Source organism: Rhinopithecus roxellana, chromosome 1 (genome assembly GCF_007565055.1).
Source record: "Rhinopithecus roxellana isolate Shanxi Qingling chromosome 1, ASM756505v1, whole genome shotgun sequence".
Lineage (NCBI taxonomy): Eukaryota > Metazoa > Chordata > Mammalia > Primates > Cercopithecidae > Rhinopithecus > Rhinopithecus roxellana.
The window spans coordinates 106,863,241-106,935,329 of record NC_044549.1 but is presented as its reverse complement, the minus strand read 5'-3'; the positions used below and the strand labels follow the sequence as shown (position 1 = coordinate 106,935,329).

General features: G+C 38.6%; 2 long non-coding RNA genes and 1 pseudogene across 2 annotated transcripts; 2 read left to right on the top strand and 1 right to left on the bottom strand.

Annotated features, from left to right (window-relative positions):
- The first annotated feature begins 1,394 nt into the window (after window positions 1-1,394).
- LOC104657100 lies at window positions 1,395-3,080 on the top strand. Its single transcript, XR_747229.1, has 3 exons — window positions 1,395-1,478; window positions 1,810-1,873; window positions 2,755-3,080. It is a non-coding gene; the product is annotated as an uncharacterized LOC104657100 (long non-coding RNA).
- A 1,700-nt stretch (window positions 3,081-4,780) lies between these two features.
- LOC115892288 lies at window positions 4,781-4,920 on the top strand (annotated as a pseudogene).
- Window positions 4,921-28,987: 24,067 nt separating this feature from the next.
- On the bottom strand, window positions 28,988-61,616 carry LOC104657101. Its single transcript, XR_747230.2, has 3 exons — window positions 61,479-61,616; window positions 30,308-30,364; window positions 28,988-29,242 (listed from the first exon to the last, which is right to left on the bottom strand). It is a non-coding gene; the product is annotated as an uncharacterized LOC104657101 (long non-coding RNA).
- Window positions 61,617-72,089: the final 10,473 nt, after the last annotated feature.

Sequence of the window (72,089 nt, the reverse complement as noted above, 5' to 3'; positions counted from 1 at the left end):
TGGGGGCTACTGTATATACACTGTTTTTCACTCTAGGCTCCTCCAACTAAGTAGAAATGTAGAGACTTGATAAGGTTTAGAAAGAACCTAAAATAGCTATTAAAGGTAGAGCCACTAGATCAGCGCAGCTGTCAGGGTTTGAAGGCACCCCTGCTTTTGGAGCTGGCAAAGACCTAAGGAATCCACCACGAGGAGAGAAGGAGGAGGCATGGACACACACAGGTGATTTAGGAGCCTGCGGATACACCTCACTCCAAGGCAAGCTCTCCCACCCTCTGCCACCAAGGAGAGTGCTGGCACGTCTCTCTGGCAGTCTTCCACCTGAAAGAGCTAATCTGCCAGGCATCGCACACTCATCTTCCTGTGGGCTGCCAGGAAGAATCTGGGTCAGTGGGAGTTTACAGCTGTAGCAGCAGCCAGACCAGTCATGAACTATGGTGAGTCTACATCTCACCTGGTGGTCAGAGTGACCATGAGCACTCTTAAGAGAAACGGCTCTGATACCAAACCTGTTACTATGCAGAAAGTAAACTCAGACCCTTTGACATCTGTAGTCCCTCTGGAAAATTGGAAACCACACACACACACACACACACACACACACACACACACACCCCTATCCCCAAGCTCTTATTAGCCCCCAACTCACTTTGCTCATCCACTTGCAGAAAAGATTTAATGAATCCTTTAAGCCTATGTTGCCTCTCCCAGGGGTATTTGCATAAAAGAACCAATGAATAAAACCATCATTTTATATGGGAAATTGGCAAATCAAGTGGAGGAGGCATTTAAGGCCTAGTAGATCCCTCACCTAGCCATAGATAATACAAGAAGTGTGGTGGATAACTACTGTACCTATTCAACATGCAGGGCATAGGAACAGCATGGAGACTGGCATGGAGGAGAGCTAAATTCTCAGCGGGCTGCTGCCAACTCAACAGTGAGGGGCTCAGACCCTTCACCTCTGTGGGTGTCAGTGTGCTTCTCTGTAGAATGAAGGGTAGGAAGAAGAACCGGTCCACACCACTCCTTCCACCACCTCCTCTCCTCATCCCTCTTTCTTCTCTTTCACTGTTGGGGCGGCTGTGTGGATATCAGAGTTCAGCTGTACAAGCCAGAGTGGGAGGTTTTGGCTGATTGCCGGTTTTCTTCAGAATTTCTCTACAGGTTAAGTTAGGGAGCAGCAAGCTGGTGGCGGGGGGGGGGGACCAGTGTTTGTTGTGCTTTCCATAAAATGAGATCCATCTCTTCTAAGCCACCCTTTTCTCCAGTACTGACTAACTGATCTCCAAGATACCTGATAGTCTAGTTTCAGGATTAGCCCTGTGGTCTGATCCACTGGCTACTCCAGATGGACCTGTCTCCAGGCTCTTCTGTGCGTTTGGCCTTCCCTCTGGGCAGAAATGCACCAGGGAAAGGACATAACTAAACCGGTTGTATCAGAGCAGCCTGCCTGAGAGAGATCAAGCAGGGCACAGGTAAAAATGTTAATAAAAATTAAAAATAGAATCTGCAGAACAGGTATTGCTCTTTCTCATTTGGCGAAGGCCTGCTGCCAACATCAGAGTGATCCTTACCAATGTGATGAGTGGGGGGAAGGCCACAGAAAGGACTGCCGAATGCTTGTGTGATGTGTGTTGTTTTAACATTTCTGAAATCCCGTTCTTAGTCTGCACACCTTGTCCAAGGCTCCGATGTTATCCAAGTGATTCATCATTTAATGCTGTTGGCTTCAACATGGATTTAATGGTAATTAAACCAAGTGCACACCATGTGGAGATCTATTCACTTGAAGGTCCTTCAGTTCAGGTCACCAGGTATGCCCCAGGGCTCCTGCCACAGCTGATCCGGTGCTAGGTGCTGAGGATACATGGTGAGTTCCTTCCCTCCCCTCAGGGGCAGGTGTCTGGATGGGTAACTTTAATATGATGTCAGATACAGACAGTGCCAAAGGAGCATGAAGGAAGGCCCTTGACCTCCCAGGTGGTGAGCTGGAGACCTCAGGGAGATAGAGTGAGGTGCAATTTGCGGGATGAAAGAAGTTACCCAGGTGAGCTGGAGGAAGGGAATGGCATTCCCAGTAGAGGGAGCTCTCTTTTTGTATATTGTGGACAGGAAGGAGGTGGGAGGTGGGAGGTGGGAAGAAGGTGGTCAGAAGGAAGAAAAGGGATTGCATTCTGTCTCTTTTCTACCCATCTGCACTCTTATTCCTGCAGAAATAGAAAGAGAAAATCCACATCTAGGGATGGTTTTTATCAGCTTAAAGGAGGTAGAATAAATTTGGAGTACTGTTTCTAATAGCAACAAAACAACAAATCAGAAAACCCAACCCGCAAACAACCTGAATGTCTATCCGTAGGAAAATGCTTAAACAAACCCAGTACATTCATATATATTATAGAATAATATGTAGTTTAAAAAAAATAAGATAGCTCTATATGTACAGAGAGATATCCAAGAAATATTAGTAAATAAAAAAGCAAGTCATAGAAAAATATATACAATGTATATGTTCCCATTTATGTAAAGAAATATGTGCATCTTACTTGCGGTGATGTATTTTTGTGTGTCTATATCCATGCACATATATAAACACATAGGAAAAAAGTCTGGAAAGATTCTTAACTTCTGGGGAGGGAAGTGGGATTGCAGGATGGCAAAGAAGGACTTTCACTTTCTGCTCAATTCGCTTCCATATTGTTTATATTTTTACTCGAGCATGTATTACTGAGGTAATTTTTTTTTTTTTTTTAGTCGGGGAGAAAGCAATTGAATAGAAATGCAAAGCTCTTCAAAGGAGACCTATAAAGTCATCTTTGTTTTGTTCATTCTTCTTATGTTTCTGCATTAGGGCATTCTCCTAAATTGGGGAGAAACCAAAATGCCCAGAAGTTAAATTCTGCAACTGTCATCATGCAAAATGCCAAATAAGAGAACAAAAGTAAGTTGGATTCTATATTGTTAGGAAGGGATGGTTAATTTGATTGACTCTCGGGAGCTATTTTTCTAGCATTAAGTAATTCTAGGGAGCCCTTTTGTGATCATCTCTGAGTAAATAAAGAAGTGAAATTGCAATCAAATCAATAATGAATCAACTTTAATGCTCTCATAGAGAATATAAGCTAAATTACAATGTGGATTAAATTGTAATATGTAAGAAGCACATTATCCCAATGGCAATATTTTCTAAAATGTCTCTTCTTTTTTGTTTTTGTTTTTTTTTTGAGACGGACTTTTGCTCTTCTCACCCAGGCTGGAGTGCAATGGCTCAATCTCAGCTCACTGCAACCTCCACCCAGGTTCAAGTGATTCTCCTGCCTCAGCCTCCCAAGTAGCTGAGATTACAGGCGCCTGCCACTATACCCAGCTAATTTTTGTATTTTGAGTAGAGATGAGGTTTCACCATATTGGCCAGACTGGTCTCAAACTCCTGACCTCAGGTGATCCACCTGCCTGGGCCTCCCAAAGTGCTGGGATTACAGCCATAAGCCACCACAGCCAGCCTAAAATGTCTCTTCTTACCTAGCTTCCACCTCCAAGCACACATGCCTCTCACACATCCGTGATTTTGTTATCTAGTACGAAGCCAACAACAAAGCAGAACATCTAGCACCAACAAATGTTTAGATGATACACTGTTAGAGCAGCTCCCACCAACACCAGATGGGCTTAGGGGTCATTTCCCTCTTTAGCGTCTCCCCTACGGAAGCCTGCAGAAAATTTCTAAGGTAATCTGGTGCTGGTGAGAGCTGAGCTCAACTCCACTAGACCACAGAGTCCCAGATCATATGTCCCAGATTCAACCTCTGGTTCATGTCAGACCTAGCAAGAGTTTGGGGCCACCTTCACTTTTCAACTTGCCAGGGATAGAAAATGTGGATGGCCTTTCCCACTGTTTATATTGGGTCAGGTCGCTTAACCTGGGTAGTCTCCTATTTCCTCACATCCACAGGGGCGTTCACTTTCTAGACCAGAGAATATATTTAAACCCCATGTTACCCTTAAGGAAAAAGCTCTAATAGTAAAGAAGATCCTCTTTTTGAAGAGAAGGGCAAGGCAGTCTCACACCAAAACAAAGCAATCCACATAAGACCCTTTTCTTTTGCCTCAGGAATTCTTTCCTTTTGTTTTTTATTTTTTATTTAGTTTTTTTTTTTTTGAGACGGAGTCTTGCTCTGTTGCCCAGGCTGGAGTGCAGTGGCACAATCTCAGCTCACTGCAAGCTCCGCCTCCCGGGCCCATGCCATTCTCCTGCCTCAGCCTCCTGAGTAGCTGGGACCACAGGTGCCCGCCACCGCGCCCGGCTAATTTTTTGTATTTTGAGTAGAGACGGGGTTTCACTGTGTTAGCCAGGATGGTCTTGATCTCCTGACCTTGTGATCCGCCCGCCTCAGCCTCCCAAAGTGCTGGGATTACAGGTGCCACCATGCCCAGCTAATTTTTGTATATATTTTTTTTTTAAGTGGAGATGGGGTTTTGCCATGTTGCCCAGGTCAGTCTCGAACTCCTGAGCTCAAGCAATCCACCCGCCTCGGCCACCCAAAGTGTTGGGATTACACTGTGCCCAGCCACCTCAGGAATTCTCTAAGTGGAGAATTAGTGGTGGGAATGTTACACCTGATCGCTCACAGGTCTCTACATTCAAATTTGTCCAAGGCTTATTACTGGGATCCCTGGACATAATCCAAAGGGTTCACAGACTAGTTGGATGGGGAGGAATCGCTATTTCCACTAACCTCTCTCTGAAATTTATCAAGTTTTCTATTTTAAATAAGGTAACATTGCTTCTCGGTCTTTTGGCTAAGATCAAGTGTAGTATCTATTCCTATCAGTTTAAATGTGGTAACAAACTACAGTAGTCTTATTGGTACCTGTGGCTTAGTCACCAATAGAAATCAAGATAATTTCATATAACATTATAGTTACCCCAGATATCTCAAAATATTTGCCCTGATAGCTATTGCAAAATTATGGAAGTTACTTAACTTGCCATTAGATCTTTTTGTATAACATTTAATAAATAAGAATATATAAAAATCTTTATCATAGATTTTAAAAAATATTTTAATAACTGTATTTCAGTATACCCAGATGCATTTTTAGCCCAATGTATTTTCTTTTTATAACCCGATTTTCTTTTATTGTTTTATATAAAGATAGTATTCTGAGTGAGATGCATAAACCTCACCAGTCTGCCAAAGGAATACATGTCCAATAAAGATTAAGAACCTCAACTCTAAGTGAAGTTAGAATGGAGTTTGCAAATGTTGCTCAGGGTCTGTGTCAATGTCACTTTATTTAAACATTCCTGAGATTCAGCCTCCAACTCACTGAGCTCCTCCTAACCAAATATGTGAAGGAAGAAGCTGCATCTGTATAAACATCATCCAGCTAAAGTGTCAGATTTCCTTCTCTTCTTCACAGTTGTTTGAAGCCAACAGTCAAAGGCATTAGAAGGATCAAATATCCTGTGTGGCTGGAAGAAGAGAAAAGAACTTTGGAATTATAACCCAAGCATTTGGTTTAACTCTGCTACCCTGTTTTCTTTGTTTGAATTAAGTGCAACCAGTAAGAGCTCAAAAAATGAAAGAATAAGTCATAAACTTTAAGTTACTGGTTTAATTTTCTCAGTAGGGCATTAGGGCATCACCTAATAGCTGCTTAACAGCTTGATAATGAGAGTCATGGCTTCTGATCAGTGCCTAGACATGGTGTGACAAATGCATTTCACTGTGATCTGATCCAGTTACCACTAGGTTGGGAAGGGCTCTGAGGCCATCTCCAGGTCTAAGAAGGGGAAAGGTGCTATGGTAGATCACTGATGTCTGCTATGGTAAAGGGATGGAGCTGTGTGTATGCCCCATAATTACCCAGAGTTCCAGCCGTAACTGGTGCCAGTGGCCACCTTTATTTGAAACCCAGGCAGAAATATATTCCTGAACGTTCCTTCTGTATGTCCACTCTGTGCTGAATAGAAAGGGTAACCTCAGTTCCTGTAACTGTTGTGCCAACTAACTGCATTATATTGATGAACAAGGAGCATGAAACACAAGATATTGTATAAAACTATCTGGGATGCAAAAACATTATAGCACAATTGATGAGAGAGAATTTACTAAAAAATTAATAAGTTGATCAAAGAAATGGGATTCCTGTGCTTCTTCCTATTTATTAGTATTACAAAGTTTGACCTCATGACTTCTGCTTGGAAATACTCAAACTCCCAAATCCAGTGCTTACTGACTCAGTTTCCCTGGCTGTTTCTTTTGTAGGCCCTTATTGGCGGGGGGCAGGGGGAGGTGGTGTTAATGCTACCTCAAACATACAGAGGACTTTCTAAAACACTGTCTCCTGTGATGCCGCCCAGCAGGCAGGAGAGACTCCATTGTAATAATTATTTCCATTTTGCAGATAAAGAGACTGGGCTCCAGGAATTGACTTTCCCAGAATCCCATTGTCACTTCAGGGCTCTCAAGATGTTGCCTTCCAGAGTTCTGCTTGCTTGTATCAGGTTCTCCTAAAGAAAGAAAGCCATTAAACAAGAAAACAAACCAACATTCTGTAATGGATTAAAAATAAACTGTCATTCACCTATTAGCTCTTCTACATTGGCCAGGATGGAGGTGACATTCCTGGTTTTCTTATCTTTCCTCTTGTTTTAGCAGAATTTAAGGAATCTGCTTAACCATTTGTACTTTGTTCTACTGCCAGTCCAATCAATTTCAAACAATGGATTCCCAAGCCAAGCTTCTAACTACAGCTCACCAGGCATCCTAGTTGGACTGATTTTGCTTTTGTTTTGAGAAATTATGAAAAAGGCAAGTTGTTTTACATGTAAGTACTGACCATTTGGGAAAAGCTGTTATTTGCCTCTAGCTAAAATATGCAAGAAAAGGAGATGGATGGGTTTGGGGACTTGCCTTAAACTAAACTAATCAAGATGGTAATTCCTGAGTAATTCATGGTTCCTAGCGGTCTTGTTAGATCAGTGGGTGAGATTCTTGGCCTCATATTTTGCCCCAGCTGCTAGTCCAATTCTCTGATCTCTGTTCACCCACACCATAGCCCTGGACTCTGGCTGCAAGAGTAGAAACATTCTGTTGTTTCCTCTAATCTTGTAAATTCATTTGTGCATCAACTATGTGCCAGTCATCCTAAAGAAACTTACAGCCAAGTTAAAGACTGACAAGTTAAAGGGCAATTTTATTTTAAAAAAGAACTCTACAGAGTGCATGTTTGTGAACCCTGGTCTTTGGAATTCAGGGGAAATTTTCTGGAGGAAGGGACATTTAAACTAAGGCCTTAAAGAAGAGTAGGAGAAGGAAAGGGGAAGGAGTGAAAGAAGGCATTCGAGGCAGAAGAAAATGTGTGCAAAAGGTAAGTAGACAAAAGAGTGAGTTCAAGTTTAAAGCAGAGAATGTAAGGGATGATATAGAGGTGGGGAGAGGTGGGAAGAATATGGCTGGGAATGTAAACAAGAACCAAATCATAAACAACCTAACATGTGAACTAACATTTTGGGGCCACATCCTGAGAGCAATAGGTAGTCACTTTGTTATTAATTTGATCACGATTGCTTTGACTGCTCTGTGGAGAATGGACTTAAGAGGAGCAATATTGCAAGCAGGGAGGCCCACTTCAATCCACGGGAAGCTTTCTGGAAGCCTAAAATATAATGGAGAGAGTAGATATGGAGAAAAAAGAATTCCAGAATCACAAGGTCAGCATTCCAGTGTAGCAGGTAATTATTTCTAGGTCCTCTTCATTGGATTATCATTTGATGTTTCTGGTTTTCACCTGTTTCACTTACCCCTGAGTTGCAGGGACTGAGCATAAATGAGCTCCACTCTTAGAAAGAACAATGGTTGACTAAGCATGGAGAAGGGTTCATTTTAGGTCTCAAGTGCAGTTAACAAGTGCCAAGGTTTGTACATATGTTTCATTATAGACACCAATTCTGATGATTGGGGCTGAGATAGATGTAGGAAGCTTATTTTAGGATGCACAGGGAAATAAGGAAGCAGAGGAAGCCATCTTAACACTGGCCAAGCCAAGCTTCATAGAGCACTGAAATGTCTCTTAAGGCATCACAGTAACCCCAGCTACTAAAGAGAAGTCTGGCAGCCAGCATTTCTCTGCCTCTGGTTTTGTGCCAACATCTCAACTACCAACTCCCTTGACACCTCATAGCTTTTACTGCCTCATGGCTTCTGCTTACCACCATGTGTGTGTGTGCTGTTCAGTTTTAGTCTCTACTGTCTCTATTGCTGTAAGAGGGTTTTCCCATACCTTGACACCCTGAGCCCCAACCCAAAAACCTGAAATCATCTTCCCTGATAGCTCAAGGCAGAAAACTCCTTGGGAGAATCGTTATTGGTTTTGTTTGGGTTATTCACCTATCCCTGCTCTAATCACTGAGGCCAGGAGGCTGAGGATACATGTGTAGCTAGCAATTTGGGGATCCCATCTCAACCACATGTCATGGGGAGGAGTTCTCCACCAGCAACCTGTGGTGATCCACTAGCAACCTGTGATGATCCACTAGCAACTTCTGGCAACTTTTCTGAGCAGAAAAAAATTGTCATTGGCAGGCATTTTGGGCTTCATGGCTTGTCCCGAAGGTAACGTTTTTCTAAATATAGGTAACTACGTTAACAACTTCAAGTTTTAACTTTCTCTGCTGGAAATTAAGTTTGTCAGAATGTTAGTTTTAAAATAAATCTTACATCTGTGGAACTTTCGTAAGACTTTGTGCAGAAAGGAATAAAACAAAGACAAATTATTACATGCTATCTTTTTCTCTATCAAGAGTCTTTTAGAAAAACAACGATACCAGTTATGTTCCTTTGGTTGCAAGCAACAGAAATCAACACTGGCAAACCTAAGCAAAGTAGAATGTACTGGGAGAATATTGAAAAAGTCAGTCACTGGAACATCTGTGGTCTATGAAGCAGGAATCATAGAACTGACTGACTTTAAGCAGGAATAGCATATCAGAGCATACCTTGAGGATGAAAGAGCTCTGGATGTATACAGGTGGTAGAATTATAAAGAAAAGCAAGAAAATCATCCTCACAACAGTCAGGATAATGGTCACCTTAAGAGTGAAGGCAGAATTAGCTATATAATTTGTGGGACTCAGAACAAACTTAAAATGCAGGGCCACTTGCTCAAAAATTATAAAAAATTTCAAGAAGGCAGACGTTAAATCAAGCATGGGACCCTTCTGAGCATGAAGCCCTGTATGATTGCAGGGTCCAAAACCCTTGAAGCTGTCCCTGAGGGAAGAAGATGGTTTTGACTGGTGAAGAGCATACAGAAGACTTTGGTGGATTCATAAACTGGACAATGCTGCTACATAGGCATTTGCTTTTGGTTATTTGCAAATCTTTCATGTCGCTTTTGCATTTTTCTTTGTGTTATATTTCACAATTAAACAAAACTAACTGTATCTTCTGTCCTTGTGTCAACCATACGACATTCAATATTCCAAGGAATCTGAGTGGCAAAGTTTAAGTCAAGTACCCTTGTCCTGGTTGTGCAGAGGATAATACTACTACTAATAACAACAAAAATGAGAAGGCAAACAAGAACAGGATGAAGAAGAAGAACAAGTAGAAGAGCTAATACTATCAGTTGCCACATGTTTTATGTGTTATTTCTAAATTAACTCATCAAATATACTCATAACAACCGTATGAAACAGAAACTTTTCCCTTCAGCTTTTGAAGTGGGAAATGGGTAGTGTACTTCGATTTTTTGACTGCTAAGAGCTCTCGCCATGAGAGGAGACCATGCTCTAACAGGAAGCAGGACTTACTGGGATTGTGAGTAGCCACGAAATAACAAATGTCTACTACACAGAGGGTCAGAGGACTTCACTACAATCTTCCTTCTTTTTTTTTTTTTGGAGACAGTCTTGCTTTGTTGCCCAGGCTGGAGTACAGTGGCATGATTTCAGCTCACAGCAACCTCTGCCTCCTAGGTTCAAGTGATTCTCTTGCCTCAGCCTCCCGAGTAGCTGGGACTACAGGCATGCACCACCACACCCACCTAATTTCTGTATTTTTAAAATAGAGACAGAGTTTTGCCATGTTGGTCAGGCTGGTCTTGAACTCCTGACCTCAAGTGATCCACCCACTTCAGCTTCTGAAAGTGCTGGGATTACAGGCATGAGCCACCATGCCCAGCCTATTCCTTCTTATATGTAATAATCATTTGTTGATTTTCAAAGTTTAATGCCCTAAGCTAGGTAATATATAGGAGAGACAAAATTAAACAAGACAGTGACCTCCCAGGTACTATGTCACTTAAAAAAAAAAAAAAAAAAACTATGTCACTTAAGAAAAAAAGGGAAAAAGAGGGACTATACCCCCTAAGGAAAGTTCACCTACAAAGAAACAATACATGAAGTGCTTAGTAACTGAAGAAGATGAGTCTAGGACATGTCCAGGGCCATCATGATCACATCACACATCACATTCTCAAGGTAGCTTCAGTCCCTGCAAAGATGGACTCAGAAAACTAAACTAACAGTAAGTCTGCCCTCAGATTTAACCTGGCCACAGCCGTCATCACTTATTTGCCAAACTGGAACAGCTGAGGAGCACGACTACACACAGACATTAGATTCACAGATATGCAAGGCTGCCAAATGGGGACTCATGAAGAGGCAGAAATCTGGAAATCCCATTAGTGACAGATGCAGCGCAGCATGCATGTCTGGGGAGGCACTGGCCCCAGCCCTTGGGGAAAGGCAGATCCATCTTAGACCATGACAGCCACTCCAAACCAATCTGAGGCCAGTGTGAGGGTGAGACGCGGTGCAAAGCAGGGGTGGATAAAGCCAGGCAGTTAGCAGCCATCTACTTGCCCCAGTAGGGCAAAGATTGCTTGGTTTCTGAGAGAAATGAGTTCAAGTCCTTGGAGGGCCTCTAATTTGATGTTTTGAATGGGAACCAAAATGGGCAAGTTTGAATCCTACCTCTACCACTTCACCTTGGGCGGGTTTCTTCACCTCTCTTTTTCTTCTCCACAAAATGGAAGTGACACATTCTAGGGTTGTTGCAATAATTAAATGGAAAAATACATATACATTGGCAATAGTAATTATTGTTAATTGTGTCCTATATAAAACGAAGAAGTTGAATGAAAGATTCTCTTTGTTTCTTTCTAATGCTAACATTCTGCGATGATCTTAAAAGTACCCGAGATGAGATATCCCTGGTTCATTCCTTTTGTTCTTAACATCATCTGAACATTAATGATTTTGGATTTCTATAACAGAACTAGCTGTCTGATTGAAAGTATGACCTGTGTGTCTATTTTTACTTCTGCTTTTATGCCTTTTAAAATCTTTGATGATATCTGTGCACTAGCTCACGTAAAACACAACTGCTTTCATCTAACCACTTCAACATTTGTAATCAGTGTTGACTAGGGAGGGAAACTATTTCACTTGGCTATTTTCACTCAGTCCTACCTTTCACAGAGAGCTCATTCAGGAAGGAATGAATTGAGGCTGAAAGGGGCACATATAAATGTGAATATAGTCACATGACAGGAGAATTCTAGATTTAGAAGTTCAACGTGGGGATTACACTTGCTGAAAATAATCTTAATGTATATTTTAGTGGTAAATTGTTAACATTCTTTCCATATTTCCTGACCTCAGCTATTCCCTTTCCTCCGCTGTGGTTAAGGGTAAAATTCAGGAATGGATAACTTTCAGAGAACCAGGGAGACAGGATTTTGCCTGTGGTCAGGAAAAAAAAAAAAAAAAAAAGAAAAAGAAAGAAAGAGAGAAATTTCATTTGCTTCGAAGCTGGTTTGTGAGAGGTCAGGGGTGGGGAAGGCAGAGGGAGGAGGCCTCTCCAGGGGCCCAGCCGAGGCTCCAGCTCCCTTTTTGTTTTAATCTGGTTTGTGGTCCTGCTGGCCCAGAGAAAACATGGACTTGCACTAATGTAGCCCAGGAAAAATACTGGAAGGAAAAAAGCTTAGACACTTAGTATAAACTACAGAAAATAAAAGCAATAAACTGCACAAGCAAATGAGACTTTCCTGATGGAAGTACTGTGATTTCTCAAAGCCAATAAAAGAGTCCGCAAATACATCCTCAAAGAAACTTGATTGTTTATTGTGGTGTCACATTTATGACCCACATAAGTAGCAGTCAACTAATATCTTTATAAAACTCTGATTTATAGGTACTTTGATGGGCTTTTCTGCCTACTGGGACCCCAAATGTGACAGGACCACCTCCCTATTTGCATGAGGAATTCTTGTTGTTATTGAGGACTGTGGAAGTCCAGTAACCAAGATGGTTACTGTTGATGACAGTTTTACATATTCCAGTTTTCCAAGGGGCAAAAGTCACATGCATACGACTGAATTCTTGGTAGAAGTTCTTTCCATTTTCTTTATGGTGATAGTGAGAGACAAAGAATTTCCTTAGGAAAAGATCTCTAATAAAATTATGAATAAATCACTTGGACTGATCCCAAATGGAGAAATCAATTTGATTTGTAGAAGCTAAGCCCTTTAGATTCTTCCGCAACATTTTGGTAAACTCATTTTTTAAACACAGCAGCAAACCACAAATTGGTCCTGTAAATCATGTAGATCACTAGATTTGGGAGACTAGAGGACTAGGAAAAAATGACGACAGTAATCCAGCAAATGTTTAATTTCTATCCCCACCCCCAAAAGGAACAACTACCCTTTCAGAGCCAAGTCCTGACTTCAGGGCTGCCCACAGTCTTCCTCTCTGAAAGCCCTGTAGAAAATTAGAGGGGCGGAAGGCAATCATTTAAAATAGATCACATTCAGTTTTATTAAAAAACCAAAACAGCTGGGGTATTGATTTGCAAGCTCTGTAATGCCATTGGTATGCCCGACCTGGCCAAGATATTAAAAAGATATTTAAGGAAATGTCAGTAAGTGTCTCAGGCACAAGCTTTGGCATATTCAGCTAGCATTGTGGTGCTGTGGGTAATTCGTCTTCCTTTATGTTTTGCTATGCAGCACAGAGGGGAGGGGGACATTTACAAAATGATTTACTGTGACACATCCATTATAATGAAAGTATGTGCCGCTTGCCAGCACTCCTGGCCCATCGTCTCCCTCCCAGATGCTCGGCCATATGTCCCATGCTTGGCGTGAGCGATGGTTGTGTTGGTAGAGAAGGATCTCGGTGTTTAACAGAAATCCCAGAAAGCTCTGAGGTTGCAGGCTCAGGTAAGAAAAGCAGCAGGAAAGGGCCCGTCGTTTGGGACTAAGTATTTTTAAAGATGCTTCAGTGGTATAACCACAGGATGGAGTGAGATTTACTGTCTCCTCAAGGTCAGGAGGACTGCTGAGAGAGGAGCTCAAGCTTTACTTGGGGAGCTTTCCACCGTTGCTGGCCTCCCAGCTCAAGTTCTCTTTCCTTCCTCACCCCTCCCCAAGATAGCTGGCTGCTCTCTGCTCTATCTTCTGACAGCAGCCCATTCCTCAGTTACCAGGACCTTGCATCCACATTCGAGAGGCACACATTACTGCCCTTCGTGAAAGCAGATGCTACTTTGACCATGTGGATCTCCTGGCTCCCTAATTATTGCAACCCTAGCTTAATTGCCTCTGCTCCTGGAATAAAATCAGCACTTATTGAACACCTACGTATGGAAGACATCATGCTAGGCCCTGTGAAAGAAAGAAAGAAATTTGGTATACAGTTGGTTTTGCCTTGAAAAGTTTACCATCTAGTTGTGAATTAGTACTCCCATCTATGTCCCGGCAAACCCTGGGCAAGCTTCTTAACCTCTTTGCGCCTTGATTTCTCCATCTGTAAAAGAGAGAACAATAGTATACAGGACTGATGTAAATAAATTAATATGTATAAAATGCTTAAACTAGTACATGACACATAATAATCACTCAGTAAATGTTAGCTAAATTTGGCCCCTAGTTGGAGGAAAAAAAGAGGAATAAAATTATATTTATATGCTGTACCTTGTAATAAAATTTTATATATGTTCACTGAATTCTCATGATACCATGTAAGGTAGATATTACTGTTACTCTTTAATTTTTAGTAAATTGAGTCTCTGCTAGGTTAATACTTTATCCAGGTGTTCAATGTTGACAACGCTTACAGTCAAGGCCAAAACTACTTAGTGCCAAAGCCCATGATTTTGAAAAGACAAATAATTTAAAATTTAAATAACGTTTACAAGACACTAGAGGTTGTCTAGCAAAGGTCAGTCTCTGATTGGTTTCCCAATAAATTGCATGAGAAGACATTGCCTAAGAGTTCACTTTGATATGGAGCTGGCAACCACAGGGAGCTCTTCCCACCACTAGACCTGAATGAAGCATCGAGGAGCCATTCTTGGAAGCCAGGGAGGGGAGTGGAATGGAAAAGGCTGCCTGGCAGGAGTTGTATCTCTAGGTGGAGGGACACAGCCAACCTGCCGGAACCAGCAGAGAAGGGGCCAGGAACATACTCTGATCTTACCTCCTCCTTCCTCTCTGCTGCCAGTACCCTTGGGTAAGCAAGTCCTTTGCTGCTGTCTAAATAGGTCATCCTCCCTGGGCGGAGAACAGGATGCAGAAGAGTAGAGAGAGGACCTGGGGGTGCCAATGTAAGATATCCAACACAGGAAGTTTGTTATAAGATTAGATAACTTACATGGCACTGTGTCTGCTACACAGAAGATACTGATCACCTGATGGTTACTATTATTTCTTATTATTTGTCCTGCTTTGGTTGGCTTGGTATTTTATGTGTCCAGCTCAGATCCTCTGGCCTCACCACAAACAAGAGTTTTCTAATCCCTGTAGTAGCATGAGAAGTGACTCACTAAAAAGTCAATTAAGTTTCTTGCTTACAATCTTTTGCCTCTATTTTTTTTAAAGAGAGCTTGAAAATGGGGTTGGGGGTGGGGAACTTGGAAATCATTTTTTTAAACACAAGCTTTGTGATTTGTCTTATTGGAAGTTCTTAGCAGAGGAAAGGGGCCTGTTTGTTTAGATTGCTATGCAACAGGAGGCATTGAGTAAATGGTTTCCCAGTTTTTATTATTTTAAACTTCACCCAGGAGAAAATTGATCCAAGTTTAAGAAAGAGAGGAGGAATGGAATATAGACTCTAATGTTTCCAAAATTCTAAATGGCACTGCAAATAATAGAACCCTAAAACAAACATTCCCAAACAGAAAATTACCTTTGTATTTCTCACTTTCAAGGTAAAATCCGTAGAAAATATGTCTTCATCTATTCAAACAGATTTTTTCCAGCTAATTTATACATTACATGCTAAATAATGACTGAAAGTTGGAAGTTTATCACTTTCTACCAAATATAAGCAAAAGATTAAGTTGCTGTAGAATAATTACTTTTTATCTCCGTTTTTCGCCCACAACATGCAGAAAGCACAACTAGGCAGAAGCCATCATTGACCAAGAGGAAAGAGGGGCGGATGCCTCCTAAAATTCTTTCCCTATCTCAAACTCAGTCACTAGTTTTTACAAAAGCTTCAGATTCCCCCATCAAGCTATTTTTTATTAGGTCAAGAGCTTTGGGGTTGATATTCATGTTGGTGCTGGCTCTATCAGGCTGGCAGGCTTAAGGCAGTTTCTGAATTTCCTGTTCAAGTTAGAGGGGAAAACGCACATGCGTCAAGTGCCCTGAACTTGGTGAAATTAGACATCTGGAAGCCAATGGTGGGGAAAGAGAGCAAAGGTTACAAGAAAAATAACACTCAGTAGCAACCAGCAAAACAAACTTTTGTCTGGAGCAACAAGAAGGCACAGCAAACACATCAGCCCATGTGGCACCAGCTCATCTTTTTAAAAACAGTGTCTTAGTGCTTTTCCTAACGTCAGTAGTTCCAAAAACATAAAGAAGTAAATAAAAATAATTAAAATACCTCTACCCAATAATTAAAATGCCGCTACCCTAACACTGTGATATATTTCCTTCTAGTTTTTTACACATACCTATTCTATAGGTATATGTTTATTAGTAAGATTGCAAAGAAATATGAAGAATATTTTAAAACTAAAAAACAGAATTATTTTATACTTGCAGTTTTATGTGTTGTATTTTAAGTCTACATTATTTTTATACATTTCTTCATATCATTACATATTGTCAGAATGGCTATTTTTTAAATTAGCTACGTAATAATTCATCCTACAGATGTAGCATAATTTGACCAAGCTCTCGTTGTTGGCATTCATGCTGTTTCCAACTTTTTTAGTGTTATGCATAATATTTTGAAGAATATCCTTGTAATTCTGCCTACAGAATAAATTCCTAGAAGTGAAATGACTGGGTGAAAAGCACTCACTTAAAACATAAAGCCCAATCTGTCATCTAGAAAAGTTATGTCAAGCCTTGGTCTTGTGAGTAGTTTAGGAAAATATCTATTTTATTACACCCTATCGATCCTGAGAATTGCCATCTTTAAAACTCTTGGACTATTTGAGAGGTGGAAATGGTGCCTTAATATTTAAAATGTTTATTTTTCTTACTTAATAGTAGTCTGAACATGTATTGACCAGGCCAAATCAGTTTTTGTCATCTTTGAAAACATTGACTTCCTTTTGACTAGACTTTAAAGTGCCAGTTCCCCCAGAAAAGTCAACTTCCATGGACGTGTGAACACAGCCCTCTTAATAGAAATATTACCAACTCCATATCAGCCTTAATTTTAATAATAACGCCAAACAATGGATTCTTTTCTGTCACGTTTTGCAATATAATCATGTCAGCTTTCAAAGGCTGGCACACCCTGGAATTACAAACACAGTCTGTGGCAAGAGATATTGGCAGCTCTCCAACCCAGAATGACAAGCAAGCATCCCTGTCATTCTGAGCCCACAGGATGATGGTGCAGGGACAGGGGACCTAGTAATATGGGTATCCATTGGCAACCTGACACTCGTTGACCCCTCACATGTCAAGAGTTCCTAACTTTCATGCCATGGATCCCTCTGACAGGTGAAGTCTACAGATCCCTTCTCAGAATAATGCCTTTAACTGCTTAAAATAAATACATACATATAATTATAAAAGAATCAAATTATATTGAAATATTGTTATCAAAACATTTATGAAAATCTGTGGCATAGTAATATAGGTGCTTATTAAACATTATTTAACAAAATCTAGCAGCAGATCTAAAAACTACCATCATAGCAAAGTGATAAAAAAGGTAAAGATATGTCAAGATGCCTGCAACAGCTAATATAATGTGAAACTGTTTATTTCTATTAGTGACAAAGTCCAAGGACTGCAAATACTGTTGTGGTTTTTTGCCTACATTCATAATGAAGGTAATAATGCATTTCAGTGAGAGTTCAGTAAAAGATGTAATTTTTTTTTTTTTCCTGTCCTGGAATGCCTGAGTTCTCTCCATGGACCCTAGGTTAATAACCCGTGGTCACATGAAGTGTTCTGAAAGTAGAAAGTTATGTAAATGCATTTATCTTCACCTCCTCCCATTACTAAGAAATGTTACATTTTCTCTGGGCCCTATTTTTTTTCTTTGCTCTAATTACTACCATTCTGGGAAGTTGTTGGAACAGTGCAGTAGGGTTGGCTACAGTGGAAGAGCTTAGTCAAAGGGTTGAAGTCACTATGTTAAAAATACCTTACTTGATGAAGTTGCAGACCTGTGCTCTCTGATCACGTGTCACACGTAGCACCATTACGCCACACTGTGATTTAACCTATGCCTGAGAGTCAGAAGCTCAGAGTTCTAGCTACAGCTTTGTCACTAAGCAGCTGTGTGACTGTGAAAAGGCCCCTTGACATTCCTGAGCCTTAGATTTTCATAATTCAAAACAAACAAAAAAAAAATTTGGAAAAGACAATCTCCCCTTTCAAGCTCTCACAATATTTGACTTTAAAACTTTTTGACTCCATTGTATTTTGATGATGAGTGTATCCTTCTAGAAGAGTCATTTAGCATCCAGAAGAGATAGACTTACCTGTTTTCTAAAATAAAGTTTCAATCCCCTTCTTTGTCCCTGCCAGTCCCTCTTTTCCATTTTTCCCTCATACTCTTTGTATGACAAACATGTTCTTTTCCTTAAAGCAACAGAACCTGAATTCTTCTGTTGGTTCTAAAGTAGAACTTAAAGTTTCTCTGGATCTTCTGTTTGTCACACGACTTCTCCAGTCAAGTCTGAATGCCCAGGCCAGCCAGTGTCAATTTCAGTTTGGTTCCAATGTTCCCAGACCTCCGCTCATAGAGCATTCTTCCTTCCTCATTAGGTAAGCTTTCCTAGGTCTTAGGCAGGAATTTCTCAACTTTCTATGTGTCGCTTCACTGAACAAGGTAAAGCATTCTGTTCTCCTACCCATATAGAGTTCACAGAGTAAATATTTCTCAGTGCTTTTCCTTCCTAATCACGCAACATTTTTAAACACTTGGCATTGTGCTCTGTTCAAGTGGTCGAGCCCAGATTCAGGGAGAGCCCTGAGTTTTTTATGTCAGAGTGAACAGGAGTGCTGGTTGAATGAGACGGCCTGGCAGGGACACCATAGGCCTGTTGGGCCCTAAGAATACTTACAAGGCTGAAGAGAAAGACACAGAGGCAGCCTGCTCTTGGCAAGCCCGGGCAGGGTTCCCTTTGATGTGAAGTCTTGCTTGATATTGCTTTGTGTGTCTGCATTTGTCCTTGGCAGGCGGAAGGCAGTTCCTTTCCAACAATGAGGTGCCCTTGTGTATTGCTGCCATCCACCAAAACAGTGATGCATGGAAGCAGCTCCCAGGGTGATGAGGTAGGCAGAGTGAGGTTGAGGCTGGTGAAGGGGATGGGGAGGACACTCGAGGAGAACCCAAGTGCCAAGGTGAAGATGTTAGCAAAGAAGCTGTGACAGGCCTGAAACTCTGCACCAGGGCTCTCAAAACATGTCACTGATTTCACCTTGAAGTAGGAACAATTTGAGAGGGATACAGAGTAATTAGAAGCAAAATGTTGTAAGTGATTTCTTTTGATTGAAATACAAAGAGGTTTAGAAATGCTGACTGCAATTGCCTCAAGTAAGTCTGGGTCAAATACTAGCCTGTGAATGTTAATCATTACAATTGGGTCTGTGGACATCATTAGTACTGTTCTCTAAATATTTCCAGTTCCCCTTCCTTTCAAACACAAGGTAGATTGTAATTCCTGGTCTCTTTGGACAGAACCATGTGACTAGTTCTAGCCAATGAGCAGAAGTGATGTGGGTTTCTTCCTGGCTGGAATAGTGAATTATTGATGCAAGATGCTCCAGAACTCTTCCTCTCTGGAATGAAGGTCACTGGTATGGGGACTCTATTATGTCAAAGTCCTCCTGCCAACCCACAAGGGCCAAGTAACATAAGCAAGAAATCAACATTTTGGTTTAAAGCCACTGAGATTTGACTGTTGTTCATTACAGCAGCATATCCTAGATTATTGTTAACTGCTACAGGCCCCAAAGACTCCTTTCCTTGTCCAATTGCACTAGCAGAGATTAGATAGTGAAATGATCCTTGACTTCCTTGAGAAAGCACCCCTGCCTTATTTGAGCAAGGAACTCTCACAGCCAGGGAATTTCTCCTAGGGAGTAGCATTGGAAGTCAACTGTCTATGGTTGTATCTCAAAACCTCAAGCTTTGGGAAACCCAAGATGTTGCAGAAAAGAGCCATAATAGGTCCCAAGAAAGAAGCAAGAAGATGCTCGTTGAGTCTTGCTTAGCCTAAAAGAAGCCATGAGAGAAATTCACCAACAGACTGCATTAAGTGTCTATTTGCATATATTTCTGTGGTCAGAGGTTGTAGTCCCTAAGCAGCTTTTAATGTAAGAGTGGATTGGGAGGCCAAGGGGGGCAGATCACGAGGTCAGGAGATTGAGACCATCTTGGCTAACATGGTGAAACCCCGTCTCTACTAAAACTACAAAAAGTTAGCCGGGCGTGGTGACAGGCGCCTGTAGTCCTAACTACTTGGGAGGCTGAGGCAGGAGAATGGTGTGAACCTGGGAGGTGGAGCTTGCAGTGAGCCATGATGGTGCCACTGCACTCCAGCCTGGGTGACGGAATGTGACTCCGTCTCAAAAAAAAAAAAAAAAATAGTGGAAAAAGTGAAAAAAGAAGAATGTGGTTAAACTCAGCCTCTAAAGGACCTAGAAATAATACTGGCTAAAAATCAGAAGAAACACAGTTTGTACTGAACAGAAAATAATTTGCAGCCCTGGAAATGCACAGAAGAAGTGACATTGATTGGCACTTCCTGTGAGGAGCACGAGAGCTGCAGTTTATCCAGAAATGTTGTTTGAAAGAACAGCTTGACATTTAGAGGGACAGATAGAATGGTGGGTCAGAGGAAGGACAGGCAATAGAGCCTGCAGCCCTTCTTGGAAAAGGACTCAGATACAGGTCAAGGTGGCTTTACAAATGGCTTTTTTTTCTTTTTTTTTTTTTTGAGACACAGTCTCACTTTGTCACCCAGGCTGGAATGCAGTGGCATAATCTCACCTCACTGCAGCCCCACCTCCCAGGTTTAAGCAATTCTCATGCCTCAGCCTCCCCAGTAGCTGGGATTACAAGTGGGCGTCACCACACCTAGCTAATTCTTGTATTTTTAGTAGAGATGGGGTTTCACCATGTTGGCCAGGCTGGTCTCGAACTCCTCACCTCAAGTGATCTGCCTGCCTTGGCCTCCCAAAGTGCTGAGATTACAGGTGTGAGCCACCGTGCCTGGACAGATCAAACTTCTATAATGACCATTTGTAGGCTGGGCATGGTGACTAACACCTGTTATCCCAGGTCTTTGGGAGGCCGAGATGGCTGGATCACTTGAGGCCAGGAGTTCAAGACTAGCCTAGCCAACATGGTGAAACCCCATCTCTACTAAAAAATACAAACAATTAACCGAGTGTGGTGGCAGGCACCTGTAATCCCAGCTATTCAGGAGGCTGAGGCAGGAGAACCGCTTGAATCCGGGAGGCAGGGGTTGCAGTGAGCCAAGATCGTTCCATTGTACTCCAGCCTAGGCAACAAGGGTGAAACTCTGTCTCAAAAAAAAAAAAAAAGAAGAAGAAGTTTGGTCTGAGGGACTCATTGGGGTGTTACATTTTCAGATAAGTTGAGAAGAGAAAAGTCAGGTGGCCTGGGGTGGTCTGATAGAGAAAGAATTTTTAAAATAATAATGCTGGCCGGATATGGTGGCTCACACCTGTAATCCCAACACTTTGGGAGGCTGAAGCAGGAGGATCATTTGAGACCAGAAGTTGTAGATCAGACTGGGTAACACAGTGAGAGTCCGTCTCTGAAAAAGTAATAATCATAAATGAGCCAGGTATGGTGGAGCACATCTGTAGTCCTAGCTACTTGGAAGGCTGAGGCAAGTGAATTGCTTGAGCCCAGGATTTCAAGGCTGCCGTGAGCTATGATCACACCACTGTACTCCAGCCTGGACAACAGAGCAAGACCTCATCTCTAAAAATAAAAATAAAAAATAAAAGTAATCTGAATAGAAGTAGTCTGGGCAAAATGCTTCAGGAAAGGGCAACAGGCCAAAGTGACAAAATATGGTATCAGCAGAAGCATTAAGATTAGTACCTGGAATGATGGTGGCTTTGGGACCTGAGATGCCAAGAAAGAAAACTGCACGCTTCTGTATGAAGGAGGACTGGCTAGTTACAGTTATGTGAGTGAGAGTGCTAACCGTCCTCCAATACCCATGTGCACATTCTTCTTCCAGGGAAACCCCCAGCTTTCCCCTAAGTATACAGCTGCTCAGAATAAAGATTGCATTTCTCAGTTTTCTCTTCAAATAGGTATGACCACAGGGAACAAAGGGACATAGCAAAATTTCACATGTGACTTCCTTAAAAAGAGGGGATATGTTCTTACTTTTCTTTCTCCTGGCTGGGATGTAGTATGAGAGACTAAGCTAGAGCGGTCATCTTGATTAAAGAAGTGTAAGAGTGTGTCAAGAATAGCAGAACTGGCCGGGCGCGGTGGCTCAAGCCTGTAATCCCAGCACTTTGGGAGTCCGAGACGGGCGGATCACGAGGTCAGGAGATCGAGACCATCCTGGCTAACATGGTGAAACCCCGTCTCTACTAAAAAATACAAAAAACTAGCCAGGCAAGGTGGCAGGCGCCTGTAGTCCCAGCTACTCCGGAGGCTGAGGCAGGAGAATGGCATAAACCCGGGAGGCGGAGCTTGCGATGAGCTGAGATCCGGCCACTGCACTCCAGCCCGGGCGACAGAGCGAGACTCCGTCTCCAAAAAAACCAACCAAACAAAAAAAAAAGAATAGCAGAAATAAAAGAGAGAAGGAGTCTGGATTCCCGGTGGCCTTAGAGCTACTATCCCTGGACTACTTACTCCTGAACTTTTTAATGTGAGAAACAAAGAATGAAATGTCTACTTAAAATTTTTTTTTTTTTTTTTTTTTTTTTTTTTTTTTTTTTTTTTTTGAGACAAGATCTCGCTTTGTTGCCCAGGCTGGAGTGCAGTGGCACAATCATGGCTCACTGCAGCCCCGGCCTCCCAGGCTTAGATAATCCTCCCACCTCAGCCTTCCCAGTAGCTGGAGCTACAGGCACACGCCACCATGTCTGGCTAATTTTTGTGGGGTTTGTTTGTTTGTTTGTTGTAGAGACAGAGTTTTGCAATGTTGCTCGTTCTGGGAAATGTCTACTTAAGTTGCTTGCATGTTGGGTTTTCTGTCTCTTACAGCTTAACCTCATCTTTACTGATTCAAGAAGTTATCTCCCACTAGTAAAATTACAGATGCTTTTTATTTCCTTCTTTATAATTTTCTGTTTATTTCCTAAGTTTTCTACAATGAATATATATATACATGTGTGTGTGTATATATATTTGTAAATTGGCAAAAAAATATGTTTCTTGTTTAGGTAAGTAAGGGAGAGGCTGGAGGACAAGGGCCTGCATTGACACAGACTGAAAAGCACTTTGACGCCCTCTGTAGTATAAAAGAGCCTTGGACTTGAAGTATTTTTCTTCAGTCCCACATTGACTTGCCTTTGAATGACTTTTACCCTCTGCCATTCAAATTTCCTCATCTTTTGTTCCTGTAAAGATTTGGTGCAGGAAATAGAAAAGGGTTTAGGTATCTCGAGTAGAAAGGAATTTAATACAGGGAATGGGGTGCCACAAAATCGTTGGAAGAGCTGTAGAAATGCATGTGAAGAGGTCCTGTTAGACAGATCATGCTGATGCTAGGTTATAAGGTTATAACACTGAAGCTATGAACCAGAGGTCAGGAAATCATTGTCAACACACAGAGGTCAAGAAACTGCTTCCAATTTCACAGTTGCTTCACATTCATGAAGCTGGTCACTGTAGAGTGATTGTGAAGACTGTCCACTACAAAATGCATTTCTGCCAGGGCTTACCACTACCATAGAAATAAAAATGGGCTCCACCAGCATTTCACTTTCCAAATCTCATGGGAGGGATCTTATTTCTTGGACTTCACCTCAGACCCTGGCAGCAAGGGAGCCTGAGAAATGTAGTTGTCAGCCTTCCAGCCCCTATGACACAAGAGTGTGCAGAAGGGGGTGGATGTGAACAGTGAGTGTCAAAAGAGCATGTCTGGCTTATCTCTAAGCTGTCAGACATTCTCAATACCTTGTTTGATGGCTCTCCTGCTTATGTATTTTTCTATAGCCAATTAAAAACTATTGTTGTACAGTTATTATGTGCTAACACTGTGTTAGGCACTTCAGAGTGTACAGAATGATAGCATGGTTTGCTTCACTTGACACCTCATCCACTCAAAAAACTTATGTTTAATGTCTATCAGGTACTCAAAAAACCATCAATAGCTCCTCATTATCTATCAAAGTCCAAGGGCCTTAATTTAAACATAACAGACTCTCCATGTTTTCCTGACATCAACTCATGTTTTAAACCTTATCTCTCATTTCTCTGTTTACTGAGATCTTGTAGACCAGGAAAACTGGATGATTTTCCATTATTTATACATGAGCCTCTCTTTTCTGCCATCAGCACTTTAGTTACCATGTTTTTCTTCCCCAGAATGTCCTTCTTTCCATCTCCCTATGGTAAAGTACTGCTGGCCTCTTAGTGCCCAGTTCAGATGTCACCTCCGCTGTGAAGCCTTTCCTGACACAGGACAGCTGGAGATACTCTTTTCTTCCCAGAATCCTGGGAACTTGTTTTAATCTCCTGTGTGAGATTTAGAACAGTCTATCCTCTATTACAGGTTTTTTTTTTTTTTTTTTTTTTTTTTTTTTTGTATAAACATTATTTCTTCCAAAGTAGACCATGGTCCACAGAGGAAAGGAAATTATTTCTTATTTATTTTTGATCCCCCACATAGTGCCATCGTGCTTATTGAACGAACAGATGTAAAAGCAGAGGACAGGCTTTGCTCTCAAATAATTTATAATCTTATAGCAAAAATATAAAAAGCACCAATCACTCTCTGCGTAATATCTAAAATTCTTTGTCCAGAATTTTACACTTCACAGATAGCTGACATTCCAGTCCTTAATTCTTTAATTTTCTGTGAAAATAAATAAGCTTTTTTGTTATTGCCACATGTCAATCATCTTTCATTTCCTGTTATTCTTGCAATTAAGTGTGTAATTTGTGTCATGTAATTTTCCATTTGTTACTAAACCACCAATAAGATGAAAATGTCTCCTTATGTCTATAGCAATAAAAACAATTCGCAAATTGTGTTTCTGTGTTTCTAATGTAAACCAACAATTAGTGCAAAAGATGTAGCTTGAGTATAAATGATGAAGAACATATTCACAGATACATTTAAAAATTTCACATAGGGAAACTCCATTCACCAACTCTCTTCATTTATGAACACCTCCAACTATAAAGCAAGTTATAAACCTTAGTTCTTTGTAATCAAGCAAATACCTTAAACATAGACTTGGACATAAAAGCATTATAATGAAATTGTACCTTTTTCTTCCAAACGTAGAATTACCCTTTATTAAAACAACAGTGTTTATAAATGTTCTGGTTTCCTTTCTCAGATATGTTTTCTATGCTCCTCCAGTTCAGCTAGTTCATAGGTTCATCAAGGGAAGGCACATATGTTTCTTCCCTTGAGCTTTTAACTTCTAGTGTCCAGTCCATTACACCAAGTATTCTGGTCTTCAAGCAGTGAGAGTTTAAGTAATGCTTGATATTAGGTTGGTGCCAAAGTAATTGTGGTTTTTTTGGCCAATATTTTGATGTCAAATAATTAGTACTGAAAATAGAATGAAATAAGTTGTCATTGATTTCTTTGTTCAAAGTTGTCCCTCCAAATATTACCTAAGCAACTACTATTCACTGTTCAATAAAATGATATTTTTTCCAAACATTTCTAAATTGAGACCCAAGTCTGTTATATAAAAGATAACATGATCAGGGGCTACAAAATGAGTAGGCTGATAGCCAGCAAACTACATAAATATGGGCTGTACATACTATCATAGAGATAGAGACAAACTCTAAGGGAAGAGAGTGGAAAGAATAATTACTTCTTCTTGGTGCTCACCTCCACCAGTCTAACCACCAGTGATTGTTTGTCTAACAGGCACATGTCTTGGTTATGCTTCTGAATTTTTATAAGCAGCACTTAACCCTACTTTCTCCCTGGTTGGTTGTCAAAGCATATGTATCTGTCCTTATCAACAACGCAGGCTTTTGTGCTCCAGGTAGGATTGTGTTAGAGATTACAGACTTTAACTCCCTGTGGACCCATTCTTATTCAATGTCCAGCTGTGATAAATAATATTTATGGAAGGGTGGTTCAAGGGCATTGGTGTTCATACATGACTCTAGATAAGATAAATGTTACTGTTGGATTAAACTAGATCATAACAAGGCTTTGTACTTGAATACATTGTTTTGATTTCCTGTAGACCTGCCTTGTCCCAATTTGTGCCTTGGTCTAAGCCATCAGCCTACAGAAAGAACCATGAAACTCCATGGTACATGATAGAACTCACTGCTATATTTACTGTATAGGTTGACATTAGGGCATGGTGTAATATATCACACAGGATCTTCATTTGATGATACCCAGGAATAAAGTTGCTCAATATCAGGAAAAACTGTTCATATCCTTTGTAAAAGATACTAATCCAATGCCATCCCCAAGACCCTCCTTTGCCCTCCTTGCTCTAAAAAAGCCAAAATGGCAGATACTAATTTAGCAGTCTCTCTTGTAGCCAGGGATGTTCATATGATCCAGTTCTGGCCATGAAACATAAAAGAAAGTCTACAAGGGGGCTTTTAGGGTGGCAATTGCTTCCTGATGAAAGCTACAGATGGACAAGACCTCTATAGTCTTCTCCCTGCCTTGCTCATGGATATGATGCCACAGGTTAGCAGTTCACTTGAGACAATGAAGCTACAAGTATGACAGAGACCAACAGCCTAAGGATAGCAGAGATGACAGATATGAAAACCCACATCATTGATAATATGACTGAACAACTGCCTACCTCTGGGCTTCTTGTGATATTAGAAAAAATCCTAACAATGCCTGTAAGCCACTCCTAGTTAGGTGTTCTGTAATTGCAACCTAATGTATCCTAACCAATAATCTAACAACCAGATTAGTTTTTATTTTATGGATTGTTATTAGTCTTGCAATTAAGCCTACTTCATTTTAACTTTAGCCACCAGAAAGTTACAAAATTGTAACCTATGTCTACCACGACACTGTAAGTTCTGCTAGTTCAACTTTCTCAATCCTAAACATGCTTTGATGTTTATTTTCCTAAAATATTTGTTATTTTTTTTGTATTATATGTACTTTTATAAGCTAAAATTTTTCCAGAGCATGGCAAGGCATAAATAAACATATAAACAAACCCCCAAAATTTAACTCCACTGGAGGATGGAGAAACTAGTCGGTTTATTAAAGTTTCACAGGAGGATGGCATCTGGGTCCCACTCTTTAGTTCAATTCATGAATTCCAATCATTCCTAAGGTTTTAACTGAAGTGAATTTGTATGTAGTTTAAACAGTGGCCTATTAAAAATTATGCATCTATTAAATTCAGCACTTACTATAGGATCTTAAACTAGGGGGCCCATAATTGAACTTGAGGAAATCTATAAACTCCATGACATAAGCAAAATTTTTATTTTACACACAAATGTATATTTTCCTGGGTGAAGCTCTGAGGCTTTCATCAGATTCACAAAGAAGTCTATTATCCCAAAAAAGTTATGACCTACTAGGCTAAGTTACATTTGCCTTTTTTGAGTCCCTCTTCCCCAAATCACCATTTTATTCATCTGGGTTTTTGCTTTCTGTCAAGACCCTAAGGTCTATCAGAAGGCTGATGCCTCATCATTCTGAGAGTGCACACTCAATAAATGTTAGTTGACTTGTATGGATATTTAATTATTTACACTGCATTTGGTGTCTTTTGGAATAGCAGTGTATGGTTGATCATTCTAAAGGCTCTGAATCCTCAGCTGCATCCCAGTGGGCTTAGCGTGTTGTAAACACACAAATCAAAGTAGTGTGCGGGAGGAGAAAAATCATTCCTTTCAAGGATAATGCATTTTTCATGAGAAACAGGTCATTACAGAATCATTGCACCCATGCCTGCTCTCATTCTACCTTTTCATCTCTTCTCTCTTTTCAAATTATCTCACCTCCTCCTCCTTCCCTCACTGTTTTCCCCTTCTACTTTATTATCCTGCATTTTATTATTTTACTATCTCCTTCTTTAGTGTATTTTAATGACTTCTACATAATATATGTCTTTGAACTAGTTTCCTGTCTTTGAACTACCTGACTCTCTGTTCCCTTTTTCCTCATGTGGCACCTGTCTCTTCTTCAGCTGCTGTACATGATACTGTCATGCTCCAAGTTGATCCATTGCATATTTTCACAAATTTGAAATTCCCGACACATAAAAAGACAGTATTCATACCCTGTTTTACCATGATATTTTGATTCTCCCTGAAGATTTAACCTTACTGCCATTTTAATCTTTTTCCTATTCCCTTTCACATCTGTGAATACCTAACAATTTACTTGTACCAATTTTCTAGTTATGCAAGTTCTGTGGAAATTTCCACCCAGTTGATATATGTGAAGTGATCGATTCATCACATTTCATAGTTCAACTTTCTCTCCCTGGTTAAAATTAAAAGTGGGTTTAAGTAAGCCAAAGATTTTTGAAGATTTCTGTTGTGAGAGGGATGACTCTATGGGTGGGAGGAAAGTCTTGGTGAAAATTTCATGTGTCTGTTGAGAGTTTAGGGGTTTTTTTTGTTTTGTTTTGTTTTTAAATAGCAGCTAAGTTACAATTTTAACCAACATTTTATTACATGCAGAGAGTAAACATCTGGAAATCATCCTGGGTAATCAGTGTGAATTTTTGTGGTGAAATAGAGGCTTATATTATATGCTAGAGTTTAGCGATTATAGTCTTAATGATCTGTATGTTATTCACAAAATGCTTTGTTTTAAATCTGTCTTTAAAAAATTAGAATTCAAGTTATTTGTGAAACAGGAATCCTGCCACTTTTTTTTTTTTTTTTTTTTTACTTTACATACCACTCCCTAGGACAGTCTGGTTGCTAGAAAAGGGAGTTTAGTATTGGTTTGTTTTTGGTGTGTTTGCTTTTTTTCTTTAACTCACTATTTGTGAAATTTAAGAAGCAGTAAGGATCCTAAGTCAGGCAAGTAAGCTAGAAAACAATCAAACTCGAAAATTACCCAGGCATGAAATCCCCTTGAACTAAGGAATACTCCCAACATTAAGTTCTTCATAAGCTTGAACTATAAATGATAACATTTCAAAAATACTTTCTAAAGGAAGATTCATATTAGGAAAATTGATCATCTAAAATTAGACAAACTTATCTTCTCTTACTATCCTAAAATAATAGGCTACACCCTTACCCAATATGATCTAAAAATAACAGATTGTATATCACCCCTAAAGTAACTTGGCTTGGGCCCAAGAACTAATACATACATGAGACTCAGAATTGCATCCAAAAAAAAGAAATGGCATTTTCTTTCTTGTGAGTTCTCACAGCACAGTAAGCCTTCGTGGCATTATAATCCTAATTAATGTTCATCTTCTTCACTGTGTTCAAGTGTGAAAAATGCAAAGCAGCAACTACTCTTCACTGGTAATCAGGCTCCCAAGAGGCTGCAGTTTCAGAAGGTGTGCCTCAAACTCGATTTTAAGTCTTCCACTCTAACAGGGATTATGTGTCTTCACTCTGAAAGCTGATAACCTGAGGAATTAAAGACACAGGAAAGGAAAACCAATGCAAGGAAAATGCTAGTTTTTATGTTATTTTATTTTTTCACTTAATATGAAGGAGTCAAATAGATATAGGCCAAATAATGCTAGAAGTAGAAGAATACTAGGAATTACAACAGTAAAGAGTGGGTTGAAGGCAAGGAGGAGATGAAGATGGAGAGAATAACAAAGAGAGAAAAACAGCAACTCAAAGGGGAAAGGCAACAGGGCTACATCCTGACTTTTGTGGGCTTCTTTCTCCATGAAAAAAAAATTGAAATTTCTATTTTACTACTGCATTGGAATGAAGATGAATACACTTACATTATGTATAAAAATATTTTCTTCAACCTGAAAGTTCATCTTTTTCTTCTGATTTTGAAAGAAATAAAAACATTTTTGTGTGCTCCTAAAAGTGCTGTGAGCCTAAGCACCAGGTCCACTGTGTCTAATAGTTAAGTTGTCCCTGGCAGATAGAAAGAGAGGGAGGGAGGAGGAACGTTCTGCTTTGAAGTGAGGGGCAAATTAAAGCGAGCAGAAGAAAAATGAAATAAGCACATATGTTGGTGTATTTCCATCATTAGCTATAAATTATATATTAAATTATTCATAATCATGCCAGGTAACCTTTATTGAATACTATGTGCTAAGCACATTACATTATCTCACTCATTCCACACAATAACCTTCAAACTAAGTGGAAGAAGATGTGCCTTGATGCTTTAGGGCCTCTTGGGTCATAGGCTAGAATTCAGAATTGAATGCAATCACAAATGTAAAGTGCACAGAACTCCATTCTCAACCTACCTTTCCCAGGCAGTCTCTGTAACATCCCTGGCTTTAGCAGTCACCCATTGGCTGGCGACTACCAAATGGATAGCTCCAGCTGTTTTCGTTAGGATATTTTCAATTGTCAATAACAAGATGCTTATCCAAATGATACAGATGGCCAGTAAGCCATCAAGGCTAATCCCAGTATCCTTGGAATCACGCTATTTCACCTGCTTATCACTCCTTACTTGAATTATTGCAATACCATCCTACAAGGCCTCCTTACCTCAAGTACCCTTTGACCCACGTCCCTATTGCTACCAGAATTATGCTTCCAGGTGGCCTAATGAGGGAAGAGAAAAGCATGTCACTATTTTGTGTAACTTCCTGTAGTAGCTCCACTTTACCTTCTGGATATGGTCCATGTATTTTTTTATTTGGACTTATTGGGATCTCCATGTCAGGTTTCGGTTTGGTGATATGGATGAAAGATGAACTAAATAGATGGGGTCCCTGCCTTCATGGGCATGTACAGTCTAGGGGACTCTGGAGGGAGTGGATGGGAGAACCTAGGGTGAAATCCTGATCCAGAGAACAGAGCCACTAACCTGTTTTTAAGGAAAATCAGTTTCATGAGCTTGGAGGGGAAGGAGCTGCTAAAGAATCAAATAGTGATGTTCCCAGTGCTCTTCAGTGTCCTCAGAATTCCTTGAACCTTATTAAATGGCTCACCATAGTGTCTTCATAACTGTTAATGTCCCAGCCTTTCCCCTGGAAAAGCTAACTTTTTTTCCTAATGCCTAAAACTTCTGTGCACATTATTTCATTTCATTTTTCTGCTATGTATACCCTGCCTTGGTCCTCCTCCAGCCCCCACAAGAAAATATCTGGGATTTGGGATTGCTTGACCCATAGTAGAAATTCAAAAATGACTGAACACCTTGACAAGTGAAAAAACTGAAACCCAGAAAAGTTAAACCTGTAACTCAAGGCCAAGCAAATAAATTTCCTCTGAAAGACATATAAAGGTGGAAGGCTTATCATGAAAGGTAAGTTCTGCATCATAGGCAGTGTCTGACAACAGAGTGGATGCTATGGGTCATAGATCATCCTGAAGTCCTCGTGGCCCTGTTCAAGCCGTGATTCTACAAAGCACAGAGCAGGCTGGCAATTTACAACCCCTTACAGAACTTCCTAACTTTAAATAAATTTTACAACAATTTTATCTCAGTTCAAGATTTTAAATATTTTAGAGAATTTTTGGATAGTGCCTACAAATCTTTTAAAGAAGTTTAATAGGTTCTAGACAAATACACATTCCAATGAGAACCCAAAATTATATCTATCTATATAATGTAATTTAGCCTTTTAGAAAATCAGTGTGCTTAATAAAAGCATAACACATTTCATTCTTTTATTGATTGATTGATTGATTGATTGATTGATTTTTCTCTCACCTTAGACCTAGAAACACATTTTGTCCAGGAAAGCAGTTTCAAGTGAATGAGTTACGCTGAATGCCCAGAAAGAACAATGCAACTTCTGGAAATCCCGTGATACCAGCCAAAGTTGTCAATGAATCAAGAATCAACTTCGAGGAATGTTTTGGTATGTAGATGCTTCTAATGAATATGCTGAAATCATGTGAAATAGCCCTCATCAGCATCAACAAATATTTGTTAGGCTTATCGTGTGGATGGATTAATGAGGATATGAAAGCCTTAAATGTCCAAAACTGACATTGCCTCAGGATGCCTTCTTGGGTTCTTAAGCCTAGTTTTTATTTACCTAGAGTCCTTAGCTTTTTATTGGACATTGTACCTTCAAACTATAATAAAAGTAATTGTAAAAATATTATTATTCTAATTTTAACTGTGCAACCCAAATTTCTGGAATATACCTGGCATAGAGCAGGATGAAATCATACTTAGAAAAAATAAAACAAAACTTTGAAGACATTTTGGTAGGATTCATCCCTCCTGAAAATTTGTTGGTCTATTCCATGACATCCGCTGACCATTATTGCATATGTTCAATTCTATGGTTTAATCAGTTATTTTTGAACCTTAACACTGAACATTTTCCTACCTCCCTAGAAATGCCAGAGAGGAATCTAGTCTTCTCTAAGCTCAAAAATGCATTAATAATTTTCTTATACCACCTAGTCAAATATCTTTTCTCCCAGACGTGTTCTGCTTTGTATAAATGAGCTGAAAAGACCTGTCAATTCAACTGTCAATGATAAACAAAGCCTATTTGTCTTAAAATTTTGTCAAGGCAGAATTTTATCTGTAAATTTCATTTCAAATTGTGCCTAGCAGATTGCCCTGTGTTTGCAGAAAAAAAGTTTGTTAACAGTAGGACCCAAATACTAAACTTACAAAGATAGTCCAAGAGGAAGCGTCCAAGACAAACAGAAACTTCCAAAAGTTGTAAATCACCAAAGGACACACAATTGATTTGTGTTTTACCGAGTTGTCACATCATAGGCTCATAGTAAATGAGTACGACATGGCTCGAAATCTATGGGTAGAGTTTCTCCCATTACTTAACGTGTGCACATGCATATCACATTCAGATCTTTGCCTTCACTAAAAAAAGTAAACAGTGTGATGACATCATTCACAGCCAATCAAAGCATAGCCCCATGGCAAAGGAAGTGCTGGGAGATCCTTCTGCAACTGAGCACGAGAGTGAACATGCAATGTGTTTGATAAGCTGTCCTAGTACATGTCCAGGGGTTCTAAGCTCTATTTACAAAATAGCATTTGTTTCTGCTTCAAAAACAGCCGAGGGTGGCCAGCAATATATCACATTTACAAGAGGAGCAATTGCAGTGATAGACACAGGATAGACAACCTTTGTTCGTCGTTCCATCACATGGCTCAATAATAAATATTACTCATCCAGTGTACACATGGGATGTGGTGAGGCAAAACCCTCTCCCAGAGGTCAGAGTACACTCCCTTTTCCAGGCAGATACCTTAATCAAATTTATTGTCTTTACTTTGGGGAACCACAATTTTCCCACCAAGTAGAAGCCAATCTTGGAACAGCAGATTGGGGTCTATTTATTATAGTCACTTTCAAGTTCCCCTTTTTTCCTTCTGAGTCCCAAATAGTTCATGGTCCCTTGGTCTTGACCAAACCAGTCTCATATTTTGAAGTTTTGCTTTCTCTCTTATCTAGCCTCCCCTAAGTTCCAAATGATCTCACTTTGTAGTTTCACTGACTACAGATACCACAAAAATCAGAAGTCACTGATAATGTACTTGGAGGTACAGGCCCATTGTATGAGATTCTATCGTTTTGGTTCTTCATGAGAACACAGTCTTCTTTCAACACAGGGTTGTAGATCCATTACTAGGAGTCAGCAGAATTATAAAATAGTATTGTGCAATACACAATATAATCAATTTAACAGAAAGTATTGTATTATTTTAAAAACACAAATATACTGTGGTTTGACTTTTTTCTACAAAAAAGCCTTTTTTTTTTTTTAGAAATTCAAAGTATATAGAAAACATCACACTCTACACCTTCATATGCAGAAAATTAATAAAGAAAGAAAACTGGCCGGGCATGCTGGCTCACGCCTATAATCCCTACACTTTGGGAGGCCAAGACAGGCAGATCACCTGAGGGCGGGAGTTCGAGATCAGCCTGACCAACATGGAGAAACCCCATCTCTACTAAAAACACAACATTAGCCAGGTGTGGTGGCTCATGCCTGTAATCCCAGCTACTTGGGAGGCTGAGGCAGGAGAATCGCTTGAACAGAGGTTGCAGTAAGCCAAGATCCTGCCATTGCACTCCAGCGTAGGCAACAAGAGTGAAACTCCACCAAAAACTAGAAAGAAAGAAAGAAAGAAAGAAAGAAAGAAAGAAAGAAAGAAAGAAAGAAAGAAAGAAAGAAAGAAAGAAAGAAAGAAAGAAAGAAAGAAAGAAAGAAGGAAAGAGAGAACTGATAGAAAGAAGTGACACTCAAAGGCCTACCTTGGACTTACCAAAAAAAACCCAAGCAAACAACATTTGGCACAGAGTACATCCTCTGAACATCTTTACCAACTAGCAATAAACTCGTTTTATAAATACTGCCTCACTGAGGACCAAGTCTGAGCCAAGTTAGATACTGTCACTATGAATGATACCTTTCCAAGAAGGACTACAAAGATCAGAGAAAGACCAGTCCTCATCTGGGTAGTCTGGTGTGTGAAGCAAGACTTTTTCTTAGTGCCCAACCCATGGCTCTAGTCAAGTACCTCACACTTGTTCTGATCCTCCTAGCTGGAGGAAAATATTTATCATTAGAACTCACTGGGCATCTGTATTATTCTGATGATATGGTTTGACTGTGTCTCCACCCAAATCTCATGTTGAATTCCCACGTGTTGTAGGAGGGACCCGGTGAGAAGTAATTGAATCATAGGGGCAGGTCTTTCCTGTGCTGTTCTCGTGATAGTGAATAAGTCTCATGAGATCCGATGGTTTTAGAAAGAGGAGTTCCCTGCACAAGCTCTCTCTTGTCTGCTGCCTCCCATGTAAGATGTGACTTGCTTCTCCTTGCCTTCTGCCATGATTGTGAGGCCTCCCCAACCATGTGGAACTGTAAGTTCATTAATCCCTTTTTCCTGTATTAATTACCCAGTTTTAGGTATGCCTTTATCATCAGTGTGAAAATGGACTAATACACTTGATATATTTTAAAATTCCTCCTCTTTCAATAAAAAGCTGTCTCAGGGACAATGGCACGTAATAAAGTCTACACCTGCCATACTACGAAAATTCAGGCTTCTTCTTGACCAGAAGTCACATAAAAGGCTGAGTAGTTTCAAAGATCGTTGAGGGTTCGGCATGGACAATTCCATTTTACCTCTAGCTTAGTCCTCAAGCTAACTATCAGTGTTTACTTACTTTTACTTGGCTACATCTCTCCAGTCTCTGGGACATCTTCCTACTTTACTGATATTCCTCTTTTCTCTGGAATGTAGAGACTGTATCTCAGATCCCCAACTATACATGCTGTTGCAGTCAGGACCAACATGAAGATGCTAAGATTCCCAGGTTCAACTCTCTTCCCTTGTGTTTTCCCCCACTAGGATAGCCATTCTGAGGCCCTTGTAAATTTGCCCCGCGGATTTTATTTCGGTCCTAAAGTTCAGAGTTTAATGGTGGGAAGTTAAGGAAGTGTGGGGCTTTTCTCAAGCCTCAAACCCTATGACCCCCAATAAAAAGATTCCAGATAGCTTTCAATCTTTTCCATTTATATTATCAATCCAAGAAGAGATTTTATCTGAGCATCATAAAAATAATGCCAAGCAACAAGCCCTTCTCTGTTTTGGTCAGTTCAAATCAGTTAGTGATTTCTGCACTTCCTAATATTTTAAAGGACTGTTGAAAGAGTGTCCTAACATTTTTTTTGACATTGTTAAGAGAGTTTTTTTGGAACAATTCCAGAAAATATTCCAAGTTGAGGCTGGAGGAAAAGAGCCAAAGGCATAATATGGTTTGTATTTAAAGTTTCTCCATATCAGATGAGATTTTTGTGTTGAAAGTTCCTTTTTCCTATGTATATTTTTAAGCTACATTTTGCCTGCTGAAATGTAGCCAGTGGAATTATTGAAGCCCCAAACTTCTTTCTGAAAAGTAGCAGGAAATGCACTTCTTAAAGAGAAATGACATTTCTGAAGTGGAAGAATTGGTGGAAATTAAGTTCCTCAGAGGGAAATTTTTTCTCACAAAGTTGGTGGCCCAGGCTCTGGTGAGCCCCAGGCCTAACCTTTGGCAAATTTAATAAATTGTCAAGCTGAGCTTGGGTACAACCTCCTGCACATCCACACTGGCACACACAGCCCTAAACACTTTAGGTCTTTGTCTGACCAACGTCAAGAAACCCCCAGAGAGTGCCCCACTGGAGTTCTCTCTTCTCAGTGAAAATGTCCTCTTAGGAGGTTATCCTATTGTGAATAGAGAAAATAGGGTCAAATTACAGAATGTTGAATGCAACAATTTTTTTAAAAATCTTGAAAATCATCCAGTAGGGTTATTTCCAGAAGTGTTAATTTTTAATATTTTAGCTGAAAATCTCTTTCTCCAAAAAAAAAAAGTTTCAAAAAGGCCTAAGGTATAAATAAGTGAACCAAGAGCTACACTGGTTTCAACCCCTTTTCTTTCCAGAGGGAGAGCCTGGAAATCCCCAGATATTTAAAAAGCCATTACTGTAATCCAGTCCCTTCAATTCACAGATGACAAACTTCAGCCCAAAAGTGAATCAATTTGTCCAACATTACCAAATGAAATAATGACAAAAGTCAAAAGCTCCTCAAGGGCATATCTTTACTGTCACTGGACCTGACACAGGCCCTCAAAACCCTGTAATAAATGCTAATTACCTGAATTCCACAATTTATGCTATGGTGTTAATGACTGATACAATCTTTAAACATTACCCCTTTGAGGGGTGTTTGCTTTCATTTAAACAGGATTCAGTTCCTTAGATCAAAGAAGGAATATCTAAGAGCAAATATGTAGATGTTGTCAATAGGCTTGTTGGTACACTAGAAAATTGAGGATAGTGTAACCAAACCTCCAGAAATAGACTGTCATTTGACAATAATACACAATTACATAATTTAATTGTGTGCATGTTGGGTGAGGGGCAGGAGAGGAAGGGGATAAAAGCAATATCTGTCATTTTCATAAAAGTACCTAAAATAAGAAAACCTAAGCTAAATCACATAGACTGGTGCAGTATGCTGAAGTTTGAATGAGAACACATTGAGAGTTGGTCCTACATTAATTCAAATCGGAGCATGTTTGTTGGCTACTTCTGATGTCATCATGCGTACGTGTAATTCACACTGCTCTGTGTCTTACCATGAGCAGAATGTTTTCTGTTTTAAGATGAGTATAAGTTTTATTTTCATTTAAAGTTTGCCTTGATAAAGCAAAAATAGGGCTTTTAGGCCCTATCAAGTTATGCCTTGATAACATGATAATAGGAGCTTTTAGACTTTCAAAATGTATTTGTTTCTTCTTCTATTTCTTCTAACCCATAAGTTGAATACATCATGATTACAGAAATAAGTGGATTATTAAAGTAAATTTGTTTAGATTGGGTAATAGGTTCCATTAAATGGCACCAGGTATTATGCTGTGAGCCAATGTGTAAATGAAAAAAAAAGAGTAATTCCATTTGTCAGAGATCTAAAAAGCTTGACTCCCTGGAAAAAACAACTACACCACCCATCATCACTATCACCTTCATTCATTGCTCAACCAGCCTGACCAGACACTTTCCCACAGTACTCCTCATGATTACATTATTATTATTTTGGGGGTTAGTTGATGACAGGGGAAAAAAAAGGAACTCACATCAATTATGGTTTCACATTTACTGCAAAGGAAGAAGTTCGATTTTCCAACACACTGCAAATCTCAATAGCCCAAAGTGGCACTGTAACTGTCATTTTGACAGAAACATGAGTCAAAATCACAAATATCTAAATTAAAATGCCATGGAGTTGCTTATTTTTCAGAAAGGCATAAATGTTGGCAACACATGAAACTTAGTAATACCGAATTCATTAGGAATTCACAAGGGTGGTGAAAGTTTTCTATCTTGAAGTTAGGAGTAAAAAAGAAAAACCACTTTACATTCTACATTCTGTCAAAACTATACTTGATGAGAAAATTGAGAGGAGATTCCAAAATATTTCCTTATCCAATTCTACCATCAAATGGCAAATATCTGATTTTGCCATCAATCAAATCATTGCCCTTTTCAGCCATTTTGGTGACTTCATCAAAGGATATTCTGCTCAACTGTTTGCGCATGTGCAATTGTGACTCAAGATGATATGGAGGAAGAAATCCTGCTTTCTTACCTCTCAGAGACTGTCATTAAAGATTACAATGTCTTTAACTTTGCCCATAAGAGCAGAAATGATTAGAATACCCATGGAAGGTTCTCTAACAGTCAGAACTCTTGTGGAAAGTAAAATAACAAAAGTTACCTGTTATTGCCAAGTGTCAACTTCCACATATGGCCTAGGCATCTACAGAAAGACCTCAGTCTTGCTCTCAGAATACCACATTGTCTGCCTTGCATTGTGAAGATCTGCATGCTTATCACATAGTTCTAGCTTTTGTTGAGCTTTAGGTTTGTTGAGAAACATGGTGGGTTACATTCAAGATTTGAGAGATACAGCTGCTCTGTTTTGGAATACAGAGAAAGGACTAGGAATCATTCTTCAAAATATTTAATAGCTAATATGGCACAGGCACAGACAAGTCAAGACTGACACTGGCACAAATAATAGGTATCACTGAGTTGGAGCATACTTACTGAGTACCAATTAATTCACCCTTCAAAAATAACAATGAGATCGCAACATAGGTATCAACATAGAAAGATGTCCAAGTTATAGCCAAGTGAGGAAACAAATTTGCATAACACGAGGTATAACATGGTCCAATTTATAAATGTTTGGAGGAATCTGATGAGATTTACAGATTACTCCCACAGGATTCTGGCAAATATGTGCAGAATATCGAGCAAAGAGGTCTCCTGAGAGTCTTATTCCTGAGTTGTAGTCTTAAATCTACCACATTGCTTAACCCTTATATGCCTCGGGTTCTACGAAATCAAGGGGTTAAACTAGAAAATACTTATACTATTCCAGTTCTCATTTGCTATAAGTGTAAGAGGAATTCTTTCTTAGTTTCCTTTTGCAAAAGAAAGGTTTAGAAAACCTACTTCAAAGATTATTGTAAGGCTTAAAAAGAGCAGGTTTGTGAACATGCATTGTAAACTGTGACTATAGTATAATAACAATAATAATCCGTAGCTTGAAAAAGCTATGTACTACATAAATTGTAGCCTGTACTACAATTTATTAGTTGTTCATACTAGTTCTTCTTAACTTCAGCTCACTTGGGGATATTACCTACACAAATTCTTCATCAAAAAACCCAGAGCCTCATGTTTAAGGTTACTTTAGAGGCTAAACCATATGAAATATCCGCCTCAAGGGTAAAAAAAAAAAAATCTGTTGCAGCAAAGTTGACTTAATTAAATTTCTGAAAAGTGAATCCTATTTTCCCGCTGATGTCCTTGATGAAATCAGAATCACGTCTCCTAGAAAATATTTTAGTGGATTAGGTTGCAAACTCATTTTCCTATTTAAAGAATTATAGAAGTTAGCTAAACATCTTTGAAGGGTCTCTGTCAACTAAAATAGTCTATGGTTCTGATTCTGCTTTAAGATTCAGTCCAGGAGTTGCCCTTTCTCAAACTGAGATGCCAGTGGGTATGTCCCGCTCAGATTTTCATGGGGTCTTAGGAATGTGTCTCACCTCTTGATGTCAATCTGGTAAAGTGGAGTTTACTCTAAATTTGTTTCTTTTTTAACTATATGGCCACCAAGGACAGAAATAGAATTTGGACTGATGTCACTGAAGGAACCATTCAATGTAAAAACAACCAGAGCTGTCTAATAAAGAAGTAGCCAGTAATCAAAGGAACTGAGTTACTGTGGCAAGAGAAAAGAAATAGGGGGAGCTCCCCGCTTACTGGGGATGAGCATCCATTTTAGGATATTTTTGCTCATCTTTTATCCCTTCGAACTAATTGTAGGAGCCCTGAGGACATCTTTTTAAATTTTATTGCTTTCTGCATCTCTGGACATATTATGCATGTTTAACAAATATATTTTTAATGATTGAAGGAATAACACAGAGGGGAATCCTGCATTTATTGAGCAGGGCATTGGAACACAAAACTTTAAGACACTTTGTGAAATTCTTGAAAGCATTCATTATCCTGTGGAAAGCTAAATTCAATGGTAAGTGTGCAATGTGTTAGTTAGTATTTTGCAATTTTTAAGAACCCTTTTCTATCTCCAGATTGTTATAAGTTCCTTCTTGCAATTCTCTATTTGGAAGATTTTCTGTCTTATCTAAGGCCCCAACTTTATGCTAAGAGCCCCCAGAACTGAGAAGTCACTATTCTTCTCATTGCAAAATGTCTAATATTTAAAAGAGTTTTGCTGCCAAATCGTCTTTTACCAGCATAAGCCACATACTAATTGGAAGAATACCTGATTCTGAAAAATTTGAAGTTTTACATTATGACAAACAAAACACAAATTTGATAACTTCTGGATTTTACCAGACTTGTTTGTTTCAAATACAATATACTTGAATTTCATATTATTCTCGAGTACAACCAGCACCCTGATTTGTTTATGTTTGTGATTCTGACTCATACTCTGAGTCTCAATTCTTTCGTAGGTGGTAAAATCAATTTAATGGATTAGAACCCAGAATTTAAAAAAATAATAATACAGTGAAATGGAAAAATATCAGAATGCATCATGCCTAGTAAGGAAAAGTATTTTTTGTTCGATTTTTTGTTTGTTTATGTTTATGTTTTTGTTTTTTTGTTTTTTTGAGATGGAGTTCCGTTCTTGTTGCCCAGGCTGGAGTGCAATGGCACAAACTCAGCTGACTGCAACCTCCGCCTCCTGGGTTCAAGGGATTCTCCTGTCTCAGCCTCCCAAGTAGCTGGGATTACAGGCATGTACCACCTCGCCTGGCTAATTTTTGTCTTTTTAGTAGAGATGGGGCTTCTCCATGTTGGTCAGGCTGGTTTTTTGTGTTTTTTTTTTTTTTTTTTTTTTTTTTTTTGAGACGGAGTCTCGCTTTGTCGCCCAGGCTGGAGTGCTGTGGCCAGATCTCAGCTCACTGCAAGCTCCGCCTCCCGGGTTCACGCCATTCTCCTGCCTCAGCCTCCCAGTCAGGCTGGTTTTGAACTCCCGACAGGTGATCCGCCCGCCTCAGCCTCCCAAAGTGCTGGGATTACAGGTATCAGCCACCACGCCCAGCCGGGAAAGTATTTTTTAAATGAAACTTCCATTTCAGTAATTTAGATTTACATGTATGCATATGTGTGTTGTGATATAAAATGTATTTCTTACAGTGGATCATGTGCAAAGAAAAGTTCTGAGGCCCTTTAAAATAATATCTACAGTATGTCAATAGTATTATGTATAAATAATATCCACAGTATATCACTATCCAATTTTTTCAGGAAATCATTTTGATAGATAATCCGGCTCATACACTTGAAATTACTCCGTTCAAAATTTCTCATTAGCACTAAGGGGAAAGATGACCCAGTTGTCAAGTTTCGTGCACTTAGGTTAACTGGAATTAAAATAAAAAGAGGAGGATGCTCTTTATTTTACATCGTCCACAGAGAAACTGAAGGTCAAGTGCTTCGCAACGCAAGGGTCCAGACGTATATGCCCCTGCTTCCTTCCCCAGGGTCAGTGCACAGGCATTGTTCCTTTCCTGGAGTTATCTTTGTTGTCTTCCTTCCACCTTTATAGCCCACTATTATTACTGTCTCCTCTACTCTCTCTTTTTTTTTTTTTTTTTTAAGCACTTGGCAAATATGTGAGGCAAAGTTTATAGGAGTTAAATATTTCTAAGAATATTGCTCTTAAAAGATTTGTTAGAAAGGAGTCCTTTCTTCTGCCCTCCTTACTTTCCTCCCCTCCCTGCTCTTTTTTCCACTCTCCCAAGACCACAAGATAAGTGTTTAAAGCCACTTTTGTTCTACAAAGTAGTCTCTGTCTCCTTTAGAATGGGAAAGGTTCTATGTATGGTGGCAATGGTTGGAATAAGTCAAAATGAAAAAGGTTAAGAGAAAGTAAACACTTTTAAATTACCTTTTGCAATTTTCTTTTAGTAGCTTTAAATAGCTATAAATAATATACACTTCATACACAGAGGAAAGTTAATTCTTATAAATATTCTTTCAGGAGAAATAAAATGTTACATGCATTTCACTTGGTAAATATATTCTCCATTTACTGATTCTTTTCTAAAAGACTCCCCCTACCCCCAATTTCTGTCTTATCAGTATAATGCATAGAGAATATTTGACTTGAAGCTGAATCTATTTTCTCAATTTTTGAGTGACTATTCTCTAAAGAGACTGTTATTAAAAGCAGACTTCCCCCAAATTGACTTTAACAGCAATTATTTTCTTTGAATATGAGAAGGATATTTTGATTTCCCAAATGCACATTAACTGAATTTTTGAACTGGAACCTTTATGGCTGAGTTTTCTCTATTTTTTCCTGTAATAGAAACATTACATTACATTGTCTCCCTGAGAACCCTAAAGCTGGAGGTTCCATGGTATGTGTCTTGCATAAAACAAAACAGCAGATGATAGCAAATTCATTTTTCTACTCTGCCATAGCTCCTATGGCTCACTAACTTTTGAACTATGGCTGTGCTGAGTGAATTTTTTTGTCAGGCCCTGTAAAACTGCTTTTCAGAGAGAGCAAAAGCAAAAAAAAAAAAGTTTTCTCAAAGGGACCTGTGATAGTGACAAGTCACATTGCTTTTCTGGGCATCAGTAACTTCTATTGCATAAATAAGAACTTTCAGATAGAATAATCTCCAGGGTTTGTTTTTTTAAGTCTTTCTAGCAATAAAAAAGTATTGACTCTTTTAACCAATATTTAATCATTTTAAGTCAAACAAAACAAATTTTTACATCATTGTAGTGTTACAAATGTATTTGGTTTCTTTTATACTGCCTAGAGATAACTTCTTAAATATATATTGGATTTCAGTGTTCTATATATAAATTTGAGCATTTCTTAATGAGGAAAAAAAGATTAAAACTCATATTGGCTCAATTATACTGGAGCAGGGTGAGAACATCTCACAAGGCAAGAGCAAAGACAGCCCCGAATATCTCCTCCCCTTTGTTGAAATATTACCAGCAAAACCCAAGTGATCAAAAAAGACTCACAAATTATATGGCAGTCCATGCCCACAAAACATAATACAATTCCGTCAAGGTACACTAGGTCAGTTGCTAAGAACCTCGTGTTTCCTCTAGTAGTTACATAACAGATGTGTTTGCTTTTTTTTCAAAGACTGAGGAAAAGGGAAAATTGCCAACACAAGTACCAAAATAATCAATTAAAAGCCAACCCAGTCAGCAATAGCTGGTTTCAGTTGTCCGGAGTGTGCCCTGAGGCAACAGCACCTTGCAACTCCTTTCTCAGGGAAGGAATGCTGCCATTATCTCTTTCTCAATGGAAAACCACCTCCCCTGTTACATCCTTGTAAATTGTTGAACCTAAAGGGCTTTTTTCTCCACCCAGAAAAGAAGGTAATGGAAACTAAAGTAGGCTGTTCAACCATAAGTCTTGGGAAGCTTCCAAAAGCCTTCATTCCTGTCCAGAAGCTTCTAAAGAGGAGGCCTAGGATTAGGGAGATAAGCAATACTATCAAATTTTTGGAGACTGGAAATGCTTTCCCCAACCTCATTTGTCTTTTAGGTAAGGGACCCAGAATGAGAAATAAATATTTGGGAAAGACACAGGAACTACATTTCAATCTTATAAATCCTTTTTTTAACTTTACATATTGAAAAGTTATATACATACATATATATAAAACTTCATATATATATATATATGTGTGTGTAGAGAGGATAATATAACGCACCCTCGTGTGTGAATCACTCAGCTTCAACAATGGTGAACTTATAGCCCATCTTGTTCATTATTTTGAAGCTAATCCCAGACATCACATTATTTTAAAGGTTTTATTTTCTTTCTTTTTTTTTTTTTTTTTTTTTTTTTTTTTTGGTGGTGACAGGGTCTTGTTCTGTCACTCAGGCTGCAGTGCAGTGGAGAGATCACAGCTCACTGCAGCCTTGTCCTCCAGGCTCAGGTGATCCTCCTACCTTAGCCTCCTGCATAGCTGGGACTATAAGCATGTGCCACCATACCCAGCTAATTAAAAAAAAAAATTTTTTTTGTGGAGAGAGGATCTTGCTATATTGCCCAGGCTGGTCTCAAACTCCTGGGCTCAAGTAATCCTCCTGGCTTGGCCTCAAAGTGCTGGGATTACAGGCATGAACCATCATGCCTGGCCTAGAGATAATTTTGTTAACATAAAATTGTCCTCCACTTTTCAGAGGTCAGGAAATCCAAATGAAGGAATAACGATGAAAACTTCAGCTAAAATCATTACAGTGGTTAAGATAAGTTATATAAACTTCTTATACTCTAAGTGGACTTTTCATTTTAGCCTCAAAATTGATACTTGTCAATCATGAGTCAACAAATATTTATTGAATGTCCCTTAGGTGCCAGGCTCTGTTACCACAAAGCCTAAAAATAGATCAATGGGGGATCTAGTTTTTAAGTCTTTCTAGCAATAAAAAACTTTTGATTCTGTTAACTAATATTTAATCATTTTAGATCAAAACCAATTTTCACATTGATAGGGACAGGAGACAGGAAAATTCTGGGCAGAAGAGGGCAGGTCCCCATTCAGGGCCTCACCTTCAAGCCTGGAACTGTGGCCCAAAGTGAGAACATACATCCCTGTTTTCCCACTTGAATGTTGCCTTTTCCAAAACCACCCATGACCCCCTTGCCCCCCATCATGTGCCCATAAAAACCCCAAGCTCAGCCAGCAGAGAGAGGAGAAGAGGAGATGCAGCTGGATGTCAGAAACTACAGTTGGAGAGAAGCAGCTTGACTTCAGAGGGACAGCTTGATGGCACAGCTTTGGAGAGGAGTTTGGCCATCCCCAGCCAGACTCCAGAGGAAGCTTACCTTCCCCCAGTCTGTCCCCTTTTCAGCTCCCCTTTCTGCTGAGAGCCACCTTCATCGGCAATAAAATCCCCCATATTGACCATCCTTCAAATTCATTTATGCAACATCCTTCCTGGATGCCAGATAAGAACCCAGGTGTGGGTGCAAAAGGCAGTCACACTGACTCTCTGCTGAGCTGTAAACACTTAAGCTGTCCATGGATGGCAAAGCTAAAAGAGCACTGACTGTAACACTCCTTCTGGGGCTTCAGGGGTCATGGACACCCCCAAAACACTGCCACAGGACTGGTACAAAGTTTGTTCCTGTTGGCACCCCAAAACACTCTCCCCAGCTCATGCACCTCCTCACCTGCATGCTCCCTTCAGCAAGGGGTTAAGTGCTGTGGGTTCGAGTGAGTAGAACTTGCCCCTGCTGGTGCTGAAGCAGCCAGCTTTTTCCAGTTCTTGCCCACAGAGGGGTCAGGGAAATTTCCTGCTTCAACATCATTGTAGTGCTATAAATGTACTAGGTTTATTAATAGTGCCCCACAAATTAAAAATAAAGTTATGCCTGTTTTTCCTATTTTTTTTAAAAAGTCCAGTGGCCCTGCTATACGAATACACAGTTATTTTTCTAGGAGCAGGCATAAAAAATGGGAATGCATACGCATTCCTAGCAAAACAAATTTTTGTTGTCACAAAGTAAACAATCTTATATTATTTGTTAGAGCTCAGAAACAACATGATAACCTTATCAAACATTTAAAAAAGAACTAACACCAATTCTACTGAAACTACTCTGAATAATAGAAGAGGGAATACTTCCAAATTCATTCTATGAAGCCAGTATTACCATAATACCAAACCAGACAAAGACACATCAAAAAAAGAAAAGAAAAACATAGGCCAAATCCCTGATGATCATTAATGCAAAAATCCTCAACAAAATACTAGCAAACTGAATTCAACAACACATTAAAAAGATCATTCATCATGACTGAATTGAATTTATCCCAGGGATGGAAGGACGGCTCAACATACACAAATTAATGAATGTGATACATCATATCAACAGACTGAAAGACAAAAATTACATGATCATTTCAATTGATACTGAAAAAGCATTTGATAAAATTTAGCATCTCTTCATTATTAATAAAACCTTCAAAAAACTGGTATAAAGGAACATACTTCAACACAATAAAAGCTAAATATGACAGACCCACAGCTAGTATCATATTGAATGAAGCAAAAATGAAAACTTTTCCTCTAGGATCTGTAACATGACAAGGATGACTACTTTCACCACTGTTATTCAGCATAGTACTAGAAGTACTAACTGGAGAAATCAAACAAGAGAAAGATATAAATGGCATCCAAATTGGAAAGGAAGAAGTCAAATTATTCTTGTTTGTAGATGATATAATCTTATATTTGGAAAAATCTAAAGACTCCACACAAAAAAAAACTATTCAAACTGATAAATTCGGCGAAGTTTCAGGATTAAAAAATCAACATACAAAAATTAGTAGCATTTCTATATGCCAACAGCAAACAATCTGAAAAAAACATTAATAATCCCATTTACAGTAACTACAAAAAAAAACTAAGAATTAGCCTCACCAAAGAAGTGAAAGAGCTCTATAATGAAAACTATGAAACACTGATAAAAGAAGTTGAAGAAAATATACAAAAAATGAAAAGATATTTCATGTTCATAGATTGCAAGAATCAATATTATTAAAATGTCCATACATCCAAAGCATTCTTCAGATTCAGTGCAACCCCTATCAAAATACCAATGACATTCTTCAAAGAAATAGAAAAAATAATCCTAAAATTTATATGGAACCACAAAAGACCCAGAATAGCCAAAGCTATCCTGAGCAAAATAAACAAAACTGGAGCAATCACAGTACCTGACCTCAAATAATACTAAAGAACTGTGGAAACCAAAACAGCATGGTACTGACTGGCATAAAAACAGACACATAGACCAATGGATCAGAATAGATAATCCAGAAACAAATCTATACACCTCAGTGAACTCATTTTTGACAAAGGTGCCAAGAACATACACTGGGGAAAAGACAGTCTCTCCAAAAAACAGTGCTGGGAAAACTGAATATCCAGATGCAGAAGAATGAAACTAGACCCCTATCTCTCACAATATACAAAAATCAAATCAAAATGGATTACAGACTTACATATAAGACCTAAAATTATGAAACTACAAAAAAAAAAAGAACATTGGAGAAACTCTCCTGGACATTGGACTGGACAACGATTTCTTGAATAATGCCCCATGAGCATAGGCAACCAAAGCAAAAATGGGTAAATGGAATCACATCAAGCTAAAAAGCTTCTGCACAGCAAAGGAAACAATCAACAAAGTGAAGAGACAGCCCATAGCATGGGAGAAAATATTTGCAAGTTACCCATCTGACAAAGGATTAATACCCAGAATATATAGGGAACTCAAACAACTCTACAGGGAAAAACTCCAATAATCCTCCTATTCTAAAATGGGCAAAAGATCTGAATAGACATTTCTCAAAAGAAGACATACAAATGACAAACAGGCATATGAAAAGGTCCTCAACATCACTGATTAACAGAGAAATGCAAATCGAAACTACAATGAGATATCATCTCACGTAAGTTAAAATGGCTTATATCCAAAGACAGGCAATAACAAATGCTGGCAAGGTTGTGGACAAAAGGCAACCCTTGTACACTGCTGGTGGGAATGTAAATTAGTGCAACCACCACGGAGAACAGTTTGGAGGTTCCTCAGAAAACCGAAAATAGAGCTACCATATGATCTAGCAATCCCACTGCTAGGTATATATCCAAAAGAAAAGAAATCAGTATATCAAAGAGATTTCTGCACTTCTATGTTTGTTGCAGCACTGTTTACAATACCTAAAATTTGAAAGCAACCTAAGCATCCATCAACATATGAATGGAGAAAGAAAATGTACATGTACACAATGGAGTACTATTCAGTTATTAAAAGAATAGTATCCTGTCATTTGCAACAACATGGATGGAACTGGAGGTCATTATGTTAAGTGAAATAAGCCAGGCACAGAAAGACAAATTTTGCATGTTCTTACTTATCTGTGGGATTTAAAAATAAAAACAATTGAACTCATGGAGATAGTAGAACGATGGTTACCAGAGACTGAAAAGGATAGTTTGGCAGTGGGGGTGAGGGGTAAGTGGGAATGGTTAATGTGTACAAAAATATAATTAGATAGAATGAATAAAATTTAGCATTTCATAGCATGACAGAGTGACTACAATCAACAATAATTTATTGTACATTTAAAAATAACTAAAAGACTATAATTGGATTGTTTGAAACACAAAGAAGGATAAATGCTTGAGATGATGGATACCCTATTTACCCTGATGTGATTATTATGCATTGCATGCCTATATCAAAATATTTCATGTACCCTATAAATATATAGATGTATGATGTACTCACAAAAATTTAAAACAAAACAAACAAATAAACGAAAACATGAATTCAGTTTATTAGAATTCCCAAACACGAATAGAAGATCTGAGATAACTCTTTTTGCCATCCTTAGACATTTTGTAAGGTTTTCTGGTAGATTTTCTACATAGAAAAAAAAAATACCCTTTGAAGGAAAAGAAGAGCCTTTATGACTTTAACAGGACAACCCTTTCCCAGAGTCTCTCAGAGGCTAACATAATCCTTTACATACAGATTAACCTGTGCCTACATTCCTGAAAAGACTGCAGTAGAGGCAAATACAGGCCTCATTATGGGGTCATTTTACATTTCAAACTACAGTTTTCTTTTTCTCTTTTTGAGATGGAGTTTTGCTTTTGTTGCCCAGACTGGAGTGCAATGGCGTGATCTCGGCTCACGTCAACCTCCGCCTCCCGGGTTCAAGCAATTCTCCTGCCTCAACCTCCCAAGTAGCTGGGACTACAGCATGTGCCACCACACCCGGCTAATATTGTATTTTTTAGTAGAGATGGGATTTCTCCATGTTGGTCAGGCTTGTCTCGAACTCTTGACCTCAGTTGATCCGCCCACCTCCGCCTCCCAAAGCGCTGGGATTACAGGCATGAGCCACCATGCCTGGCCTGCAGTTTTCTTTATAATCAAAAAGTCCCTCTTTACAAACTAGCAGTAAGGCTCAAAAAACAACAACACAAACACACCCAAAAAATATTGCTTAACAACAAACATCCTGATATCTACAACATTTATTTTTCTTCCCTTTACTTAAAATTCTATTTTCTGACCAGTTGCAGATTCCTCCTGTCCTAACTTAGTTCATTAAAAATATCAATTTCTTTCCATGGCCTCCAAAAAATTTTTTTTAATTTGAAAAATTTTTACCTCAGTTCTGAAAGGACTGTCTCCTGCAAGCATTCCCACTTCTGAGTGCTTCCTACTTTAGAAGAACAAAAGTTCCAGCTGTCAGTATCCTTAGAGCACACCACTCTCTCTGCCTCCAATAGACCCAAATTCTCACAGAAACAAAACAGAGACATGGGATAAGACAATGAATTCTCGCTTTGCCTCACTGCCAGACTTGTATACAATCCTCTCTGATGTCTTCTAGATCTTAGGCAGTTTGAACACTTTCTTTATTGTATATATTTAAGATGTACAGCATGATGTTTTGATATACACATATATGATAAAGTGATTACTATAGTCAAGTGAACTAACACATCCATCCTCTCACATACTCACTTTTGTGTGTGTGGTAAAAGTACCAAAAAATCTCTCTTAGCAAATTTCCAGTATGTAATATTTTTAGCTGTCTTCCTCATGTTATTCATTAGATCTCTAGATTAATTCATCCTATATAACTGCAACTTTGTCCCCTTTAGCCTACATCTGCCCATTTCCCCCATCCTCCCACTCCAATCGCCATTATACTCTCCATTTCTATTTATTCAGTGTTTTAAAAGATTTCATATATAAGTGAGATCATGCAGTATTTTTCTTCCTGTGGTCTGGTTTACTTCATTTAGCATAATGTCCTCTCCATTCATCCATGTTGTCTCAAATGACAGAATCTTTTTTAAGGCTGAATAGTATTCCATCATACTATATATATCACAGTTTATCCATTCATCGGTTGACAGATGCTTTGGTTGTTTCCATGTCTTGTCTATTGTGAGTAACTGCCTCAATCAACATGAAAGTGCAGCTATCTTTATGAGGTGGTGATTTCATTTCCTTTGGGTATATGCCCGGAAGGGAGATTGCCAGGTCATGCGGTAGTTTCGTAGTTTTTCTTTTGATTTCCTTAGAAACCTCCATACTTGCTGCATCCATCTACATTCCCACCAACAGTGTACAAACATTCCTCTTTCTCCACACCCTTGCCAACACTTGTTATCCATTATCTTTTTGAGAAAAGCCTGGACAAAGTTTTGTTTTATGGCAGAGTCTGTATTAAGTATTACTATTCTTAGATTCACAGTCATATACATTTTTCAATGTTTACTCATTGAATCAACATAGAAATTTAAACCATGTTGGGGGAAGCTTAGTAATTTTTTCTTCACGTTTTTATTTTTCTCAAATGTCTTGAACACAAACTGTATATTTGCTAAATAATGCTTTGTGGTCCTGAGTCAAATATTATTAAAACTTGATATGTTGGGAACTCCAAGCCAAGAGGAGGAAATACTTCTAGACCTCTCCATAAGTTGGTATGTCTTGAAATGAAATAAAAAATGTAAATAAAAACTTATTTGAGGTCTGTATGGAATAGATGATTTTCTTTGGAAAATAATCATTCAGACAATTACTTATAAAGAAATCTCTTCAATGTCATCTTTGCTAGTAACTACTGGGCTATTTCCATTCCCACCAATATTAACATACCATGGCATACAATTCCATAGAGTCAAAAAAATTCAAAAGTCCCCAAATAAAAGAACTTGAAAGTCAAGGCCGGGTGCGGTGGCTCACGCCTGTAATCCCAGCACTTTGGGAAGCCAAGGCGGGTGGATCACGAGGTCAGGAGATCAAGACTATCCTGGCTAACACGGCGAAACTCTGTCTCTACTAAAAATACAAAAAATTAGCCCAACGTGGTGGTGGTGGGCACCTGTAGTCCCAGTTACTCGGGAGGCTGAGGCAGGAGAAAGGCATGAACCCAGGAGGTGGAGGTTGCAGTGAGCCGAGATCGCGCCACTGCACTCCAGCCTAGGTGACAGAGTGAGACTCCATCTCAACAAAAAAAAAAAAAAAAAAAAAAAAAAAAAAAAAAAAAGAACTTGAAAGTCAAAAGGGGGGACCAATTCTTACAGAATATTTTGATAATAAATGTAATTCCAGACACACAGACTCTTTAGGGACTTAAAGTCCTAAATCCCTAAGATTATAAATGAGAAAATTACAACCTGAGATATTATACCAATTGTCTAAAGTTTTTAGTGGAAAGAACCACTTACTTATTTCAACAAACATTTATTGAACATCTACTCCATAGCTGGCAAAAGAAGACATTTTGGAATAAAGAAATGCAAGACACAGTTCCTGCCCCCACCTCCAGTTGTTCACAGTCCACTGGGGACTAGGGACTAGTGAGCAGAGACACAGAGTGATAGGCTCTTTGATAGAGGCAGTCACAAGTTGAGGCCTCAAACTCACAGATCAAGAAACCAGAACAAACTTTCTGGAAGAGGTTGGTCCTGAGCTGAGTCTTGATGAAGGTGAAGGAGCTGCTTAGGAAAGAAAGAGATCAAGAGAAAAGGGCCTGGCTTTTTAGGTCTTCCCGCATTCACATTAGTCTAGTCCACTCTTAAAATGTTTTGGTTTTGAGTTTGGTTTTGCCCGTGAATTATTGTATCTCTAGGTCAGAACATAGTGCTAAAGGAGTGAAAGCCACACCAGCCACCTTAAAATGTCTCACACTAACCACAAGGGGGAGTAGGTTAAAGATGGCTGAATTCAGGTAAATCACTCATCACCATCACTAAAGCCCACCAGCAGGTAGCCTAGTGTTGCAGGACATGGGCCGAACCTCCCTATAAAGGCAGCTTTGCTTACTGAGTTATTCATTTTATCAATCTGTGTGCTTTTCAACAATCACTCTAACTTGTAGGCAGAAAATAAGAAATATTCCATAAAAATATGTAAAACAAATTTATTAATTCAAGTATTTATTGAGTTCCTATTATTTGCCGTATAGATATTACAATAATATTCTAATCATACATTTAAGCCTTTGTAAAGCGGTTTGGGGATTTAATTTTTTCCCCATTTACTCATTTGTTGCTCTAAGCCTGAATTTGGAGGTGTTCAAAGACTAGAAAGATAGGCATAGACAAGAATATATCAATATATAGAGGATGGGAGAAGGAGGGAGAGGGAACGGTTTGAAAGTATTTTCAGAACAGGCTGCATAAGTGACTGTAAAGTTTTCAAAAGTGGGGCTTGTGGATGTCTTAAATTTGTGTGTAGTGCCACAGTTTGTAAAGTTGGAGAACGATGGTCAGAACTCATCATTTATTCATTCATGGTAGCTGTGGGTTCTTACCTCTCCTCTAGGCTCTAAATAATTGGCTATCTTTGGGATCTCTGAAAGAAAGATCACATTTCTGATCAAAATTTGGGATCCATGGTCTGCCACATATAAGTGTTTTTATAAGGAAAATGGGATAAACATTTAAAAGTAGGATTGTCACTTTTTTGTCCCAAGTGTTAAAGATGTCAAAATAAGAACATCTTGGTGAGTCCTCTGGTGAGATATCTCTCTCTCTCTCTCTCTCTCTCTCTCTCTCTCTCTCTCCCCCCCCCCCCCCCCCGCCCTCTCTCTTTTTCCCTCCTGGCTCCCAGGACTAAGAAAAGGATAGATCAAAGGAACAGTAAATACAGCCTATGCCTGGAAGACTTAATATTTTAGCTCTTTGTTGGGGATGGAATCTGGAGGCAATTGCAATAGAGTAAAAAGAAAAATGATCTAGGAGTCAAGACACAGGTAAAATTCTGGCTTTGCTGCTAAATATCTGGATGTGTTGGGCAAGTCATTTAGTCAACCTAGGCCTCAATTTCTCTGTCTGTTGGAAATAATGATGACTGAAATTTTATTAAACATGTATTACGAATCTATCAACAGTTCTTAGAGGCTTATTTGGAGGTGGATGAATAGATCAGTGATTTTCAAACTTAACTTTTGTGCAAGGGAATCCTTTCATAAAATGAAGTCTTATATGGCTCCCTAATACATAGCACAGATAAAAGTAGTATACCTATTTCATAAGTTACCATGTATAGCATTTCCTCATGAGACATTTGAAGATTATCATGATCTGTGATTTCCACCGTGTCAAGCTTTGATCTGTAACATATTTGAGTAGTAAACATTTTTTAACTTAGTTTTTCAAATAATAAAATAAATGTAATGAAATGTGTGTAGATCCCTAGAACACAGTTTAAAAGCCACTGAATGAGTTTATCTTTCAGGTCTCTTCTGAATCTGATGTTCTCCCCAACTGAGCCTGGCTCAGATGGCAAAAACTCCTGCCAAGAACACATACACACCAGTCACTTTTCTCCCCCGTGAAGGAAGATGCCTCTTTTATTTCCCAGCAGAATCAATGCATAATATTAAAAACATGTCAGTGTGACTAGTTCTAATTTAGTCTCTCCTTCAACAAGTTTTGGGGCCAAAGGTATTGCTACATCTGTGACAGTCGTAACAGCTTTGGGATTCTACTTGGACTCACAGTGTGTACATCTGAATATTCCCAGAAGTATCTAGTCAAGCTCAATAAAACTTTGAATGTCAGCAGACCTGAAATCCAGTATATAAGAAACCTGAACTAATATTACATAGTGAATTTCAACAATGCTGCTTGGATGGTAAGAGAGGTTCTCATCAGTCTTTACCTGTGTGACCCTGGCCACTTTTCATTTGGGACCTAGTTTCTTGAACTAGAGATCAACATTATTTCCTTTCCAGCTGAAGTATTCTTTATTCTCTAGTTAGTTAGCATCCTTCTGTGATCAGCTGTACTGCCTGTATCTCCACCACTTCTCATTTATCAGCTGGGCTGTTTTCATGGACATACATTCTGTACAGATTTTCCACTGTGTAATTCTGGTGATTCTACATATGAATTAAATGTTTTATGTTTGCACTTAAAAGTGGAATTGCATGATATGAGATGAATGGTAAAATTTGCATTTTAATTTTTACACTCAGAACAACATTAAATAGCAAATAAAAGATATAAAATATTTATGCATAAATTTAACAAAATATCTGTAAGATTTCATGTGTATATGAAGAAAACTACAAAACTCTAATGAAAGAAATCAAAGTAGATCACAAATAAATGAAGAGATATTCCATGTTCATGGATAAGAAGACTCAATGTTGTTAAAATATCAGTTCTTCCCAAGTTGATCTACAGATTCAATGCAATTTCAATAAAGTAGCCCAGAAAGTTACTTTGTGGTGAACAACAAACTGATTCTGAAGTTTGCATTGGGAGGCAAAAGACCCAGAATAACCAACAAAATATTGAAGAAGAACAAAGTCAGAGGACTGACACTATACTTCCTCAAGAGTTACTACAAACCACAGTAATCAAGACAATGTGGTATTGGTGAAAGAACAGACAAATAGAGCAGAGGAACAGAATAGAGAATCTGGAAAAAGACCCACACAGTATTGTCAACTGATCTTTGACAAAGCAAAGTTAATTCACTGGGGAAAGGATAGTATTTTCAATAAATGATACTGGAAAAATTAGACATCCACATGCAAAAAATGAATATAGAATCTAACCGTATACTACACAAAAATTAACTTAGAATGAATCACAAACCTAAATGGAAAACTATAAAACTTCTAGAAGAAAACATTGATGTTAGATTCCATTACAATAAAAAATTTCTGCTCTGTGAAAAACTTCATTAAGATGATGAAAAGATGAGGCACAGGCAGAAAAAATATTTGCAAAGGACATATCTGAGAAAGGACTGTTACCCAGGATATACAAAGAACTCTTAAAACTCAACATTAAAAAACAAACAATCCAATTAGAAAGAGAGTAAAAGATCTGAACAGACACCTCTGCAAAGAAGATATACAGATGGCAAGTAAGCATATAAAAAAAGTTCCACGTCATATGCTATTACAAATTTGCAGATTAAAACAAAAATGAGATATCACCACATACCTATTAGAATGGCTAAAATCAAAATGAGTTAAAAACTTATGCCCACACACAAAAGAACTGCACATGAATGTTTATAGCAAATTTATTCATAGTTGTCAAAAATTGGAAGTAACCGAGAAGTCTTTTGGTAGATGAATGAATAAACTGTGGCATATCCATACAATGAAATTCAGCAATAAAAATAAGCTATCAAGCCATAAAAAATCATGGAAGAGAAAGCTTAAATGCATATTGCTAATTAAAAGAAGCTAGTCTGAAAAAGCTACATATTATATAATTCCAACTATATGACATCTGAAAAGGCAAAGGAGACAATGGAAAGATCAGTGGTTTCCAGGGACTGGGGGAAATAGTGGGGAAAGGATGCAGAAGCAAAGCACAAGGAATCTTTTTTGTTTTTTTCAACTTTTTTTTTTGAGTCAGAGTCTCACTCTGTCACCCAGGCTGCAGTGCAGTGGTGCAACCTTAACTTACTGCAACCTCCACCTCCTGGGCTCAAGTGATCCTCCCAACTCAGCCTCAGTAGTAGCTGGGACTACCGGTGCACCCACCAGGCCCAGCTAAGTTTTTTGTAATTTTTTGTAGAGACAGGGTTTCGCCAGTGTTATGTAGGCTGGTCTCAAACTCCTGGACTCAAGTGATCCACCTTTTCAACCTCCCAAAGTGCCAGGATTACAGGCGTGAGCCACCACGCCCAGCTCCAACTTTTATTTTAGACTCAGGAGGTACATGTGCAAGTTTGTTCCCTGATTATATTGTATGAAGCTGGGGTTGGGGGTACAAATGATCCTGTCACACAGATACAGAATAGTACCCAACTGTTAGTTTTTCAACCCCTCCTCAACTCTCTAATAGTCTCCAGTGTCTATTGTTGCCACCTTTATGTCCGTGAGTTCTCAATGTTTAGCTCCCACTTATAAGTGAGAATATGTGGTGTTTGGTTTTCTGTTCCTGCATTAATTTGCTTAGGATAATGGCCTCCAGCTCCATCCATGTTGCTGCAAATAACACAATTTTGTTCCTTTTTTTTTTTTTTTTTTTTTTTTTTTGAGACAGAGTCACGCTCTTGTCACCCAAGGTGGAGTGCAATGGCGCGATCTCGGCTCACTGCAACCTCTGCCTCCCAGGTTCAAGTGATTGTCCTGCCTCAGTCTCCTGAGTAGCTGGGATTACAGGCACCTGCCACCATGCCAAGCTAATTTTTTTGTTTGTTTGTTTCTTTGTTTGTTTGTTTAGTTGAGATGGGGTTTCACCATGTTGGCCAGGCGATTTTGTTCTATTTTATGACTGTGTAGTATTCCATGGTATATATGTACCACATTTCCTTTATCCAACCCTTCGCTGATGGGTACTTAGATTGGTTCTATGTCTTTGCTATTGTAAATAGTGCTGCAGTGAACATGCAAGTACAAGTGTCCCTTTGGTAGAACGATTTGTCTTCTTTTGGATATATACCCAGTAATGGGATTACTAAATCTAATGGTAGTTCTGTTATAAGTTCTTTGAGAAATCTCCAAACTGCTTTCCACAGTGTCTGAACTAATTTACATTCCCCCCGAAGTTTATAAGCATTCCCTTTCTCCACAATCTCACCAACATCTGTTGTTTTTTGACATTTTAGTAATAGTTATTCCCACTGGTATGAGATGATATCTCATTGTGGTTTTGATTTGCATTTCTCTGATGATTAGTGATGAGAAGCATTTTTTCATGTTTGTTGGTGACTTGTATGTCATCTTTTGACAAGTGTTTGTTCATGTCTTTTGCCCATTTTTAATGGAGTTGTTTTTTGCTTGTTCAACTCTTTAAGTTCCTTATAGAATCCAGATATTAGATCTTTGTTGAATGCATTGTGTGTGAATATTTTCTCTTATTCTGCAGGTTGTCTATTTACTCTGTTGATAGTTTCTTTTACTGTACAGAAGCCCTTTAGTTTAACCAGGTCCTACTTGTCAATTTTTATTTTTCTTGCAATTGCTTTTGAGGATGTAGTCATAAAAACTTTCCCAAAGCTATGTCCAGAATGGTGTTTCCAAGGTTTTCTTCTAGGATTTTTACAGTTTAAGGTCTTACAATTAAATCTTTAATTCATCTTGAGTTAATTTTGTATATGGTGAAAGATAGGGATCCAGTTTCATTTTTTTGCATATGATTAGCCAGCTATCAAAGGATATTTTTGATCAGTGAAACTATTTTGTATGATACTGTAATGGTAGATATATGACATTATGCATTTTTCAAAACATGTAGAACTATACACATTAAGAGTGAATTCTAATATAAACTATGGATTTTAGTCAGTAATTATGTGTCAATATTGGTTTGTCAAGTATAACAAATGTACCACACTAATGCAAGATGTTAATAATAGTGGAAACCTGGAGGGAGTAATATGAGAACTCCACTTTCCATTTTCTTCTTTTTTCTTCTTTTTTTTTGTAAATCTGAAAAGTCTAGTAATTAAATACAATATCACCATCACAAGCTGAGAGAGAGCATGAAAGAGAATAAAAAGCTTTTTTTAAGCTTTAACAGCACTTTTTTTTTTTTTCTTTACTTTCTGAACAAAGGGTTCCACATTTTCATTTTGCTGTGGGGCTAGAAAATTATGTAGCCCTGTTTATCACTTTGTATAAATAATAGCTAATGTTTATTTAGCACATATTATGCAACAGGTATTATGGTAAGTACTTTCACTTATTACTTCATTTAAAACTCACAACCGTGTGATATTTTATATATTTTATAATGATTTCTTTTACATATTTTATAATGATATAATTAACCCCATGATAATATTTTCATGCCTATTTACAAATGGGGAAATCAAGGTTTAGAGAAGTTGAGTGTGTTGATCGAAGTCACTTAGCTGGTAGGAGAAAGGGTCAGATTTGAACCCAACCATCTGATTCCCAGCTCCTAACCACCAGCTATAACCACCACCATGTTAGATTTCAAGCTGTCTGAGGTACTTCTTTAGCTATGCTACTGACCACTAAATATAAACCTCACTGATTACAATGCTCAGGCATGTGCCCAAAGGGTAGCCCTGCGATTTTAATCATCCTGGGTGTAATGTGAAATATTCCCAGCCAGCAGATACTTTTAACAAAACCCCTCAAGTTCTTTGGATGATGCAAGCGGCATAAATGCACAAGAGTCATACGAACATTATGAACTATACTTCTTTAGAGACTTATAAATTATGAAGAATTAATTTTCTCTTAAAAATATGCACTATGTATGTATGCTTTTATAAAGCAGACCTGGGTAATCAATTTTGAACTGAGAAGGCACACACTAGATTTGAACATCAACAGCAAAAAATCAAAATTAATCCTCTTAAGCTTCTTTGGCTAAGTTCTTTGCCATACTTGTTCCTGCTTTCTTTCTGACTTGCTCAGCACATAGCTATGGGGTTAAGCAAAGGAGACCTTTTCATCTGTGCGGGTTATGTGGCACAGTTGTCTGTACAAAGTTTAGGGCTCTCTGCCAATCCCATAGGCCTCAGCTCTGCAGCGCAGATGTATGCCTCAACTTACCAGATAAACTAGGCTCCAGTCTCTCTCACATTAACAATTGATCTTAAAAGGAGTCTGAAGGAACGTGTCTGCCAAAGCTGGCTCTGTACTTCTGACTGAAAATCACATCTAACTGAGTGGTTGAGTTTCGTGGAGGGACTCAGGTCTTGGGAGGTTTGAAGTACAGTAGGGGGTTTTAGTCCTGCTGTGATGAAGCTAGCTAGTTCAAGCATCTCTTCTTCTTTGGCGCATGGTGGAAGCATGAGGGATATGTTATGATAAAAATCCCAATTATGCCTTCCACCATCTGTTAATAGCATGTGCTTGTGTACACGTTGCCAGGAAATATCGAGAACAAAGGAACGAGAGGCCCTCATTCCAGAGACATGGCTCTCAGCTCCCACTGAGGTTCACTGATTTGGTTACAGATGTGTCGATGTCCTCAGCACCCAGCCCCACATAACATGGAAGTCCACAGTCCTGGGCAAAGCTAGACTCATCCAGGTCTGTTTGGGAAGAGGGATCCAGTGGAATGCAACATTGATGTTTTTCTTATAATGTCTCAAAAATACAATTAAAATGGAGATAACCCAACTAGCTCCAACGTCATATGTGTACATGAGACTGACTTACAAAGTCGTTTAAAAAATACAGATCTCCTTGAAAAAAGGCACACATGGCATGCATTAAATCAAGTTTTATAAAAAGATTAAAGTTTAAACTTTAATTACATTGTAAATATGTGAGTTGAAACCATTGTACTTACATCAGGGGATTTTTTTTCCTTCAAGATGAGTGAGAATAACTACAATAGACATGAAACTATTGTAGAAATAAGCAACAACTTTGAATAGATAATTGGAACCCACAGATAAAGTAATATGCATTAAATCATATTAAGGTTTATAAAAAGATTAAAGTTTAAACTTTAATTACATTGTAAATATGTGAGTTGGAACCATTGTACTTTATCACATCAGGGGATTTTTTTTCTTCAAGATGAGTGAGAATAACTACAATAGACATGAAACTATTGTAGAAATAAGCAACAACTTTGTATAGATAATTGGAACCCACGGATAAAGTAATATACTGAGCCATTAGTTTCTACCTCTTTCTAACTACATTAGTGTCAGAGTTAACAACTAATAAAAACTCTACTAGGCTGGGTGCTGTGGCTCACACCTGTAATCCTAGCACTTTGGGAAACCAAGGTGGGTGGACAACTTGAGCTCATGAGCTCGAGACCAGCCTGAGTAAAATGATGAGTAAAATGATGAGTAAAATGATGAAAAATACAAAAATTAACTGGGCTTGGTGGTATGCGCCAGTAGTCCCAGCTACTTGGGGTGCTGAGGCAGGAGGATCGCTTGAGGTCGAGGGGGTTGAGGCTACAGTGAGCAGGGATCATCCCACTGCACTCCAGCCTGGGTGACAAAATGCAACCCCATCTCAAAAAAAAAAAAAATTCTACTGTATTTTTAAGATCTTTTTTATAATGTGATCCTAGAAAATAATCTGGACCTTAAGAGATGTGTTTAAAACATTACTAAACAAAATTTATTCAGTTTCAGAGTAATCTTCTAATGAAGATTCCTGATTTTTTCATTATAACACATAATCAGGGATCTTATCATATAGACTACATTCAGAAATTCCTTGGTAGAAGTTAGAAATTTGTCTGTGAGAAGCAAGGGTTCTTCATCTACATATAAAATAAAACAAACGTGGAGCCATATTTTTGTCCCCAAACATCCCTTTGATACTACCATTGAGGTTTTACAATTAGGACAGTTTTCTTCCAGCACCCTCACTAAACAACACCCCTCTACTCTCATCTTGCACAATTCCCTTCCTTCCTCTCCAGCAAACATTCCTCTACTTTCCTTTGCCAGGTGAGTCTCATGCTGCCGCACACCCACCCTGAGAGCCGACTGCCTTTAAGAGGAAGTTCACTTAGAATATCTTGATTAAAATGAAATTTGTGCATTGTTTTCTAGTGTGGCCTGCACACACTAGAGATGAAACAATTGATGCTCAAAAAGTGAAATGACTATGACATGGCTTCTTTATGTAGCTGCTAGGGATACAGTTTCTGATCCCTGTTTTAGTATTCCCTTTTCCTGCCTCTATTAGTCTTTTGCTTCTCTACTCATTCCCTCTGTGACCCTAGCCCAACTCCTAGCTCCAATTCAATCATAATGGTTTCTCCTCAATCCTTTTCTCACAGGACTGAATGAGTTAAGAAGAGAAAGTCCTCCTCTTCCAACCCCTCTTCCTGTAAACCCTCCCTCTGTCATTCCTGTACACAAAATTTAAAAAGGTTAATACTTAGGTACATTATTTTGAATGGTTTTCAATTAAGAAAGCAATGCTTATAGAAATACTTGAAAGATATAATGCATGAAACAACAGTTACCTATAAATCTACAACCCAAAGATAACCACTGTGAAGACATTGATGCATTTTCTTTCTTATAATTTTGTACATATAGCTATATGTTTTAGCATTTTGGGGACTATATTGGAGCTATACTTTTGCTTCCAGATTTGTTTCTCATGTCACTAAAAATTATTGAAAAGCATAAATGTAATGAATGCGTTATAGTTTATCACACACTCTAAAGAATTTTGGACTACTGGCTAATCATTTTTAATTGATTCTGTCTCAGTGGTGTGCTGGCAAACTGGCTCTCTTAAAAAAGAGCCCTGACTTATTGTATTTGCCAGATTCCATGGTGTAAATGCTTCTATCATGGCAAAGTTCAACAATCTGCTCACAAAAATTCCTAAAAATGTAATCAGTTACTGTAAGCTGGTATGTCCCAGTCCCAACAAACCACTGGCTATCAAATATTATAAAGGTGACATATTTTGGCTCTCAAGCAGCCTACACCTAAGTAGGGCCCTTGATAAACAAGGAAATGACCTTTAAACCCATAGTTGCCTCCATTTTCACCATACTGTATTTCATCTAGCTGTGTTCCTAGTTGACAGCCTTCACTTCAGAGTGACCCATCTCTAGTAACGACCTTGAGAGTGTATGATAATGGCAGACAACTTGGAATATGCTTAGTTTTCTTCACATTCCTTACCCTGGTTGTTCAAAACCACTTTCCATAGTCTTGTGCTTCCTGCCTTTCATTGCTATTCAATCCTAACAGTTTCCAGATGTTTAACTTCCATTCAGTTACAGTTACATATGGTTTGAACAGGGAAGAGGACAGTTAATCTGAAATGAAAAACCAAAGTAAAACACTAATGTGTAACTAACTTTGCGGGTAGGCAGGATGAGCTTTCACGCCATCTCTTCACTGACAGCTGACAACTTGCTCCTTAAAGGAAAGTCCTAGAACTGTGATATAAAGATCAAACAAATAGCTTTTCTGAAGGTTTTGTTACCTAGAATGGGATTCTGTAGGCCACCACCTTCAGAATAAATGTGTCAAATTTTAATTTACAATATTTCATCCATCATCACATTATAATAACCCTTGGTCTTCTTAGCTAAGTAAAAAGTTAAGTAAAATTTTCAGATTCCATCTAAATTATATCTCTTGTTTCCCCACAAAGCTTAGTGCAGTGCTTACCTGTGGTGACAATTGTCAGTACACTTTTTTTTTGAGTTAATGAAGACTGACATGGGCATAAAATGTATTGCAATAGAGTAAAGGCTGAATATTATGGGGCTACTGTATCACAAATAAAGCTTAGGAATTGAAAGGACCTGGGTTGAAATCCCAGCTCCTTATTTGCCAGCTGTGTGAACTTCAGTGCGTTATTTAATCTTTCTGAGCTTCCATTTCCTCATCCAAATATCTGCATAACAACATCTTCCTTTGTAGGATGGTTGTAAGGTGTTTCAGTTATTTCTTGCTATGTAACAAACTACTCAAAACGTAATGCCTTAAAACAGTCATTTATTTTGCTTTTGCTATTGTTGATCAGGAATTTGGGAAGGGCTCAGCTGGGTAATTTGTCTCTGTTCCACGTGGCATCAGTTAAATTGGCTGGAGGCGGAAGGTTTGAGATGCATGGCGTATTTATATACTTACATATATTAGCTCCTTGATGCTTCCTGGCCTCTCCCTCTTATCCTCTGAGGCTGAGGGTTGGCAGACTTTTCCTGTAAAGGTCCAGATAGTAAATATTTTAGGCTTCAAGGGTCACATGATGTCTGTCACAGCTATTCAACTCTGCCATTGTAGCATGAAAGCAGCCACAGACAATAAGTAAATAAATAAGTGTGATAGTTTCAATAACATTTTATTTAAGTTTCATATACTTATTACATATCACAGACTGTTGTTATTCTTTTGGCTGCCCCTCCCTGCCATTCTTAGCTAGAAAGAATGTGATGAGCCAGATTTGGCCTACGGGCTATAGTTTGATGACCCTACTCTTGGGCCTTTCCATACAGCTTGGGTTTCTCATGACATGGTGGTCCCAGAGTAGTCATATTTCTTACACAGTATCTAGGTCCCCACAGCAAATATTCTGTGAGGCAGAGAGTGGAAGCAGGTAAAATCTTAAGGCCTGGGTCTTGAAACTGGCATAATGTCACTTCTGCTGTATTCTCTCCGTCAAAGCAGTCATAGGGCCCACCCTTATTGGAGGGGGTGGAGAAATTGAGGGAGTGGAGATTGGAGGGGCTGGAGAAAGTCTCTTCTTGATGGGAGGTTGGCTAGGTCACATTGCAGAGGAGCATGTGGAAAGGAGAGATTATTGTAGCTACAAATACAACCTACCACGTGAGGATTAGGAATAATATTTATAAAGTACCTGCTTCTCATGATACGTACCCAATGAATGATGACTCATATTGCTATTAATAGTGTGATTATTAACTTTAAGGGGGGAGCAATTAGCACGGAGATTCATATTCACCTTCTTAGAGGAAAAAGATAGTGAAAAATTAGGCTTTTAAGAAATTCTCACTTGTGTTTCCCTCATCTGCAGTAATGGGGCCTATAATAGTAACTGTTTTTGAGTTGTTTTAAGAAGTTTATTGAAATAAAATATGAAAAGTGCTCAAGTAGAGCACACTTAGCATGAATGTCATAACTGTCCATTATTACTATTTTATGTCATGGTTTAGAAATAATTTATTGTTTTTGATTATCATAAGCTTTTCTAGGACTTCCAAAACCTAGACTCTAAAATGCATTGACTGGGCACGGTGGCTCATGACTGTAATCCCAGCACTTTGGGAGGCCGAGGTGGGTGGATCACCTGGGGTCAGGAGTTCGAGACCAGCCTGGCCAACATGGTGAAACCCCATCTCTACTAAAAATACAAAAATTGGCCAGGGAGGGTAGTGGGCACCTGTAATCCCAGCTACTTGGGAGGCTGAGGCAGGATAATTATTTGAACCCAGGAGGCAGAGGTTGCAGTGACCCCAAGATCACACCATTGCACTCTAGCCTGGGTGATAGAGCAAGACTTCATCTCAAAAAAAAAAAAAAAAAAAAAAAAAACATCAAGATGCCACGTCACAGGATTTAATAACTTCAGGCATTTTATAACTGATACATTCAAGAGAAAAATGTTTTTAAAAATTGGAACTTGCATTATTAAAAATTACATATATAACAATATAATAGATATAGGTAAATACATTCATTCACGTTCACATCGCAGTCAAATTTTGAGGTAAATTTTCTATTGAATTTACATTTTTAAACAACTAATGAACATGTCTTAGGTGCATTTTGCAGAAATAAGTGCTAGCCAAATATGATATATTGATACTGACCACTATAGGAACAATCACATGAGAAACACTAAAACAGAAAAGAAACTGATTCAGAATTGTAAATAGGGTGCAAACTGGGGTTTTGTTGATTGATATTGGTTTCAACTGATGAGTTTCTAAAATAAGGCAGCAAATGGATAAAAGCATCAGGACACCAATGAAAGCTCTAAACAACTGCAAATAAATTAGATTCCTGAGTAATAAATCTTGAATCTTGCTGTTTGATCACCCTTATCAGGCAGAAGCCTGAGAAAATAGAAGAGCTTTCCATCCTGCCCAGAAGGTCAAGGACACACTTGGCATCATCAGCTCCACATTCCTAAGGGGAGTACCCTCCACCGAGAATGCAAAGAATGACTTCTTGGTCTGGATGAAACCACTGCGTCTGGGGCTGTATTCCCGCTGGCCCATGGCAAGGCAGCATGTAGCAATTTAAGAATAACACACTTTGATGCTATTCAGCCATTTAACGGAATCTTTGCTGACATGGGAAAACAGCCCCCAGTATGTTGTTAAGAGAAAAACAGGTTCAAAGCTGTAAATATAATGTGATACAATTTTTGTCAAGCAACGTAAGATACATGAAAAAAATTATACGGCTTTGCCAAACATAATGAAAGCCACCCACGTGCGACAGGATTTGGGGTGACTTATTTTCCTGTTTCTTTTGAGTTTTTATTTGTTTTCCAAATTTTCTGCTATATGTGTTATTGCTGAAGTACAGAACAGTTATTTTAAGACACAACTGAAGTAGAAGGAAGTAAGGCAACAATAAAGTGATACTGAGAGTAAATAAAACATAACATATTTGTCAGTGCTTAGTAAATCAGTGCCCTACCTCAGCACATAATATTTCAAAGTAACCACAACATGCTATGTTAAATATTTAATTTAAATTTTTATATGAGGCTGAATTATAAGGTATTATAAATATTAGGTATTGCTATACTTCATTAGCTAATCAAACTTTATCAAGAAAAACACACATGAAATTGCAGTTGCCAACATATAGACTCATTTAAAAGTCCTTTAAAAAAATACTGTCATGTTAGAGACCATGACATTATCATGTCTGAATTATGGGGTCTATTCAAAGAGGCTGTGGTGGAATCAGGTGGCAAGGTGGGGGAAGGAAATCCATTCAAATCAACCAATATACAGTAATCCCCTGTTATCTCTGGAGAATACATTCCAAGACCCTCAGTGGATACCTGAAACTGCAGATATTAATAGTACTAAATTCTATATATGCCATGTTTTTCCTATACATTAATAGCTATTATGAAGTTTAATTGATAAATTAGCCATAGTAAGAAATCAACAGTAATGAATAATAAAGTAGAACAATTATAACAATATGCCAGCATCTCTGCTCTTGCACTTAAAGGTCATTATTAAGAAACATAGGAGTTACTTGGACTCAAGCACTACAATACCATGACAGTCCATCTGATCACCAACATGGATATTAAGTGACCCACAGGCAGGTAGCTTATACAGCGTGGATATGGATACCCTAGACAAAGGGATTATTCATGTCCCATGCAGGGTTGAGTGGAACGGTGAGAGATTTCATCACCGCAAAACAATGGGCAATTTAAAATTTATGAATTGTTTATTTCTGGAATTCTCCATTTGATATTTTTTGTTCTCAATTGATGACAGGTAAGAAACCACAAATTAGGGGGAACTACTGTATGTGTTATGCTTTTAGGGGAAAAAAAGCCATTGAGGATGGAATTTCTGAGCTTACCTTAGGTTGTGTTGGCATGACGAAACCCCCCTTCCACAAGGCAGTTGCTACCTCCTTGATTTATTTATCTCCAGTGCCTAGTGTGTGCTGCAAGGTATTGCCCAGTAAATATCCGTGCCATGAAGAGGGCCAAAGTCTTGCTTACATGGTGGTGAATATGCTAAAAGTAATCCCAAGGTCCATATCATAGAAATACTACTTTGAATTAGAGTCTTGCCAACACACAGCACACTTATTTACTATTAAACTGATACAATTATCACTATTGATAAGAAATAATTATCATTTCCTTACACTTACTCTATACTTGCTTACTCACTAACTAGTCATCAGTCACAGGCTGTAAAGTCAGAAGGAAAAACAAACTGCTGGTTCCTGCTGTAAATTCTCTAACAATACTTATGAAGTCTTTTCATTTTGTCTCCTTTAACTTTTAGAAACCCCACTTTGTCCAATCAACTAAAATAAGACATGCTTTTGGTTTAGCCTAGTATTCCCTGAATTTATGGGAAAGAGAATGGCTTTGTGTCTAACTAGATCTGTATGCCAACTTGGGAATATCAATTCTCAGAAAGCATTATTTCAATCTCCTCATATTTGATCTTGTTTGAATCTCCTGTGCTGCCTCACCTATATGGTTACTTAACAAGGGCTGTTCTGAGCACCCAGTTTGGTTGCTGAAGGTGATTGATAAGTGATACACTTTTGTCCTTACAGAGTTTGTCCATCAAACTGTTTCCACACACTCTGTAAATTGGGAACTTAGCTTGTAAGTTCCAATCCCCATGAATCCTCAAGAACAAGGAGCTGACCCTGTTGTTCCTATATTAAAAGCGAATCCAGGAAGAAAGAAGCCTTCGTGTGCACCTGTCCATTTACCTCATTCCGGATGGAGAAGCACATGCTGATCACTTGGGGTCCCTTCCAACATCACCGAAATTTGCTATTTATTCCTTTGTACATTGTTTCAACAAGTATTTGTTAAGTGCTAACAATGTACAGAGCTCTGCAGTAGGTTCTCCCAGTATATACGGTTGTAAAAGACACACCTCTAACCCTCAATAAATTTACATTACATGCCAATTTCCAACCTAGTTAGCTCAGGCAAATTCTCTTCCAAATAAATAATACACATAGGAACAATTCCATCCCAAGCCAGTGGCCTACATATTTAAAAATTATTAGAAACTGCCTAATTTCGGTGGGTTTTTAAAAAGATGTATCTGCAGAGTCACATACAGAAAAATTCAAATTGTTAATTCCTAAGTACAAAGTAAAGTTCCTGCTGTTCTTCCTTAGGAGACTAGGTTTTGGGAACCTAAGGTCAGATTTTTAAAAAGGAAGATTGACCCACGTGAATGGTGTAATGTGGCTTCACTACAGTAAATAGTAATTCATCAAAGTGACAGGTGAAGTGATATAACACAGCTTCTAGGACATTCACAGACATAAGCTTTGTGTTTCTTACCCATACTCAGATTTTCCTTAACCAATTGAACATTCCAGTTCTTTCTTTGTTTCTTAATCCCTTAGCCCACTCTCCATGATATTCCTACTCTTCTGCTTAGTTCTCTGATATTTTTGGCAACACTGACTAATTTCCTTCAGAGACCATTGAAGGCTATTAAATGTCTATTCCAGAAACTCCTCCAATGCACATGTCATCAAGACATAGAGAGGTATATTTGCAGTGGACAGCCCCTCCACCCCCTCAAACAAAAGGAGAGAGTCCTCTAACAAACCGAAATATTGGTGGCTAATAATCTCAGCCCAATTTTTTTACCATCTGGTTTTTTTTTTCCTATTCTCTTAATTGGATTGAGCCACACATTATGGCATGTTGTAAAAGAGTTTCTGAAGGGCAGAATTTGTGGCAGAGAGAGAGAGAGTTCCAAACTGGAAGACTCAAGAAATAAACGAATATACCACAAATGAGAACAGATAAAATGTTCACATTCTAACTCTTTTTTTAAAAAAGAAAGAAGCAATCCTCAGAAGTAAAAATAATTATCATTGGTGGCAAAAAGCAAAACATATATACACAACAGATAAAGGAGATTAGACACTAAAACTGGGAGCAAAAAGGCAGTGGAAATAAGTACAAAAGTGCACATAGAAAATGTTGTAGTAAACAGAATGAAATAAGAAAGGCATCAGATTGAACCAAAAGGAAAGCAGTGAAAGGAGGATTATGAAAAACTAGAAACAGAAGTCAGAAACAAAAGGGAATTGAAAACTTCAAAATATAGGGACTTAGAAGATGAAAGGATAACTAGAAGAAATGTAAAGACCGTGGGAGTGGTTTAATGGTGTCTAAAATAATTCTTAATCTCACCTCCCCATCATATATAAAAAGAAAAAACAGTATTTTGCATAGAATAATACTTGCAATGGAAGTTTCAGAGTTACACCTCCTATATGTTTACATACTCACTGAGCTACTTCTTTCCTTAATTGAAGTTTCACAGAAAAATTATTCCTTTCTGAAGCAATCTTTAACAAGAGATTATGGCGGTATCTACTATTTACATCAGGAAAATTATGCTACTTTTGGGAAAACCAAGGATTATCTATTTTGGGGGCTGGGAAGGGGAAAAATCTCACTACAGCTGCCTGGAATGAGACAAAAAAAAAAAAATTGCTTTTACCAGAGTTCAGCACATGCTAACCCCACCATCGATTTAGTTAGTCTGTCTTTCTGTAGCAACATTCTCTCTGAGACATCTGCATAGGGTCTTGGTGTCATCAGTGTAACTAGTGTTGGTATTAGTAGTTGTTGTTTGGATATGTCCTGTATGTCTCTAAGGTCTGAAATTAGAGGGACAGGACAAACTCTATAGTTTAGGTTAGGACATTAGAAGAGTACAGAAGCCAATCATTGGCATGCATGGGACACTAAGGGAAATGCTTCTTTAGATAAATGTCTTCCTTCTTTCCCACTCATTTCAAGATCCAGGATATAGGGCATTTCTGGCCTACATACTTGACCCATTCTATACACTAAAACTCAGGGTACTATGGCAGTTTGAATCTACTCACAAGATGAATAACTGGAATGCACAATCGTTGAGTAAAACCAATCATGTCACATTTGGGGAAGCTGTAGCCTCAGTTTAAGGTTCATACTCAAAGTTTTGATGATGCCAGCATAGGTCTAGTGACTACATGGTAAATGGTGGCCTCTGGGGGCAGCGGAATGGCCAGGATGTTAGGCTTCACTAGTTCAAGCTTTAGGTTGTTTTCCACTATGGAAATGGGAGGCTTATGGGAAATCCCTAAGGCTCTGGCCAACAGCAGGGCTTAATAAAATTTGGCTAGTGAAATGAATAAATGAATATATGATTTTTATAACCTCTCTCAAAACATCAGCTAATTGCAGTCACCTCCCTCATCTCCTAACCACTCCCAGTCCACTATAGCAGAGTCAGCATAGGCAATAATCTAAAGACAGTAACATTTTTACTTACTACTCCTGCATTTATCACTTTCTCTTACCATTTGATAAAATCATTTGATATGAAGTATGAGGGACTTATGTGCATCCTTCATGTATCCTTTTTAAAAGCAGTTTTAAGTTCATAGCAATATTGAGCAAAAGATACAGAGCATTCTCATATGCCCCCCACACATGTACAGCCTCCCCAACTATCAAAATCCTGCACCACAGTGGCAAATTTGTTATAATCAATGAACCTCTATCGGCACATCATTACTACCCAGTCTACAATTTACACTAGGGTTCACTCTTGGTGCTGTACAGTCTATGGTTTTTAACAAGTGTATAATGGTATGTATACACTATTAGAGTATCATACGGAATAATCTCACTGCCTTAAAAACCCTCTGCTCTGCCTATTCATCACTTCCTCCTCCTAATCTCTGGCAACCACTGATCATTTTACTGTCTCCATCATTTTGCCTTTTCAAACAAGTGACGTAGATGGAATTGTACAATATGTAGCCTTTTCAGATTGGCTTCCTTCACTTAACAATATGCACTTAATGCTCCTCCTTGTCTTTTCATGGCTTGATAGCTCACTTCCTTTTAGTACCGAATACTATTTCATTGCCTGGATGTACCACAGTTTATTTTTCTATTTACCTACTGAAGGACATCTTGGTTGCTTCCAAGTTTGGGCAATTATAAATAAAACTTGTGTAAATTTTAACTTCTTTGGGTAAATACTAAGGGGTGCAATTCCTAGATCTACGGTAAAAATGTTTGGTTCTGTAAGAAACTGCCAGACTGTCTTCCAAAGCAGCTGTATCGTTTTGTATTCCCAGCAGCAATGCATGAGAGTTCCTGTTGTTTCACATCCTTTCCAGCATTTGGTGTTGTCAGTGTTCTGGATTTTGGCTGTTGCGATAGGTGTGTAATAGTATCATTGTTGTTTTTATTTGCAATTCCCTAGTGACGTATGATGTTGAGCATTTTCTCATATGCTTATTTTCCATCTGTAGCTCTTCATTGGTGAGGTGTCTGTCCGTGTCTTTTACCTATTTTTTTATTCATGTTGTTTTCTTATTGTTGAGTTTTAAGAGTTCTTTGTATATTTTGGATAATTGTTATAGATTTTTCTCAGATATGTCTTTTGCAAATATTTTCTCCCAGACTGTGGCTTGTCTTATCAATCTCTTGATCTTCATGTATCTTCAAATGGGAGCAACAGAAGAGACTGTGTAATCCAAAGCAGGGTTTCCAAACCTCAGTCTGCACTATGGGCACTTTGGGCTCAGTAATTTCTTTGTTGTTGGGGACTGTTCTGGGCATTGTAGTATGTTTAGCAGCATCCCTGTTCTCTATGCATTAGATGCCAGTGACAGCCCCCATCCCAGTCGTGACAATGAAAAATATCATTAGGCAAATATCCCCTGGTGGCAAAATTATCCCTGGTTGACAACTTCTAATCCAAAGCAATGAATCTGTAATGGCAAAATTTAAGTCATCAGCAAGGAAAGGAAGGTGCAGAAATATTTTGGCTCAACATCGTTTTCAGCCCACCAGCAATTGCGATGGTAGATTTGAGATAATCTGAGCCTGTTAGGTATGGTGATTATGCATCCTAATTTGTCTAGTATATATTTACACCTATAGTCCTGGCAAAATTATTAATTGTGCCTTCTTTTTCTCTCAAAGCTATCTCAGTTTAGATCATAAATGAAAAGTCCATCTGGAACCTCTAAGAACTGTAATTTGAATTTGTGCTCCCCTTGGTGGTCCTCTGGACTGGAGTGTCTGAGATACTAAGCAGTTGATGGGTGCAGCCACAGATCTGGTCATTCGTATGCTTTATATTCATGTGCATTTCCATGAAGCAGTGGAGAATCAGAAACTTCCAGAAAGTCTTGGCTGTATATTTTACATGGCACTAGAGTAAAACACAAAAGAAAAAGAGTGCATCAAAGTATTTTGTGTATGTGTGTGTCTGATTTAATGAGTACTCCTCAATGTCTAGATTCTGATTTCCTTCCTTGCGTATGAACAGCAAATTCACCATGGTGTAACTCTACACAGTGTGAAGGAACAATTATTATGTGATTTTAACAGCTGTTGAAATCTGTAACATTAGACTATGTATACTTTTCTCCTGTTTATATCAGAATATAACATAGGTCAGAGCCAGGACAGGAATAAAGCAAGTGGCTCAAAAAGTTCTTGTGTATTAATTTCAGGTATATTTATTTACAGGAACTGCCCTCTTTTAACTTTTATTTTTGGAGTGCAAAAATCAGACAATAACGTTACAAATTGCTCTTAAACATCAGCACTTTTTTAGTAAATAAATGAGAACTATTATTTAGCTATTATTATTGCTAAACTCAGGATTGCTACTATAGCCAAACATAAACCCTTACTTTTTGACAGCCAAAGCAAAGAATAAAATAAGAATTAAAAACTAGTCACTCATCTGTGTTTATGATATTAAAGTTAAAGGAAGTCTATTAGTTAATCACATTTCTATTTTTCTAGCTTGAGTAATCTAACATTAATTTAACAAAGGTTTATTCACTAGATGGGATATTAAAAGGAAAAATGAGCAGTATCTTTAAAAGTAGTTTTACAAAAATTGCATAAATGTCTTCCTGTAGATACAGTAAATTCTTATATTGTTCCCAATAAGCACCAAGAACAGTATGCAAAAGCCTAGTGATCACAGGTAATGGGACTGAGTAGTGACTATGTCAGGCACTACAATA